Below are 72,089 nucleotides of genomic sequence, written 5' to 3'. Positions count from 1 at the left end.
TCCATTTACCCTTGACTTATGTAGAACACCATCCAGGTTAGCCAGCTGATATGTGCCATTTGGAAAACACTCCACTACCTTGAAAGGGCCTTCCCACTTAATTTGAAACTTCTTTTGGAAGGTGTTGTCCAGTTTACTGTTGTAGCGCAAAACCAAGTCATGTTTCTTGATACCCTTACTTTTGACCTTTTCATTTATCTTTGCCAAAGCCTTATCCTGCATCTGCCCATAATGCTCCAATGCGCTCATCCTATCCAACTGGACCTCTTGTAACTGCAAGAGCCTCTCTTTGAATGCATCACTAGGCGGCCCAAGCAAATTCTCTAACATCTTGACCGCAGGCAACTCTACCTCCATAGGCAATAGTGCTTCCTTTCCATACACCAAATGAAATGGAGTAAACCTTGTACCTGTCTTCACCGAAGTACGGTAAGCCCATAATGCACTAGGCAATTCCAAATCCCAATTCTTTCCTTGGTGCTCTGTCACTTTAGAAAGAATTTGTACCAACTCACCATTGAATCTTTCATTTAAGCCATTACACTGCGGGTAATAAGGAGTGGTATGCTGGTGCCTAATCTTCATCCTTGTGCATAAGAATTCTAGCAGTTTAGCTCTAAATCCTGGCCCCTTATCTGAAAGTAGCTCTAATGGCACCCCAAACTTGCAACATATTTCATCATACACAAATTTTGCCACATCCTTTGCAGTGATCTGTTTTACTGCTATAGCCTTTGCCCATCTAGAGAGATAGTCCATTGCCGTCAAGATATAGCTTTTGCCCCTGCTTGTGATAGGTAACGGGCCTATTGCATCAATCCCCCACTTTTCAAACACATCAAACGCCATAATGGTTTTTCGTAGCTCTGGCTTCAACACTCTCTTCCCAAATGCTTGACACCTATTGCAAGACCTACACCAATGGTGAACATCCTTGTGCAAACTAGGCCATACATACCCCTCTTGCAAAATCTTATGCAAGGTGATCTTTAGAGCAAAATGGCCACCACATGCGCCTTCATGATTCTCTTCCAACACTCTGTAAAGCTCCTCCCGCCAAGGTACACGTCTCAACACGAGATCAGCCCCTTTCATGTATAAGACATCACCAATCAATTTGTACCTGTATGCTCTACGCACAAAGCCATACTTCTTAGACTTCTGAATCTCCTTTGGAATGATTCTTGTTAGCAAAAACTCCTCTTCTTGATCCAAACTTTCCCGGCCATGATAAAGAGGTAAAGTGGTCCTCAACACAAATAGCTCCCCAATCATGCCTTGAGCTGCTTCATGTGCCTCTCCATTTAGAGCAAGTTCAATGTGTCTGATGATGCATGCTTCGAACTTTTTTAACATGCCTTTAATTTTGAAGCACATTTCCTTCAATGAGGTGTTCTTGATCTTCCACACACCCAGCACTTGATTCACCACTAGCAAGGCATCACCTTTTATGCTCAACCTTCGAACCCCATGCTTCAAACAAATGTGTAATCCGGCTTCCAGAGTAGCATATTCAGCCTCATTGTTACTATGAACATCCAATTTGAACCCTCTCTTGCATACTAGCTTCCCCTCTGGATCATAAAATGCTATACCCCCTGAAGCAGCATCATGGCTCTTTCTGTATGAACCATCAAAGAACAACACATGTGCATTGCTGATTTGTGGCACTTCTTCAACTACCTTTCTCACCACCTCTTCCTTAACAATAAGGGGATTCTCCTTGTAGGTCAACAAATCAGCTAGGGTAGCCCTTGTACTATCTTCCACTAGAAAAGAGAACTCAAATTCTTGCAGCTCAATTACCCATTTCTTGACCACATTTGACATGTTAGTGCCATTAATTAACTGTGGAAAAAAGGCATAACTCGTCAAGAAAACAAAAGGTCGTGGTAGCAAGTAATGACGAAATCGTCGACAAGCAAATATTACACTGGCCATCACTAGCTCTACTTCCGAGAATTTTCTCTCTACTACTAGCTTGACACGGCTTGCACAATACACTGGCCTCATATAATGGCTGCCCTTCCCCTTTTGCAATAGCATGGCTCCAATGGCATCCTCCCCTACTGATGGATTTACATAAAACACTTGCTCCCAATCAGGAGCCTGCATGGCTGACAACCCCCCTAACACCTCTTTCACCTCTTGAAACACTTCTTCACAGTTGTCATCCCATTGCAATGGATCATGCTTTGCCACTTGTTGTGATGGATAAAGAATCTTAGAAGAAAATGGAATAAACCTTTCCATGTACTTCACTTTGTGTATAAAGGTTGCCAATTGCTTCGTACTCGTAGGTGGTGGAAGAAGAATAATAGACTTAACCATATCTGGATCAGCCTCAATGCCATTTTCTGACACCATATGGCCCAATAACTTCACCCTTGGCTGTGCTAGATGACATTTCTTTGGATTTAGTTGTCCTCCACATTCAACATATCGAGCCAATACCATCTGCAGCTTCTCATGGTGTTCAGCCCTACTGCTATAAACACAGAAGTCATCCATAAAAGCTTTAACACAACTACCAATGAATGGTTCCAACACCCAATTTGCTCTCTCTTGATAGAAGGAAGGTCCATTTGACAACCCAAATGGCAATACTGTGTAGCAATAGCAGCCCCATGGCGTAATAAAAGTGGTCTTTGTGCGGTCTTTAAGAGAAATCTTCAATTGAAAATAGCCTGAAAAACCATCACACACACTGTACCTCTCATAACCTGCCACTGAATTCAAGATCTGATCGATGAATGGAAGAGGATATGGGTTCTTCTTGGTGGCTGCGTTTAAGGGTTTAAAATCTACACAAACTCTCCACTTCCCATCCTTCTTTGGACTGACTACAACTGGACTCACCCATTCTGTGGTCTCCACAGGGACTATGAACCCTGCCTTCAACAACTTGTCCACCTCTTCTTGCAAGGCTTCCTTTTCTCTTGACCCATCCTTCTTAGTCTTTGCCACACTGGCTTAGCACCTTCTTTCAGCTCTATATGTATCTCTTCGCCCTTGAACCCTCTGATCTCTTCATATGAAGTAATGAACAAATCAGGAAAACTAGCCAGCATGTGCAAATATATATCCTTCTCCATAGCTGAGAGGTCTCCAATGATCATTTGTGTCATCAATTCCTGCTTCTTTGACAACTCAACCTTGGTTTGCATCAGCCCTTCAATCACTTCATAAGGCCCTTCACTTTTATCTTCAACCTCATTCGCAAATGCAACTAAACCAAACTCCTGGATTTCTTTGTCCATCAAAAGAAATGCAACATCAGCATCCTCATCACTGCTGGTAGTGCTATCACTGTCCTCATCTGTCACCGTGGAAGAGTCTTCATCACTAGACTCATCCTCATCTTCATAAAGATCCTCTAATCGTTTCCTTGTGTCCATATTATAAAGCTTCTTGGTACCTGTCTTTCCATAGAGGCTAATCGTACCATGTCGCCAATCTTGAACAGCTCCCACTGCACGTAACCATGGTCTGCCCAGTATAATAGGATATGCTCCCAACCCTGCTGGCATCACATGAAAATCAACCACTGCCTTTGCATCATATGCCTCCACTTCTAAGCTCTTTACAACACCCAAGCATTTTAATTTTTGATGGTTTGCCAATCTGATCCGAAACCCTGACACCCCAGCCACTGTGAGACCCATCTTCTCAACGCATGAGTGTGTTATGACACATATTTGGGCTCCGCCATCCACATAACCTTGTCCCAAATTTTTCCTTTTATGGCACACATCTACTATTGGACAAATGTCTGGTAGCTCATCCATTGCCAACACCTTTATTGAACCTCTCTCTGGCTCTTTCTCCATTGGGTTAACCATCCTCTTCCATTGTCGCTTTAGCTTAGGCACCATCTCTATAAGCTGCCCAAAAGTAACATCTGCCTTCCTGCTCGTCAGATCCTCCTTCAAGTCATAGCTTAATTGCCCATCCCCTAGTGGAAAATCTGAAACATGAAACTTTCGACAAGCTCTCCTTTTTCTCTTGGCCTTGACATCCTCGCCTTCATGGCTCTTTCCTTTCTTCTTACTAGGACCTGGGGCACTTCTTCCTTCCTTATCCTCTGTGGTCCTCTTCCCAATAGGCATCACTAATGTATCCTCTAGCTTTGATGCCTTCTCCAAGGTGACTACACTTAGCACTTTTGTCTTTCCCCTTTCCTCCTGGGTCAGTCCACTGGTTCCTTCGTCTCCCTTAATTTTGATGCCATAATTGACCTAGTTAGCACCTGTCTTGGCAATGGATACATGTCTCCCCCCATCCTTGGTGGCTTATCACATTGCGGGCTGATGTGGCCCAACTCTCCGCAATTATAACATGTGGGCGTCTGCCTCCAGAACCTACCATTGCTTTGTCCAACACCATTCCTAGGTCTTTCTTCACCTCCTCGCTGATTTGCAAACCTCCCTCAACCTCGATTATTTCCCACTTGACCTAGCAGGTTGAGGCGAAGATTCTTTATTAAATCTACCACTTGCCTCATGTCTTGCCTTAGCTCATCATCTTGCACTGCTGGCATGACCTGAGGAGTAGCAGAAACCATTGGTTCATGATGAACTCCTGGCTTGTGACCTTGTAAAGAATCCATAGGTTGAAATTCAGACCTCATGGGCAAAGACTCCACCCCTAACTGGCTCATTTTTGTTAGCTTCCACTCTTTGTTCCTTGCCACTTCCAATGCATCTTCATATGTCCTAGGCTTCTTTAGCTCCACTCTCCAACGTATATTCTCCCAAAGACCAGCCAAGAACCTGTCCTTCTTCATCATGTCAGGCGGGGGTACCTATGGTGCTAAGGCCTTGCACATCCGCTCCCATGCCAATGAGAACTTATGTATGTACGCATCTACTCGCTCACCTTCCTTTTGCACCAAACCTTGTACTTCTTGCCACACTTTGTCAGGATCTTCTATCTTCACAAACTCCACTTCCAACCCATGCCTTAGATTGTCCCAACTCAATTTTACAGGTGGATCTGCTGCATGCAACTCCTCTTCAAATGTTTTGGACCAGACTCGTGCATCACTCTTCAAACAAATTTGGAGAAGACGTAACATCTGCGCAGGGTCATGAATCTGGTTGCTAATGCAGGCAACCTCCATCTTTCCCAAAAAATCTTCCACATCTTCATCACTTCTTCCATGAAACTACGGATAAGAGAAAGCCATGGCTACCCAAATTATGATGCTTTGAGAACCCCTTTGAACACACGTACAAGAACCCAAAACTTCTGACTGACTCAATTCCCACAAACTTCAATGGAGCTCAACTTTAGAAGGACAAACACATGCACATCAAATGAGTTTTCATAGTTAATCATCGGAATTACAACAGGCAAAGGACATTCCAAGATCTCTCGTAATCTTCTTGGCCCGAACATAAAGACTATGCGCTGCTGGAAAAAAATCTTCCTAGACACATGAACATTTATCTGGATTCTTTGAGTTAAATGAAATGGAGTGAATTGAAGGCCATTTTGATCATCCATTAAAGCCAACCATGAAGCTTCCAAGAAGGCACACCTGACTTAACCTCTGATTTTGCCAAAATTTGAGCAGCATAACAGCATCAATGGCTCAAAAGACCAAAAAACCAGCCATCACAACTCGGAAAAATTTTGGCAGAGTTTCCCCAGAAGTAGAGCAGTAGGAACCCAAAATATAGACTGTATATGTATGCATAAAATTTCAACAATAGAACTTGAGCATCAAGTAGGACTCACTAGTACATAGCCTATGGAGAGGTCACAAAAAGGGTGCTCCAGCTACCTGTATCACCGAAAGGATCTCCACATTTGAGAATCCCCCAGCTCAATAAAAACCTCACGCTATCGACCCTCTCACGAAGGCTAATGCAAATTGCGTATAGTCAAGTCTCAGAAATGACTATCTTCCAGACCAAGTCTCAGAAATGGCTGGGACTGCCAAATACAACCAAGTATGGTTCCAGAAATGCATACAATGGCAGTTTCCACAAGTAACGTACAATCCAGCAGACAATGCGCTCAAATAGGCGCCAAGTGATGCATACCCACAACAACTGCAAGTGACATCACTGCTAGTATATCATTGTACTCCAGCTACCTGTACCTGTGTGAATCACCTGTACCTGTACCTGTCCCTGTAACCTGTAACCTGTAACCTGTAGCCCCGAATCTCAAAGCTTGAAGCTCGAAGCAGAAGGTACTCGAAGAAGATCCTCAGTGGGGGCACCAAAAGAATGTGAGCGGGATGAAAACACACAGAGCGCCTCTATAACGACCCGACACACACTCTTGGGAAGATACACACACACACACTATGGGGCACCACTCGGCTTACACAACACACCTGGCCGAGACAGGGAACACACCTCTTGGGAAGATACACACACACACACACACACACACACACACACACACACACACACACACACACACACACACACACACACACACACACACACACACACACACACACACACACACACACTATGGGGCACCACTCGGCTTACACAACACACCTGGCCGAGACAGGGAACACACCTCAGGAGTGAGAGGAGAGAGACTATCCACTTGCCCACTCCACACAAACACACACACACACACACACACACACACACACACACACACACACACACACACACACACACACACACACACACACACACCCAAAAAACTCAGCTCAAAAGAGGAGAATTTCTAATGTTTAGATACAAATGAGCTTGGGCCAACACCAATGGGGAAAATAGCTCACACAATATGGGTAAAATAAGCCAGATACAATCACAAACTGGAGCAGAAACTTCGCTCATAGGAGAAAATTTGTTAACCCTCACGGCTCACGGACACCCCATCACCTACGACGGACGTGTATTATGTATTTGGTAGAGTCAGGTACCGGGCTTGTCGGACCAATCGGAAAAGGGTAAGAGTGATCGCCGATGAGAGGCGCACTCTAACTGGGACATTCAAGGGATTAGTTGGCTAAGCATGGGCACCCAAGTGTGAATGGGGTGAGCTCATATAAAAGCCAACTAAACCTAAAATTCACTTATTCTCTCATTTGTGCAATAGAAGAGTGCTCTTGCTCCATCTCCATCTCCATCTCCATCTTCTTCTTCTTCACCTCCTTGTGTGTGTGTGTATGTGTGTGTGTGTGTGTGTGTGTGAGAGAGAGAGAGAGAGAGAGAGAGAGAGAGAGAGAGAGAGAGAGAGAGAGAGTGCGATCGAGCATTGCGATGACGGCACGGCGGCGGCGAAGCGGCGGCTCCTTCTTCTTCGCGGCGAGGAATCCTCCACGAAGCCAGCGTAGAGCGGTGAGTGACACACCATCGCTTTCTTTGAGCTTACTAGTTAAGCTAGTTGTGTGCTTGGAGCCGTTTGTGGCTCGCACACAGTGTTAGGCAAGGCCCTTGCTTTGACAGTGCGGCAAGGAGTGCACGTTTTTGCCGCTGCCGGGGAAATGCCCAACACTAAGCTCGGTTAAGCACCTTACGCTTTCTTGTGATGCAATTTCAATTGAGGATTTGTGAAGAAGGAAGGTGTGTGGTTGTGTGGAGAAGATTTTTGTTACACTGTACTGTCTTTTTTTTTTTCTGTAAAGAAGGAGTTACAATTTTTTTGCAATGTATTGTTAGAATTAAGGTATTAGCTATGGAATGTTAGTTCTGTAAGGTTCAATGTTAGTTCTGTAAGGTTAGTTTTGTAGATCTGTTAGCTACTGTAGTACTGTGTAAACAGTGTTAGAGTGCGTGTGGCAGTATCTCTATTAGCTGTAAGTAGATAAGTTAGGTGTAGGTTAAGTGTGTGTGTGTGCGCGTGCGTGCGTGGTGCGGCCGCGGCGACTTAAAAAAAAAAAGAAAAAAAAAAAGAAAAGAAGGATCGAGCTGGGGATCATTCCCCAAGCCCAAGCTCAAACCCAGACCTCAGTCCTCAGTTTTAAAATATAGTTTATACACCTTTTTATATTTAAAAACTATTTTTAGGATTTCGAGGACTATAAAGACTATTTTTAGGATTTCTAGGGCTTCACGTAGCCGAATAGGGAGCTGTAAAGCACGGCACGTTCCTTTAGCCAAAACGCTCGTCTTGAGCTATTACACGCCATATTTTGTGGCTTGGTTACAAAAAATAACCAAGAATAACGAAAACCTTGGGTTATAAACACCTTAAAAAAAAAAAAACTAAGTGAGCGGCCTTCACGGGCACTCACCAACGCGCTTAGAGTGTGGAGGTCACATGTACCTACGCTCTGGACAAGTGTTAGAGCACGAGCATATTGGTAGTGCCTCCATTTACGCGGGCACCCATTATTCCTCCACCCTAGGTTCTGGACCTTCGCCCGGGACTCAAGGTAGCGCGAACCAAGATCCTCATATCGCGTCTAGCGATTCTTTCTCTGACTACGAAGTCATGGAGGGGTATCCTACACCAAACCCTGATAGTTCAAGTCAAGACATACATGCCATGGGCCCACGGCTCGGGTCCAGCGTGTTTAGCCGCTTAAAAGAGACCCTTAGTAGAGCTACTCGCTCCGAACATGCGGTTAATGAAATAAATGAAGGGAGTGGGGAAGTAAATTCGTCATTCATGCCTAAAATAGACCCTATGCTTCTTGAGAGTGTGCATGTGAATGTTCCATCCACTGCACCTCCTGATCCTTTAGGACTATCTCCCTCTGAGGTTCTACTACCCGATGGTAGGAGTCTTGCCGAAGTGCAAGAGATCAAACGCTATATGCAAGCAACAAGGGAGAGGGAAATTGAGAACCTACGAAGGCTAGAACAAAGTCGAGCCCTGAAAGCAAAGGCTCCTATGACAACAATCATGCCATCCAAGCAACCGAGTGCTCCCAAGGTAGCAGTCACGGAGGGACAAGCGATGGGGAGCAATAATGCTTCCACCTTGAGGGAAATCTACAGCACGCCAGGCCTAGATGGGATATTCCTTAACGAAAATTGGGAGTATGACCTACAAGCGGAAGCTTTAACTGATCGGTACACAGGACACACCTATCATGTGGGTTGGTTATATGTTCTACAATCCACATCGGGTGCTACTAGCATAGATGAGCAACAACAGAAAGTCTGTGATGTCCTCCATAGGATTGTAGAGTTAGAAAGACAGAACACAGGGATCAACATGCCTTCAACAGGCCTAATGATATTCTTGGATACGGGAAAGGCCAACCAACCAACCCTATCACAAATGGAGACTCCCTCAGTGAGCCCCATTGATCCTCCATATGTTGTTTCTCCAGGAGCCTCAATACAATCTGAGCCCACAAGTGGCAGCTTTACCTTCCCAGATCTAGCTCATCTTTCTCTTAATGACACTACGACTACCATGGATATCCCAGTGGTGAGCATGACAAGAAGTGCACCATGGAGTTCATTTGTTAATACTGCGCCGATGCCTAGTAGCATAGTGCCCCCAACTATACCTACATGTATGTATCAATCATGTGCACCTGTCGTACCTCAGCCTCATGTAGCTCCTACACCTCCGATTATTCCAAGAGCTTACAATCCACAATGGAATTATCCAAGCTCTTATACAAGTGGAGCCATGCCATTTAATAATAACATGCCATATCAGGCACCCCCTATGCCTAGGGCCATGCCTATAAACTTTGGACCACCGTTTGGTACACCACCATACGAAATATGGGACCCAAGAGCCGCGCGTATGCCAAGGCCAAGGCCAACTCCCATCTCACATGTGGTTCCAGGAGCACATACACCCATTATACCTGCTCAAATAGGAGATTTGGCAGCATTTGCTCAAACTATCGGTCGTTCTATTGCGGAAAACATGCGTAGTGCACCTGATAGAGAGCCTAGGAGCAAGGCAGTTCAAGTAGCTAAGCTCACACAGAAATTCAGTGGAGACGGAGATGCTAGAAAGCATATGTAAGTCTTTGAACATGTGTGCGATTCCTTGGAAGAGCACAATGAGCTACATAAGTGTAAGGCTTTGAGTTTGACCCTAAGCGGAAAGGCTGGAGATTGGTATAGAACCTTAAGAGTAGAAGAGAAAACGATCTACTCTACTCTTAGGAGACTGTTCTTAAAAGAATACATACGAGAGGGAGTACTTTGGGATGTAGCCTCTCAGCTCCAGAAAGCCCAACGAGAAGAAGGTGAATCCGTGAGAGACTTCATTAGTCGCCTAAAGAATTTGAATTCTCGATGCAATCCAAACGAGCAATTCAGCAACAACCAATTTCTCGATAGATTCATTAGGGGACTACGACATGAAAGTATCTACAATGGCCTAGTCATTAGAGGTATCACTACTCGGGAAGCAGTCACCATGAATGCAATCCAATTGGAGGATAATTTAATGATTGCAGGAGAAAGAGTGTCTGCCGAGCCGAAGTCTAGTAGCTCGCAAGCGTCAGGGCATGAGCCAATGAAGATAAAGCCAATCGTGAAAGAGCAAACGATATCTGAGATGACTTTGGCAGATCTCACCAAGGCCATCCAAGAAAGCCTTAGGGGTAATCGTGCTCCACAAAACACTCATATGTATCCAAGAAGGGAGCAACAATGGTGCTCAATTCGCTTGGGCCCACATACTACGAGTGAATGCCCTACTTTCAGAGTAAAGTTTAATGGGACTTGTAACACGTGTGGTAGGTATGGCCATCAAGCAAAGGATTGCCTAATGCTTAAACGCATCATGGAAAATAGACCGCCTATAGCTTGGGCAGACTCACCTCGAGTTCCTGCATTGATGCCTACCCCACCCATGGAGCAACAATTGCCATTACAGCACATGGTCCCTAGAACCCAAAATGTGGTCCCAACCACACCGTTGCCACTTCCAGTGCTAGGACCGCAACCCCCTCATCCAAGAGTTACACCTATGAACCAAATAGGTTGCGAGTCATCTAGTACTTATGTAGATTGCGAAGAGGACATAGACTCTAGTATCACCTATGGAGTTGACATGCTTGAGGAGTGTCCCATGTACTATATGGAAGACCATTGGGGACAAATCAAACCGGTATATCAAGCTACTGCGCTAGCTGCAAGAGGCCAAAATATTAATAGTTTTTCCCGGAGACCACCTCTTCAGTGCTACAAATGTGGTAGACCACATCGAGTAGCTGAGTGCCCCATTAGAATGCAAAAGAATGCTGCACTAATGCAAACAAGTCAAGGGAGTGCATTGGCAATGCCAATACTCACTTGTAATCGTTGTGGCATAGATCATTTGATCGCACAGTGTCCTAACAATCCAAACGCACCGAAAATCACACCATTGAACTTAACAGAGATTGTTGATGGGACACCACCAACTATAAACATAGCACCAGTGAATGCACTCACACGGTCGATGCTCCTAAAGAAAAATTACATCCTCGAAGAGAGAGATGCTGCATCCATTAGCCGAGCGAGAAAGAAGAAAACACGAAGAAAGAAATCCCTTAATGCTTCTAGCTCAAAACCTAGTTCAAAGACTAACATAGGGACAGGAGAGGATCCCGTGTATATGAATGAACCTGAGGATGACTCAGATTCGATAGAGACCACGGAGACCAAACTGTTACTACAAAGGAAAAAGCCAGTGAGGAGGATCACGAGAGGGAATTACGACGAACACCAAAAGAGTATTCAAAGTTAAACCACCCAGTTGTGAACCCCCAAGATAAGCCACGAGAGACGAAAAATGAGGATTGCAAGAAAAAGATTGGAACCTATCCAAACCCAACAGTGGAAATTGAACGAGTCCAACAACTGAGGGGTTTGGTGGAAGAAACTCAAAGAAAATTAGAACCTGAACCCAAACATATCCAGATGTCGGACACAGTGTTTCCCACACAAGTTCAACCTCACAAGAACTACAGGCCGTTAGCTATACCCAGTATCATTCGGGAAGAGAGTGAGGGTAGGACATCTGAAAGTGGACACACACCTTTCCTACTAGAGAGAATGTTCAATGAGGGAATGCCCGACCCCCTTGAGGAAGTGGAGATTCCATCTTCACCATTCTCTTGTCAGGGTCCTACGTCCCACAAGATGCCATTAAATGTTTCCAAGTTGATGGATTTCATGTCCTCAGAAACACATACGACTATAGAAATCTAAGTTATACGGAGATCCATAATTATTCCTAGCAGTGCGAGCGCTTCTCAATGGAGAATTACAGGCCGGATTACCACAATTTGCACATATGAACAAACCTGACTCGGTGATGAATGATAAGGAACATTTAGCACCACCATCTGACCTAGCCGGACATGAATCTGTAATTGAAATACCCGTTAACAAGTTGGGGCAATACTTTGAAGGTGATGAATCTAATGCTACTCTACCAATCACTACTAAAGGATTAACTGTAAAGGGGGTCCTTGACGGTGGTGCAGGAGTCAGCATGGTGACAAAGAGTTGTTGGGAGTCTATGGGGCGACCTCACCTTGAAGCCACAAGCGTAGTGGTAAAAATGGCTAATGGATCTATTGTTACGCCTATTGGAATGCTAAAGGATCTCAGGATCAAGGTCTTGGGACACAAGGTAAGGCAGACTTTCATTGTTATGGATTTTTCCAAGCATCCTATGTCATTTGAGATGATCTTAGGGCGTCCATTCATGAGGGAAGAAAAAATGGTGCATGACTTGTCCAAAAACCACGTCTACTTACAGTTCCAAGACTCTGTCATTCGAGTTGATCTTTTAAGTGGTCGAACGCATCCTCTAGGAAATAAATTCATCATTGATAATCGATCAGACACAACAATTCACTCAGCTCCATTACAATATTGTTACACGTGTAACGAAGACACGGATATTGGGGAGAACTCTCCTTATATGTATATCCTACCCGGAATGGCTGAGTCAGACAATGTCGATTGGGTGCACCTAGCGGCAACTATAGATACATGGGGAGCTAGAGGAACAACCTGTGTAACACCAGATGGGGAAGAGATACCACACATTGCACCAGTAAACATGTTAGGTGTAGCGCATGTAACATCCGATGATAAGAAAGAGGCACACCTACCTGAGAGTGAAATTGATGATTCCTCAAAGGCTTCAGGCCGATACACATCGGAAACGGAATCTCAGGAAGAAATGGATTCGGAACCTGAGGAAACATCGAGTGAACCAAGTATAGAAACTAAACACTCAAGGCCTAGTACGACCATCTATGGTATTTATATGAGAGTGAAGAAGATACAAGCGAAGACCTATCAGGCAAGTCGAGTTCAAACATTTACCAAAATCAAAACCTTAACAAGAAACAAAGGTCATATAAGAGACGACGATATCGAGCAAATGTGAGAGCTAGGATAAACAAGGAAAGATCTACTGTAGAATGGCTTAGCTATCTAGGGGCATGTGATGCTCATCGAAAGCTAGTAGACAATTGGGGTGAACATCTCCAGAGTGTCATGTGGTGCAGCCCGCGACCCATTGACCTCGCTCAATTGGAGGTTACAGAGTCGAAATTGAGTCGAACTATAAGAAGACGTCAAAACCGAGAGTTAGCTCAACAACAAAAGGAGGCAGAACTAAAAGAAAGGTCTCTGTCAGGAGAAGAGCCTGCTGACTTACATACGGCTCCTGAACATTTTAAATCTTATACCACGGGGGAACGAAAGTTTGTGTATGCCAAAGCCCAACGAATACCTACCAATGGAAGCAATGGAGTCTATGATGGTCCAGCGGTAGTTAAAGAGATAGAATTAGCAGAACCAGGTGAGGAGTCTAAACCAGTCTTTATTGCTCAAGACCTTACCGAAACTGAAGAGGCTGTACTTAAGGAGCTCCTCAAGGAATACAAGGATATCTTTGCTTGGACATATCATGACATGAAGGGCGTTCCACCTTCTGTGGTGCAACATACAATTCCCATGATCAACATTGCTAAACCCGTCGAGCAACGACCCTATCCAATGAATCCTAAGTACGCCAAAATTGTACAAGAGGAGATTGAAAAACTTATCCAATGTGGATTCATATACTCAATAGGGTATATGAATCCAATGTGGATTCATATACCCTATTGAGCACTCAGAATGGGTTTCTCCAATAGTCATTGTGCCAAAAAAGAATGGGAAACTAAGAGTGTGCGTGGACCTCAAGAAAGTTAATACAGCCACTAAGAGAGATCATTATCCCTTTCCATATTCAGAACATGTGCTTGAAAGAGTTGCGGGCAAGGAAGCTTATAGCTTTTTAGATGGGTACTCTGGTTACAATCAAATCACAATTGCATTAGAGGACCAAGCTAAAACTGCTTTTATCACAGAGTTTGGAGTGTTTGCATTTCATGTTATGGCTTTTGGTTTAACAAATGTCCCTGCTACATTCCAACGATTAATAAACACTGCGTTTAAAGAATTTCTAAGGGAGTTTTGTGAAGCTTTCCTAGACGACCTTTGTGTTTATTCTTCTTGGGAGAAACATTTGTTATATCTACGAAAAATATTTGAAAGGTGCAGATTTTATCGCATCTCATTGAACCCTTTCAAATGCCAATTTTGGGTTAAGCATGGAGTCATTCTAGGGCATATAGTGTCCAAGAACGGGATATCCACAGATGAGAGTAAGATTAAAGCCATTGCCGATTTGCCACCACCTACGAACTATAAAGGAGTTCAAAGATTTATGGGCCATGTTGGTTTTTAGTGAAGGTTTATTTTAAACTTTGCCGAGATAGCGCGTCCATTGTACAAGCTTCTTATCGAGTTTCACTGGACGGAACAATGTCATCAATCTTATGAGTTATTAAAGAAGGCCCTAACAAGTGCTCCAATCCTGCTAACACCTGATTGGAATGTACCTTTTCATGTGCATATTGATGCATCAAATTTTGCTATTGGGTGTGTTCTAACTCAACCAGGAGAACATAAATTGGACTACCCTATTAGCTTTGCAAGTCGCCAATTAAATGATGCCGAGATGAACTACACTACTACAGAGCGCGAAGGTCTAGCTATGATTTACGCAGTAAAGAAATTTCGCTATTACCTTCTTGCTACCAAGTTTGTGTTTTATGTTGATCATCAAGCATTGCTATATTTGGTAAACAAGCCGTGTTCCACAGGTCGAATTACACGATGGTTGTTAATTCTTCTTGAGTTTGACTTCACCGTTGTTGTGAGGCCTGGGAGAAAACATGTCATGGCGGATCATTTATCTCGTATCCCTAATGGCGAAGCTCCTACGGGGGTTGATGATGAATTGCTTGATACTCCTTTGTTCATTGTTGAGACAATGCCTGAATGGAGTGAAAAGATTGTTAACTTCTTAGTTAATGGTTTTCCACCCAAAGAGCTGCGAAAAGATATAGCTCGAAAATTAATCAAGGAATGCGAACCCTATTGCTTACTGGCTGGAACTCTTTATAAGAGAGGAAAATATGATGTTCTTAGACGCTGTGCCCACGAGGATGAGTATTTATATATTCTACAAGAGGCACACATGGGCGTAGCTGGTGGTCACTTTTTAGGAAAGTTGACTGCCCGAAAGATCTTACAGTCAGGCTATTGGTGGCCCACTCTGTTTAAGGATGCATCACTTTTTGCAAAGGGATGTGATGAATGCCAACACTTCAACAAGCCACAAAGAAGGGATAGGATGCCTCTACATCCCATCAAGGTAACCCAACCATTTGAAAAGTGGGGCTTAGACTTTGTAGGACCGATTAGTCTGGCTGCACGTAACACGAAATCACGATATATCATTGTGGCTACCTTTATGTAACCAAATGGGTTGAAGCAAAAGCAACACGAAAGGCGGATGCAAAAACAACAGCTAAGTTCCTCTTTGAGAACATTATCACACGTTTTGGATGCCCCTTTGAACTTGTGAGTGACAATGGAACTCATTTTATAAATGAAGTAATAAAAGAACTCACATCAAACTTCATGATATCTCACCACAAGTCTACACCCTATTATCCCCAAGCAAATGGCCAAGCTGAGAGTACCAACAAAACTCTCATCTCCATTTTGACAAAGACAGTTGAGGCTAATCTCACTGATTGGGACCTAAAGCTTACATCACCTTTATGGGCTTATCGTACTGCGTATAAAGTTGCTATTAATTGCACACCGTTTAAGATGGTGTATGGCCAAGAAGCAGTTATGCCATGGGAGTTTGTCATTCCTAGTCTTCGAGTAGCTTCTCAAGAAGGTTGGGATGGTAACCCCTTAGTGGAGCGATTATATATCCTGGAAAGGCTAGATGAAGAAAGGCAATTAGCTGTGCAAAATGCTCTAGTGGAGAAGGATAGGAGAAAGAAGTGGTTTGATAGCCATTTAAAGGATAAAGACATCAAGGTTGGTGATAAAGTTCTTATGTACGGGGTACGTAATGAAAAGAAGAAATTGAAATACGCTGGTAAGGGACCATATCGAGTGTGTGAAATTACCCCGCAAGGTACCATTCGTGTGGAGACTCTAGATGGAGTTGAAACCATTGGATTCCTTAATGGGATTAAATTCAAAAGATATTATGATCCCCTAAGCCAGGAAGAATTGCAAGCTATCCATCAAAAGAAGGCTGCCAAGGAACAAGCAGAGCTTAGAAAAATACAAGCAAGAGTTGAGGCTCGAGAACGACAACAACGTCTTAGACGCCAACGAGAGGCTAATCTGGGAATCACACAAGCATTTTTCGAGGACACAAATGACGAGCTCATTTCAAACGGTATGATCTACCCAAGGAAGGGGGGAGTGTTTGCTGACAATCATCACTCACTCACTTTCCTCTCAACCTTTCCCCCTGACCCCTTAATCTCCAATCTTAGGGAATGTATATATAAAGCCTTATACTCACAAAAACAAGATAAAAAAGTAAAAGATCAAGAGCCATAACACAAAATCATAAAAACAAATTATGCACAAGAACACGACCCTTGTAATATTTGCACTCTAACCATCATCTATTTGCGTGTATAGATATGGCTAGTACGCTAGAGTCATCCACTCCTGCCTTGGGTGAGAGGTACCCTCGTTACTTTTCACAAATATTTCACATGGTCTTTCCAGTGCTTGCATGTGAATGGGATTTGATAGGTAGGAATTTTGAGGAGTTAGAATGACTGATACGTCTCTTGACCACGTTTGATCCATACTTAGTAGAGAGCGTTTCTCCCATTGCACAAGCCTACCCTTTTGACCAAGATGACTATAGGTGTCTAGTGACCTTCTTAGTAAACATGGGCACCTATGATGAAGAAGAAAATTTACACGACTACATGGATGGCACATATGTTCTCATGGATGATGACTTTGTTTATCTCGACGACGAGGATAGGGATTTAGCCTTAGGGTTTCCCCCCAACCTCTACAATATCCTATTCCCTTGACTCTCTAGGGGAGAGCAAATAATTAGGTTAGGGTTCCTTATGTTTTTTGTTGTATTCAATAAGTGTTGGTACCTTTTCCCACTAATGTGCCTCCTGGAGGTATTCCTTTTGTTTCCTAGTGTGTACAGGAGCGTGTTGCTATTGATAGGATTTGGACCTTCATGAAATCTTTATCTCGACTCACTCTTCAAATCAAGCGCGACCAACGACACAAACAGGTGTTTCTTGTCCATTAGCATTGCCCCTTATCTTTTTTGCATCTATGATTGTCTGCTTTGATTGTGATTGGTAGGATAATATCCAACACATTTGCTTAGTAACAAACATTTAATTCAATGTAATTTTTTGTCATAATCACTTGTCTAGGTTTAAAAATCAACCAGTCCGACTAAGCTAATTTGACTAAGTTAGGTGTTAAGGATCTTCTCTTAATACCATGGGGAATGCCTTCCTAATAATCAATGGTTACTTAGGTTCTTAATCCGATTTAGGCAGCATTGTGTGAAATGTACTAGGGCTTTCTAGTGGGCTTGACCCTATTGACCTTTAGCTTAAGTATTATAAAGGGAGTTTACTAGTGTGATGAGCCTGGGGAGGTGTATCAGTGTTATATGACCCCCCAAACTTACAAAATTAAAATGATGAAAATGAACAAACAAAAAATCAAAGTGCCACATTGTAAAATCTTAAGCTGGAAGAGAAATCTCAGCTTGATTGGGTACTTCACTCACATGTATCGCCTATGGTACTAGAGCCCTAGAGGTTCCCAGTATGGGTGCTTTTTCTTGAAAAGCAAAAAACCCAAGGCATACAAAATAAGCACACACATCAAAATTGAATCACTGTGAAAAGAATTTGGGGGGTCAAAGAAAAAGTAATCAGTCAGGCGATGATTTCATGAGAAATTCCTTTTATGGTAGCTTAACTACAAGGTCTTCTAGATATAGCCTCTAGTCAGCCCTCGAACATGAATACTTGGCTCTCGCGATTAAACAACATAATTGACCACAGAAAATTAAGAAGCTTACCCATGGTATTAATATTCGATCTTTAGTGCCTTTCGACCGTCAAATTAGCGACCCCAGACTTGTTTAATTTTTTACCTTTACATCTGTTTATGCATTTGATTACATTACAATTTAATGTTCAGTGCTGACAAATTGTTTGAAATTCTTTTACCAATCAATTTGTCTATCTAAAACTGCATATGCTTTTTAATCACTTATGAGAATGCAATTACTGTGCCAATGTTGTTTGATTTTGCAGTGACTGAAGAAGGCTAAGGACATTCATCTCAAATGCTCTTCCACCTCGACGAACGTGCTTCAACTCAATAGCTTCCGAGGACGGAATCTACATCAAGAAGGGGGGCATGTTAACCCTCACGGCTCACGGACACCCCATCACCTACGATGGACGTGTATTATGCATTTGGTAGAGTCAGGTATCGGGCTTGTCGGACCAATAGGAAAAGGGTAAGAGTGATCGCCGATGAGAGGCGCACTCTAACTGGGACATTCAAGGGATTAGTTGGCTAAGCATGGGCGCCCAAGTGTGAATGGGGTGAGCTCATGTAAAAGCCAACTAAACCTAAAATTCACTTATTCTCTCATTTGTGCAATAGAAGAGTGCTCTTGCTCCATCTCCATCTCCATCTCCATCTTCTTCTTCTTCACCTCCTTGTGTGTGTGTGTATGTGTGTGTGTGTGTGTGTGTGTGTGTGTGTGTGTGTGTGTGTGTGTGTGTGTGTGTGTGAGAGAGAGAGAGAGAGAGAGAGAGAGAGAGAGAGAGTGCGATCAAGCATTGCGACGACGGCACAGCGGCGGCGAAGCGGTTGAGCGCGACGAAGCGGCGGCTCCTTCTTCTTCTCGGCGAGGAATCCTCCACGAAGCAAGCATAGAGCGGTGAGTGACACACCATCGATTTCTTTGAGCTTACTAGTTAAGCTAGTTGTGTGCTTGGAGCCGTTTGTGGCTCGCACACAGTGTTAGGCAAGGCCCTTGCTTCGACAGTGCGGCAAGGAGCGCACAAACTTACACAGCCAAAACAGCAAAAAAAGAGGGAGAAATTTGGAAAAATGGACAGCTCCATTGCGTCCGGAACGGCCCAAAACCCCAGTCTACAATGTCAAAGTGCTCAAATCCGACCTCGGATGAGCAGTTTATGGTCAAAACAGGCTCCAAAAACCCCAAAAACACACATGTGACTGTTCCTCCTCTCTTCTCCACGTTTTTTCTGGTCTTCTCTCCGTTTTTTTAGTTCCTACACTTAGCTTTATTAGTTGGGCACCCGTGGCCTTTTAGATGACCTCAAACGGACCCCGAACAGGCCAAAAAATGACCTCGCAGTGCATAGTTATCACCTTTTTTGCATCATCCGCACACTTGGCACTCAGTTTTTCCAAATAATGCATCCCGCAACCACGTGAAGTGGCCCCAAAAAGTGGTCCTCATGATGACCTTTCTGCATAAGTATCACAAGAAAACACCCATGTCGTGTCCATACTTCTCCGCGTGCAAGTATTGACCTCGTTCGACCTCCTGACGCCACTCGATGCCATTTGACGCACCTGCTTAGCTCATGTCGTCGGCCCACGGATAGCTTCCTCGAGAAGTTTTACGCGCTACCAACTCCTCCTTATTGTAGAAAAAACACAGTGGTACTGGTAATAGTGAAAATCGATGCACTATGTACACCCTGTCCTACCTGTACACATGTGGGCCCCACGTAACCACCTGGCTCTGAAAAATGGGCAATTCTTTATTTGATGCACCATGCATGTATATGTACATATGCGCAATCCCTTGCTCCAAAAAACTCCTGACAACGCTTTTCCCCATAGTACGTTTTGACGATAAAGTAAGAATATGTTACCCTTGAGATAAATAATAGGATGAGATAGAAAGATTATTATTATACTTAGATATGCATATGTACATTATAGAAAATATACTTATCATGTATCTAGAAGTTCACAAGATAGACCTTGTAGTATTATTTTCCAATATGTACGTGTCACAGTATGACATCCACCCCCTCTAAACCTGCACATCCTCTGGTATGTGCCACATTTGATCTTTGCAAGATCAGTCCTCTTGTAGATCTTCCATGATTTCATCTTTATTGATAGCTTCCAACGGTTCATCTTCACTTTGATCTTCACGTGTGTTTTGTTCTTCCTCCTCTTAAACATCTTCTTGATCACTATCTCCTCCTCTCTTAAACATTTTGATCCTTTTTCCTGCAATGGGAATCTTTACTTCTGTACCATCTAGTTGAGACAAGCTATAAGTAGCATTTTCATGCACATGCTTTACAACATACGGTCAAAAAAATCTTTTTGAGAACTTACGCATGAATGTGTGTTGGTTATCAAGGCTGCTATCATACACTAAAATCAAGTCACCTTTGTTAATTGCTTTGCTCCTGAGCCGATGTCGCTTATCAAAGTAGTCCTTGTTTTTCACCCTTGCATTTTTTAGTCGTTCTTTTGCAGCCTCAATGTCTCTAGGTCTTCTCTCTAGTTGCCTTATATGCAATGCAAGGAGACCTTCCCTACTAAGCCCCTCTTGCCAAGGTAGTACATTCCATGTGGGAATTGTATCTTCAATTGGCATCACTGGCTTTTGACCATACATTAGCTCCATAGGCATATAGCTAGTTACTGAGCTAGGGGTTGTACAACTAGCCCATAAAGCATATGGCACTAATTTTGGCCACTCACCAACTCTTCCTTCACAAGCTTTGGCCAAAGCTTTGATGATAGGAGGATGCCCTCTTTCACTCTTTCCATTGCCTTTAGGGTTGTAAGCTGTAGTAAGAGAAAGCTTGATTCCTAATTTGGAAAAGAACTCCCTTGCTTCCTCGACATCCAGCTCACCTGTGATCTTCCCCACACAACCATAACGGAAAATCACCTCATCAAGAAGGAATTCGCACATAGATTCTATGGTTTTAGCTCTTAATGATCTTCCTTCAACCTGGTTGATTAGGTTCTCTTGTGAAAAAACCAAGTATCTCATCTGCCAGAGTCCTAAAGGCATTGTGACTAGATCCACAATCCATTTATAAGCATGGCTAGTGGATATGTAGGGTGCAATCCATCACGATGTCGAACATTTGAATACATTTGACAAGTTACACATGACTCTACAAATTGAGATACATCTTTATACATACCCTTCCACCAGTATTTTTCTTTCAACTTGGAGAAGGTTGCCCACACACCTCTGTGTTCAGTCCAAAGACTCTCATGAAACTCTTGCATGAGCTTGAATTGAGTCTCGTTTTTACATGTAACCCGTTGTGGTGAGGCGGTTCGGGGCGGGCAACAAGAGAGGTGACCTTTAAACACCCCTCAAGGCTCCCGTGCTTCTCAATTGGGGCTAAGGCAACCACAAGCAAGAAACAACAACAACAAATCCACACCCAAACAAGTGAAGGGGCACCAGCTAGTTATGGTATGCGACCTAGGACGCAAGAAGAGATATTTTGTCATACCCAAGAAGATGCGCCACAAAACACACACAAGAGATATCACACCAAGACACACACCAAATGGAGCAGAGAGAGCTAGAGCCAAGGGAAGAGAGAGAGGGATGAAACATGTGTAATACCTTGTTTGTGGCTTGCAAATGTAGATGGTTCATTATGATGCTGACGGACGCAAAGCGGACCCCGAACCCCAAACCCCGACGGCCTCTAAAACGCCGGGGGCTGAATGGCGCGCCTCGAGCCTGCCACGGTAAAGTGAACAGGGGGCACCACCTAGCTTTGAGCGGCTAGGACGCAAAACCACGATGATATGAACACCGCAAACCTACACACACAAACACACACACACACACACACACACACACACACATACACACACACACACACACACACACACACACACACACACACACACACACACACACACACACACAGAGAAAACATTTGCAAATGATGAAAACCCTCGGGGGTGTGAGGATGAATTATTTCTGCAATATTTACAACGTGGCTTGCCATGGTGGTAGAGAGGTAGGGGAAGGAGGTGGTGCAACCTACTTGGTGCGTTCTCTAAGACAGCTCAATAATTGTGAATACTTACCACCAAAAGCGTGCATACGTGTGTGCATCGACCATTGGAGTCGAGAGATGGCTGTGGTTCCCTTCGTATGGTGCAATTCCCAAGGAAAACCCAACACACAAGCCCCTCCCCGTGATGGTGATAGTGTCAATCCTTCCCACTACACTCTACCAAATGCTTGGTTCCTCATGAATTGCCCCCCTCGATAATGATCTCTCAGTGCCAATTTATAGGTGTTGGATGCTTGGATTATGGTAATCCCAGTGTGGTTAGGGTAAGCTTAATCGGGGAGACAAAGCAAGTGGTGGGCCCGGTGTGGTTGACCCTTGCTTTGTTTTGGGAGGTTATTAAAAGATGGGAATCTCTAGGTGGGCCTTTGTGACCATCACCTAGAGAGAGGATATTTACAAAAAAAGGAAATTTACAATGGTTCGGGTGAAAATTGAAGATAATGATGAAAATAACCTATAAATTACTGGGATGGCGTTGTGGTTGCGTGTTGCCGGCGAATGGCGTGTTGCTGGTGCGTCGGTGTCGAGCGTACTTCTTTTCGGAGCCGGCCGGGGCATGCCTTCGACGCATTTTCTCTTTTTGTTGTTGGTGGCGTGTGCTTTGGATCCTTCTTCTTTTGTTTGTTGATGTCGTAGCCATTTTTCCTTGTATTTGTGGTGCGGTGCGTATATGCGAGTGTGTGTATGTATTCGTGCATGAGGGCGGGTGTGTGTGTTTTGTATAGGTATGTGTGTGCCAAAACGTGCGTGGGAAGGGGGGCTATATATATATAATGTATATATAGTTGTTTTTTGTTTTTTTTTCTTCTTGTTGGTGACGGATGGCCGACGGCATGTTTCTGCGCAAGGTGGATGGGAGGGGGAATAGGGGTAGAGAGTGTGTGTGCGGTGTGTGCGTGTGGGTAGGGTGTGTGTGTGTATTGTGTGTGTGTGTGTGTATTGTGTGTGTGTGTGTGTGTATTGTAGACTGCACGAGGCCCGGAAGGGTGTGTGTGTGCGTGCTTTGGACTGCGCCTGCGCACAGCGCCGATGGGAGAGAGGGGAGAGGGGGGTGATTGTGTGTGTGTGTGTGAGGGTGGTCCTATGTGACGCTGCCCATGAGAGGGAGAGAGAGGGAGGATTTTCCTTGCTTGTGTGGCCTGAGCGCCCAGGTGAGAGAGAGAGAGAGTATCCGCGCTGAGCTTGAGAGAGAGTGTGTGAGGGAGAGGGAGGGGTGAGGCTTTGGGATAAGAGAGAGAGAGTGTGTGTGAGGGAGAGGGAGGGGTGAGGTGTGGAGTGGGGTATGGGAGATTTGTGGGTGAGAGGGAGAGCGGGGGGGGGGGGGGGGGGGGGGGTTCAGCTTGAGGGAGGGGGGGGGGGGGGGATAAGTCAATGGGTGGAGTGTGGGAATATATCCGCGGGCCAAGAGGGGGGGGGGGGGAATGAGGCCGAGGGGAGGGGAATGAGGCCGATGCAGGGTGAGGCGAGTGGGTGGGGAAGAGTGAGAAGGGGTCGGGGAGGGAATATTAGCGGGCCAGAGGGGGGGGGGGGGTAATGTGAGGGGGAATGTAAGGTTGAGTGTAAGAGTGAGAGCGGAGGGGGGGAGGGGGTTTTCCATGCGACTCACACAGAGGGAGCACGAGAAAGGGGTCGGGAGTTTTTTTTCAAAGCTTCTGCCTGGCCGGGGAGGGTAAATTGGGAGAGAGAGACATTAGGGAAGGGGTATATAGGGAAAATGAGAGAGAGAGAGAGAGAGAGAGAGAGAGAGAGAGAGAGAGAGAGAGCGAGGGAGTTTTTATCCAATGCCTGTAGGGCGGGGGGTACTGAGAGTGGGGGGGGGGGGTGAAATGAGTTTTTTTTCTTTGATTTTCGAAAGTCGACTATCATTAGCCCTCTCCCATTGGCTAGAGGCATTCATGCTTCTAGCCCTCCTTCTTCTTCTTCAGTTGTAGAGTTAGAGGGTTCTCCCTCTTCTGGAATGTCTAGCACGAATTCTGGGTCGAACCTAAGAAAGTACCTTTTCAGTCTCCATCCATTGACTCTAGTCTTGTGAATTCTCCCATCTGCATCCATCAGCTTATAGCTGCCATTGTCATAGCGCTTCTTGATGATGAATGGCCCTTCCCATCTGGGTTGAAATTTTTTATCCTTCCCAGTGTCAAATGTGTTGTCGTATCGCAATACTAACATGCCTTTTTCCAGTCCTTTCTCTTTAAGCCCTTGATTGAAAGTGAGTCGGCGTCGTTCTACCCGTTAGTGATTGATTGCTTCTTCCCTATCCAGTTGGAGTCTCTCTAGATCCAAGATGTGGTTTCGGAGGTTTACAATTGGACGGTGTGTCTGGCTAGCCAGGACTCGTAAGCTGGCTATTTGTACCTCAATGGGTAGAATTGCCTCCTTCCCATAAACCAGATGGAAAGGAGTGAAACCTTGGTGATGTTCGGAACGTTGTTCTGTAGGCCCAAAGAGCTTCCATGAGATGTTTATCCCAGTCTCGTGTGTGGTTGTTCACCTGTTTTGTAATGATTTTGCAAATCATTCCATTTACCTTCTCTTGCATTGTGGGTAGTACGGTGTGGAATGCCAACGGGTGATGCCTAACTTCTTCATCAGTTCTCCCACTAAATCACCTTTGAATCCTGGTCCTCTATCTGATATTATTTCAAGAGGAGTGCCAAAACGGCAAACGATATGCTCAAAAATGAACTTTGCCACCTCTTGGGCTGTAATGCGGGTGGTGGCCGTTGCTTCTGCCCATCTCGTCATGTAGTCTACACCCACTATGATGTACAATTTACCTGATTGGGCCCTTGGTAAGGGACCGATTGCATCTATTCCCCATTTCTCTAAAGGACCATATGAAATGATAGGGGTTTGTGGCTCGTAGGTTAACATGCGATCACTGGCCACTTGACAAGCCTTACATGTTTTACACCAATGGTGTACATCTCTGTTCAAACTAGGCCAAAAGTATCCTGCCTGTAGAATCTTCCTACTGGTGATATCTAGAGAAAAATGACCGCTGCAGACGCCGTCATGGCAACTTGAAATTACCTCTGTGATTTCACTGGAGGTTGGCACCCTGCCTGAGAATTTGATCTTTGCCCTTACAATACAAGTGGTCGTCTATAAGGCGGTATCTAGTAGCCTTCCTTACCAACCATTGTTTTTGGCCTTTGGTGTGGCATGCTGGACATTCTCTTGTATCTAGAAAGCTGATGATATCAGGCATAGCATCACTACCTTGGAAGAGGGGTAGTTTTAATTTGATTGCTCCTACAGGAACGTCTTGTATTCTTTCTTTAGCTAGTGCATCTGCCTCTTGATTTTCTACTCTGGGGACATGGAAGAGATTCACTGCTTCAAACTTCTTTAGAAGGTCTTTAACTTGGCGAAGTTGACCAAGTAAAACTTGATTTTTGCACTCCCAGGTGCCATTTATCTGCCTTATCAAAAGCAAAGAGTCGCTGAACACATTCCGGCACTGAATTCTTTGTGAAATACATTGTTCCAACCCAAGGATTACGGATGCATATTCTGCTTCATTGTTGGAGTGGGAGTGTAGTAACTGCCCCATGGAGAATATTCTTTCTTGCTGCTCATTGAAAATGACCATGCCTGCTGCAGACTGATCCATTGTTCTCTTGTATGCTCTGTCAAAGAAAAGAGAGTGAACTCTCTCTAGCTTAGGACTTTATTTCGCTGGTGTTCCTTCCTTTGCTTCCGTGTTGACCTTCAGCTTCTTCTCATAATGGCGATGAGTGAGAATTCCCACTAAACTAGCCCTGGTGGAGTTTTCTACTTGCATGGTGTAGTCAAACTCTTGTAGTCTAATTAACCACTTTGAGATCGTAGATGAGACATCCATGTGTCGCATTACATATGGGAAAACCTCTTCCATTGTCAGGAGTACAAATGGTCTAGGCAGGAGATAGGAGCGGAACTTTGGGGTAGCAAACATTAGTGCCAGAACCATGTGTTCTACTCCGGTGAATCCTTTTTCTGATGGGGTCATGACTCGACTAGAGAAGTAAATAGGGTGCATGAAAGAAGTTTTGGGATCCTTTTGCATTAGCACTGCTCCCAATGTATCATTTCCCACACTAGGGTTCACATAAAATGGCTCGTCCCACTTAGGAGGTGAAATAGTGGGAAGCTTAGCTAGGATTTGCTTCACCTCAGTAAACTGCTGCTCATCCTCTTCACTCCATGAGAAAACATCCCTCTGGGTGAGTTGTTGTAGGGGAAGGACCACTTGAGATAGCAGGTGAATGAACTTGCTTAAGTATCTTACCTTCTGAAGGAAAGAAACCAGCTGCTTGGCGGTGGTAGGTGATGATAAAGATACCAGAGCCTGAATCTTGCTAGGGTCAGCCTCGATTCCTTTTGCTGAGATTACATGACCAAGGAGAGTGACTTTGCTCTCACCAATGTGACACTTGTCCACGTTGAGTTGGCCGCCCAAGGTTTGCAGCCTGGTTAAGCCATCATAGACTTTCCTTAAATGAAGGGCTCGTGAGCTGTAGATGCAAAAATCATCTATGAAAACCCGTATTGATGTTCCGAAGTAGGGTTGGAAAACAAAAGTCACATAGCGTTGAAACGTGGATGGGGCGTTAGTGAGGCCAAACGACATCACTCTGTAGGCAAAACATTCCCAAGGTGTGATGAAGGTTGTCTTCTTCTGATCCTCCTCCACAATGCTAATCTGGAAGTATCCTGAGTAGCCATCGCATACTATGTAGCATTTGTGACCTGCCACTTCATTGAGTATTTCATTTTGGAATGGGAGGGGAAAGTGGTCTCTCTTCGTGGCTGCATTGAGAGGTTTATAATCCACATAGACTCTCCACTTACCATTTTGTTTTGGTGTGACTACTACTGGGGAGACCCATTTTGAGTCTTCGACAGGGTAGATGAAACCTGCTTGTAGCAAACTTCTCACTTCTTTAAGCAATGCCTCTTGTTGGATTACTCCAAGTCTTCTGAGATTTTGTACTATGGGTTTACTGCCTTCCTTGAGCTTTATGTTGTGTTGCACTACTGTAATTCCTGTGATCTTATCATAGCCATCAATGAACAAAGTAGTGAAGTTTCCTAACATGGAGACGTACTCCTTCCTTTCTTCATTGGTTAACTCATTTGAGAGCATTTTTTGTACCTTACCTGCAGCCTCCAATGACTGCATACCTGATGATCCCTCTTGGTTTGCCGAGGTTGCTTCAGATTGTGCTAGTCTGTCGGGGTTTTTAAGAATGACTCCCATTACCTCGATGCTACGGTCATGTGTAGCTACATAACCTGCTAGAACTGAATGGTTGCACGCCATATGCAATAGCATTAGCTAGATAATTTCCTTTGAATACGACTGATGGTATTCACTTAACGAGTACCGACAGACGGCATGCATATCTTATTAGATGTTGTCGAGGCAATACTTATACGGAATGTATAGCTACATAACTTGCAAGGCGGGCATGTTTGAAGGCCACCCTCAGGAGCTTGTCCCACCGCAGAATACGGGGATCGACAACTCGCAATGATTGACGGGTATGCCAGGCCTATCAAGGGCGGTTACGTCTTCCCCGGAGGTAGACGAGTAGTCGCTGGTGGACTCGTCTTCTAAAGCCTCCAAGATCATGTTGCGTTGCTTTCCTGTCCTCATGTCGTAGAATATGGACTTCCCTTTAGAAACCTTCATCTGGATCATCCCGGTGCTCCAGTCTTGTTTAGCTTCCATAGCCATAAGCCGAGGCCTTCCAAGAATGATGGGGTAGCCCTCCCCTTTGTGTGGCATGACGAAGATGTCTACCTCCACTTTTGTATTGAATGCTTTTACTTTGACCGCATTTACAATGCCTACGCATTTTACTCTTACATTGTTTGCCATCTTGGCTCGGTAGGGTACCGGCCTACTTACCTCTAGACCTAGATGGTGCATCATCTTTTCACTCATGACGCATATTTGCGCGCCACCATCTATGTAGACGTTTGAAATCCGCTGCCCTTTGATGTAAGCGTCCATGGATGGCAGGATGTCGTCAAGATCCCTCCCAGAGATAGCCCCAGCTATCCGTGGTCTTGATTTCCTGGTACTTACCATTTTCGTCCATTGCGTCCTCATTCTGGGTGCAAGGTGGAGTAATTGGGGCCAAGTTATCTTCGGGCCCTGCATTAACACATCTTGAACTAAGTCATAGGGTTGTGCATACTTACCTAGTGAGAAGTCCACGATGTCTATCTTCCGTCGCGGTTTAGCTGCTTGCTTGCTAGACTCGGCCTTCCCTTTCATCTTCGCTTCTTTTTGAGATGCCTCCTCGTGCCTCGCACGCTTCACTCCCATAGCATCCACTTCTTCTACCTTCGCTTTTACTTTGTGCTTTTCTCGAGGTGACTCTTCTACCTTCGCCTTCCCTTTAGCCTCTAACCTAATAACACTCACCGCTTGGTTCACAGCAAGTGGTGGGGGTAGTGGCGGAATGAGAGGTTGGGGTGGTGGTTGCTCTTGTACATGTGGTCGCAGGATTTGGACTGGTGGGATTGGTCCAGGCTGCCTAGGTGGTGGTGGTCTTGCTCTTGGCGGAGAGATCTGATTCTGTCTCCCCCCTCTATTGAAATTCTTCCTCCTCGGGTGTGGGCAGTAGTACATTCCATGGCCGTCTTCCCCGCAGTTGTAACAGTGGTACTCTGGGTTCTGCCTTCGTTGTCCCCTTCCTTGTTCTGGGTTTCTGCCAGATGCATGCCCTTGCTGCATCAGATGCACAGATAAACTCTCTAGTTGGGTGGTGATGCGACTTAATAGGTCTTGCTGTTCTTCTGATGCCTCCTGTGGTTGGACTCTATGATTGGCTGTTGCAGCCACTGGGGTTGGTTAGATCGAGCTCGTTTCCTCTGACTCGTTTACTCTTGCTTGCATGCGCAGCTTCTTGTCTTTAAGGCGGGCTACTTCGACTGCCAACCATATGTTGCAGGAAACCTTCCCTTCACCTTCTCTTTAAGCGGCGACCATAGACCAGCAATGAAACGGTCCTTCTTTAGGAAATTAGGCGCTCCTTCGCCTTCCTCCAGTGTGGCAACCCATCTCTCCCATAAGTCCACAAACTTTGACTCGTAGGTGGCATACTCCAGCAGGCCTCCCTGTTTTAATTCTGTCAGTAGCTACCATAGCTTCTCCGAGGTTGTGCCTCCACCAAACCTCTTTACAAAAGCAGCCCTTAACACATCCCATGCATTATTGGTATCCTAGGGCAATGCATTATACCAGGACTTGGCCTCTACTTTCATCAGTAGAGGAAAAATTCTAAGTCGTGAAGCGTCGTCATCTCTGTTGGAGACGACACAAGCAATGTTGAAATCATCCGAAAAGTTGGTGGTGAGATCCTCTCCCTTCTTTCCACTGAACGTGGGGAAAGAAACACTTGCCATGGTGGTGACTCGGAAAATTACAAACCTTTTTCTTTTTTTTTTTCTCTATTTTTTTTTTTTACCATCAACAGCGGCGGCTCATAGCAGCTTTTTACAGGGGTGGATGGACAGGTTAAAACAGGATAAAAATAGAGACATTAAATGAATGATGGTAATCTAATATGGGGAGAATGATAGGGTTCGGGGAATTGAGGATTTCTCCTAGTACCGCCGCACCGAATAGGTAAACAATCTTTTGTTGGTAGAAGACTTTCCTATCTACATAGATATTCACATGCATATGCTACAGGAATGTGAACGGGAATGCCGTTGGCCCGTTTTCCATTATGCACAGAGGGTGGAATACTTACTTATACTCTTACCGTGCCAGTGTTGATGAGTCGGCACATCCACAAGAGGTCGTCGCCTTTCATGGGCTCTTCTTTCCTTCGTTGCTCAGCACGTACGGGGTGATGGCGACGGGTCTGACCACTCCCAGCCTCTTGGCTAACAACAATTGTAATCAGCATTGGAGAGGGGGAATGGGGAACACACCCGACACACATGCAACGGCCCCTATATAGCTCAGGGTATTCACAACACCCCTGTCGTCTCGAAAACACCTTCAAAGAAGACGATTCAGACTAGCAGGGCCTCGCCTACACTTCGCCCAACGCACACACAACCTATACAAGTCTCAGAGAGCGACCACACCGATATTGGCCTCTTTCAGCTCTTCCACAACTTGACGCCTCTCTCTCTTTCTCTCTCACACACACAAGGGGCCCGGGGGACGCACACGCTCACACACACCGGCACCACACACCTGGGAGACGAGCAAAGAAGAAAGGGGGGAAGGGGAAAGAGACGACAACAAAAATCGGCAATGATAGCTTCTTTACACACCATGTACAAAACTCATGTGGCCTGCTCTAGGTCGCGCCATGGCCATCACCAATCCATACAGAGGGCACACACCTCCCTCGCCACTCGACTCCGTCGGCACACGCCTCGACGGGAACATCCACCTCTGGTTTTACTTCGACGACAACTCCTCCTCCTGGCAGCCGTCGTTGACTGCCTCTTTTGCAAGCCCTTTTTCTCTTCGTAGCCGCGTCCCAACAATCCACAATCTTGTGCGGCTTCGACTCCTCGAATGTTCAAAGCTCCTCCTCGTGGTAGCTCTCGCTAGCCGCATTCTCTTCAAGGTGCCCACTCTTTTCGTACCGCTTCACGGACTACACCTTGTGTGCTAGCTTCGATTGCCGAGCGCACGCGCACAAAGCTTCCTTTCTTTTTTTCCTTCCTCCAAACTCCTTTCTCCCTCCCCCAAGCCAAAGAAAAAGACCCTTCTCTAAAAACGTCACCCTCCTTTTTTCACTTCACCTCCTTCTCTTTACAAGGCAAAGAAAAAGGTTTCTTTTTTAAGCCATAGCGCCCAGGGCCACTGCCTATGGCCCCTTCACTCACTTTCTCTTTTAATTTCCTCTTTGCCTCATTAGCCTAGAAGTTCACTTCTTGCTTTCTTTTTTTTCCCCAAAAGTGAAGTTCCACTATTTCCCTTTATCTTCATAAAATGAGAGTTGGAATCCCCGATTCTTATGGTTCCGGTGTTCGCATGTGCACAAGCCTGCTGAATATTTGTGGCAGCTTCACTTTGCTACCATCGAACCCCAAGAGTTCTGCCGCATCTTAGCCATGATTCAACTACTCCAGGTCCGCAAAACGGAAGCGAGAAAAAAATCGGCCGAATCATTTGTACACACCTCCTCGTAAACTGCATTCCACTTTGCCGAGCTGTATCTTGCTGAATGTAAATCCGATCATCGAGCTGTCACTTTTGGTTGGCCCTACATAGTGCAGACTCACTTCTAGAACCCTGGTGAGGATAAGAGACCTGCACAGGACAGGTCCATCGAGACGGTCATACCATGCCAAAACTGCCCCCGGACAAATGTTCATCGGCCCGTAACTTGCACATCCGGACCTCAATTGACAATCCGAAAAGACCGGCATGCTCCACAGCTCAAACAGTTCACGTGTATCCACTGATCCTGATTCTATTCGCCTGTCTGTACCTGCCCTGTCCGTCGGGGATCTACAAAGCCTTCTAACTTCAGACTGGCATATCTTTCACACCCGGACTCCGTTTGAGGAGCCATCTGGACCAACTTGCAAAGCATCTCGAAGACCATATTCTAGAACATCAAATCAACATCTCGGGCACCTTCACCTGCCTTTCCACATGGACCATTATGGGGCCTTTTCGGCCTTAAAAAACCACATTAAGCATACATTTCCGATGCCACTCTCCTGCTGAGGTCTCCCACACTAGCTTTAGCCCTCTACCATGCACCTATCAGCATACATAGCGCTGCACTGCACACTTCTCAGCACGGACCAACTTTGGTTGGACTAGCGTGTTGCATGAATTCTACTCCATTCAGCTGCAGCTCGTCTCCTGCCCACTAGGTCTCTCCCATGGTAGAGAGATGCTTCAGGATAAGTTGTACAGGGAGAGGAGGAAGGTCCTCCACTCGCTTCCCAAAACAGCGAGAGCAGTAGCCAAACCAATCTTCTCTAGGACATGGGAATCTTCTTACCACTTCTTCTTCTGGATTTTCAAAGTGGATTGGTAGCACTCGCATGCGTCGTGCAAATCGGTAGGCGACCTTCCGCCGCTTAGCTTCGGATGACTTCTTCCTTGACAAAGTGGGTACGACCCGGCTATTTGAGCTTGAAGCACTTGCTTGGAAAGATGCCTCTCCCTTCGGGGTCATGTGTTTCCAGGCTAGCCTATCTTCTCCTTGCCTTTGGCTCGAGAAGCCCCTTTAGGCCACTTTGGAGTTATATCCTTGATTGTAGTTTCTTTAGGGAAAAGAGGCCTCACCGTTTGCTTCCCTTCCTTGACGTGAATGATTTCTTTGCGATGAATGTCGATGTAGATGACTTCAGCCCTTTCGCTGCCTTCGTTGCTGGCACTCATCGACCGTGTGCCTTGGTTGACAACAGTGATGGCACTTCACCAATCTCCCACCTGATGCTTTCGATTTATAGTTAGAACGAGCGACACGAGATGGAAAATTTACCTCTTGAATGCTGATGACACTGCAACCTGGCAGTAGCACCTCAATAAAGGCGGCAAGTGTCCCCTTCATCTCCTCTCTTCCGTCCTCCAATTAGAAAACTCCTTCAGCCACTCGTCCATGATTGATAGTGGGTGTCACTTTCAGCATTGTAAACCGAAGGGTCTTAGTAAAGCCCTCCTTAGTGGGGACACCAAATGAGGGACGCAAAGCGGACCTCGAACCCCAACGGCCTCTAAAACGCCGGGACCAAATGGCGCGCCTTGAGCGTGCCGCGGTAAAGTGAACAGGGGGCACCACCTAGCTTTGAGCGGCTAGGATGCAAAACCACGATGATATGAACACCCCAAACCTACACACACACACACACACACACACACACACACACACACACACACACACACACACACACACACACACACACACACATACACACAGAGAGAGAGAGAGAGAGAGAGAGAGAGAGAGAGAGAGAGAGAGAGAGAGAGAGAGAGAGAGAGAGAGAGAGAACATTTGCAAATGATGAAAACCCTCGGGGGTGTGAGGATGAATTATTTCTGCAATATTTACAACGTGGCTTGCCATGGTGGTAGAGAGGTAGGGGGAGGAGGTGGTGCAACCTACTTGGTGCGTTCTCTAAGACGGCTCAATAATTGTGAATACTTACCACCAAAAGCGTGCATACGTGTGTGCATCGACCATTGGAGTCGAGAGATGGCTGTGGTTCCCTTTGCATGGTGCAATTCCCAAGGAAAAATGCAACACACAAGACCCTCCCCGTGATGGTGATAGTGTCAATCCTTCCCACTACACTCTACCAAATGCTTGGTTCCTCATGAATTGCCCCCCTCGATAATGATCTCTCAGTGCCAATTTATAGGTGTTGGATGCTTGGATTATGGTAATCCCAGTGTGGTTAGGGTAAGCTTAATCGGGGAGACAAAGCAAGTGGTGGGCCCGGTGTGGTTGACCCTTGCTTTGTTTTGGGAGGTTATTAAAAGATGGGAATCTCTAGGTGGGCCTTTGTGACCATCACCTAGAGAGAGGATATTTACAAAAAAAGGAAATTTACAATGGTTCGGGTGAAAATTGAAGATAATGATGAAAATAACCTATAAATTACTGGGATGGCGTTGTGGTTGCATGTTGCCGGCGAATGGCGTGTTGCTGGTGCGTCGGTGTCAAGCATACTTCTTTTCAGAGTCGGCCGGGGCATGCCTTCGGTGCATTTTCTCTTTTTGTTGTTGGTGGCGCGTGCTTTGGATCCTTCTTCTTTTGTTTGTTGATGTCGTAGCCGTTTTTCCTTCTATTTGTGGTGTGGTGCGTATATGCGTGTGTGTGTATGTTTTTGTGCATGAGGACGTGTGTGTGTGTGTTTTGTATAGGTATGTGTGTGTGAAAACGTGCGTGGGAAGGGGGGCTATATATATATAATGTATATATAGTTTTTTTTGGTTTTTTTTTCTTCTTGTTGGTGGCGGATGGCCGGCGGCCTGTTTCTGTGCAAGGCAGATGGAAGGGGGAATAGGGGTATAGAGTGTGTGTGTGGTGTGTGTGTATTGTGTGTGTGTGCGTGTGTGTGTATTGTAGACTGCGCAAGTCCCGGAAGGGTGTGTGTGTGCGTGCTTTGGACTACGCCTACGCACAGTGCCGATGGGAGAGAGGGGGTGATTGTGTGTGTGCGTGTGAGGGTGGTCCTATGTGACGTTGCCCGTGAGAGGGAGAGAGAGGGAGGATTTTCCTTGCTTGTGTGGCCTGAGCACCCATGTGAGAGAGAGAGAGAGTATCTGCGCTGAGCTTGAGAGAGAGTGTGTGAGGAAGAGGGAGGGGTGAGGCTTTTGGATAAAAGAGAGAGAGAGTGTGTGAGAGAGAGGGAGGGGTGAGGTGTGGAGTGGGGTATGGGAGATGTGTGGGTGAGAGGGAGAGGGGGGGGGGGGTTCATTGTCTTGCATGGGAGCTTGAGGACGAGGGGAGGGATAAGTCAATGGATGGAGTGAGGGAATATATCCGCGGGCCAAGAGGGGGGGGGGGGAATGAGGTCGAGGGGAGGGGAATGAGGCCGATGGAGGTTGAGACAAGTGGGTGGGGAAGAGTGAGGAGGGGTTGGGGAGGGAATATTAGCGGGCCGGAGGGGGGGGGGGGGGGGGGGGGTTTCCATGCGGCTCACACAGAGAGCACGAGAAAGAGTCGGGAGTGTTTTTATCCAATGCCCGTAGGGCGGGGGGGGGGGGGGGGGGGGTGAAAGGAGTTTTTTTTCTTTTTTTTTCTTTGATTTCCGAAAGTTGGCTATCAATGCTATCATAGAGCTTGTACAAAGCTAACTCAATGCTTACTGAATGCTAAACATTGCGAGCACACAGTGTCTTAGGGTGTGGGAGACCTCTCACCACAATACCCTCTAACAATGGACACAAAATTGCCAATGAAATCACACTAGCTTTCTCAAACAAGATTAAATGATGGAAACTTAAAATACACAAGTCACTTTGAATTCACCAAACCGTATTGCACAAGTGGAAGGACGAAGATTTGAACGTCGATTACTCCTTTGATACACCAAACCTTAATTTACTGATGGTGGAGGAACATATACAATAGTGGTTTTGAGATTTTGAACTCATGCTCTCTCACTTGTGACGTGTAGCTTGAAATATTTTCTCACACCAAAAGTGAAGCTCTCAAAGTGGTTGCTACACCTAAGTCTCTCCTCCCACATAGAGTGTTGGGGTGCTATGTGAGATATCGGGCATTGTTTACAAGGAGGAGAGGGGCCTATTTATAGGTTGGAGACCTCTCATCAAGATTATTGAAAATCCTAATTTACAAGCTAACAAATCAGGATTATGATTTTTGTTTAATATCAAAACATTGCGAGCCTTCTTTATCTGCTTGAATCATGGATGTGGGCTCAAAGAGAGCATTATTGATGGTAGATAAGGTTAAAGTAGAGTTTTAAGGAGGGGGAGAGAGAGAGAGAGAGAGAGAGAGAGAGTTACTATGTACATGTCTTGAGGTAAGGTGTCTTTTATGGTTAGGTCAATGGCTATTTTGTGTTAGTATATTAATAATTAGTGTTAGTAATCACTAGAAAGTTAATGATATATTTACAATGAGTAGAATGAGGTGGATGATTGAAGTAAGATGGTTGAATGAAGTGAGGAAATCCTTGTGCTGGTGAAGCTTGAAGAAGGACTTACTTGTTTAGGTTCTCAAAATGACTATCGATCCTCTTCGTCTTCTTCTCGTCTTTATGCGCCCACCACCATCAAGGTTGATTATCACAATGAAAATGACAATTCGGTTGATGATATCTCTCAATTTGCAGAGGTTAAGTATGGTTTACATGCTGAAATTTATATATATAGAGAAGGGGTAAGATGGAATTGTACTTTGGAAGTAATAGAGAGAGGCATAGAGATGGTGTATGTACATGTAGAGCTCAAATGAGAGCTATGGAAGTAAGAGGGGAGGTTAATGGTGAAGAAGGTGGGAGAAACCATGGAAGGTGTAGGTTTGAGTGAGGGATTGAGAGGAATGAGTGTGTGCGTGTGTGTGTGTGTAGGTGAGAAAAGTGGGCAGACTGGGGTCCAATCAAAACATCATACCTCACCGGTGGTAGCTACAACAATTATCAAAATTTTTGAGGTGATTATTCAGCTCTTGTTCCACATTTGGTCTTCTAATTACTACTTCAAATTCGAAGTGGAGATGAATATAAAAAATCCCACCAAAAAGCCTATTTTTCTTCACAAAAAAAGTCTTCAGTGGTCCCCTTCTTGTTGAACCTGCATAAGACTCCAAAGGTGAGCCCCTCCTTGCATTAGAGCATGACTTAATTGATTCTGTTTGAAAATATTCATGGTTGTGGATTATGCATAAATATAAATATGGGTATGATGGAAAAAAATAGGCGAGTATATATAAACAATTCATGGAATCTAGAATAGTGTGGGTTATATAAAAAAAATATATATATGAAAATATAGGGAATCAAATGAGGAGGGCGCTCATTTATTTTTATTGATGTTTATTTATTTACAAGAGATAAGAGAGAATACCCGTAGAAAATAAGAATTTAGTGAAAGGCAATGAGTGATGGTGGAAGGTATTTTTTTGAGGTTTTTCCTTGGAGTGGATTCACATAAAAAATAAGAGAAGCTTGCATGAAATGATTTTTTATAGAATACATAGGTAAGAAAGATCATGTTAATGCTGAGTAAATATACATACTGTACTTAGGTAAATAAAACACACCTAGACAAAAATATGTAAATAAACATTATAATAAAAATCCTTATATTTAGGACCTATATACAATGAAATACTTATACACAAAAGGGCAATAATATGCTTTAGCTTATATTTTTATTTATTTTTTTGGCTCAACTAGCACAGTGACTAGCTAAGGGAGGGTTTTTAAAGAAGATATGGAAAAAGTCCCCTAACTCTCACACACCTATGTACAATGAAAAGGTGAGGATAGCCACAATGTTTGCGTGATTTTGATAGGGTGAGGTAGCTCACTGTGGCAATTATGGAGAGCCAAAAAACGGCTATCAGTGGTGTAGAACCCTTTTGTTTAGGATGCTTCCACAAGTAACCATTCCTCAAAAAGTACCCATATGCTTTCTTGCGTATCCTCTTGAGTTCTTGTTCACACCAATCATCCTGTTTTGCTAGAGTACTCAAATAGATTCCAATTGGAAGCCAATCACCTTCATAAAGATTGTTCAAGAACAATTCAAGTGGATTAGTCATGCATACATTGTACCTTTGACATGAGAGATAGAATATAACTTTATGTCTACATCATCTCCCCTGTCAATCATTTTGTGACTCATCTTCATACCACCTTGCCCTTGATAGCATATCAGCCATTGTTTTGTCTTTACCTGCAATGTGCTTAAACTCGGGGTTTAAGGACTTAATGTAGGCAATCCACCACAACATAGCAATGTCTCGCATTGAGAAACTTGTATTCATCCCAAGAAGTGGTAGACAATCTGTTTCTACAACCACACATGCACCAATTAGGTACTCTTTCCTATTTTTCAAGGCTATAACCATACCCCATAACTCTCTCTTTATTTGTGGATAGTTTCTTTGGCAAGAACTTAGTACCTTTGCTCAAAATCTCACCTACCTGTGTCCTTCTTCGTCATCTTTCCCTATTGCCCATCCAATTCCTGTAGGACTGGTGTCTACTCTCACAATTACTGACCTTTGACACTCATAGTCTACCTTTCTCAAAATTGGTGCTGACTAGAGCAACTCCTTTAGCTTTTTCGTGGCTTTTATATGTGCTTCTGTCCATTTGAACTTTTGATTCTTTCTAAGAATTGATAAAGAGGATCAACTACATGTGCATAATGTGGAATCCAAATAACATAAAAGACATATGCTCCCAAAAAACTTCTAACCTCGGTGATTCTAGTGCATGTTTCTTTCATTGTTTGGATGGCATTTATCTTTGTTGGACAAGGTTTCCTACCATATGGCCCGCACGTGCCCCACAATGAGCACTTCACTGACACCAAACATAAACTTTTTCCATGACAAAGTAAGATTCACTTCCTCCAGCTTAGATAGAATTTTATCACAATCATTTATGTGATTTACCACAAACCTGTAACATCCTCTGAGATCCAAAGCTTCATCTTTGTCACTTTCCTCACATCCTTTGAGAGGCAAATCATCAATGAAAGGCATTGTGATTTGAGGAAAAAGTCACATAAGACCTTATTCATTCCATTCATCATATGTGAAACCGAGTTGGTTGCTTCCTGTGGCAAGGTAGATACCCTTACCAAATCCAAAGGTGTCCTCATGGTTGTCAAGTCTCTGCTTTCAATTGCAAGTTGAAATTGATCATACCCTGAGTAGAGATCCCCCATTGAGTAGATTTCCCTCCTTGCAAACACCTTTGTAAACTCATCCACAATCGGTCCTGTACCTACATTTCTAATTGTCACCTTGTTCAGTGGTTGCATATCTTGGATGAAGCGTAGAGAACCATTCTTCTTCGGCATTGTGAACCACCTGTTTGAGTATATGGAGCACAAGAAGGCTCCAAAATCCCCATTTTGATCTTTTTATTCAATAGCTCTACTAACTTGGACAAATGAGCCTTTGGAACCGGAATAGGCCATAGATTCCAAGGCACATGAGGTATTGTAAAGATTACTATAGAAGCTACAATAGAAGAATCAACACATCCTATCTCATGTGGCTCAAATGCAAAATCCTTACCATGCTTTGAAAGAATTTCTTTAAAGCACTTTGTCTCCTCCTGTGTTAGAAACTCCTTGCCACCAACCTGCAACTCTTGAAAAGACTCCTCTGTGAAGGTGTGCCCAATATTTTTAGGATTCCTCAAACTTGGTTGCAAAGCAGCTTGCTTAATCTTTTCCCTGTTGGTGGGTGGTAAGGATGAAGCTACTGGTTTTACCTTCTTTGCTACACTCTTGTATTTAATTTCAACATGGACTTCTGGGCCAATTGTTTGCTTGAAACATTGGTTTTCTTTAAAGGCTTCTATGAATTGATACATTTCCATAGAGCATACTTCCACAAATTCATTTTCAAAATGCAAACTAGACTCCATTATAGAATCAAGCTCACCCATAGTATCTACAAAAGAAACTTGCTCACACAAACTGAAAACATTTTAAATAGTCTCTAGCAACCCACTCTCTTTCATGCCTATTTGTACATTATTTATATATTGCCTCTCACATCTCTTCAAATTTTCAAGTTTTGTAAAACATACTGATCCATTCCTTGTTACCAAGGAGCCCGTTGAGAAAGTTTCACCTATTTTTGGATCAGGCAAGACCCTTTTTTCTTTCTGTACCACTGCAAGTCGCTTTACAATGGTACTTGGCTAAAACCCAACATTTCCCTATGATCATCTTTCTTCCCTTGCTTAAAAAATGTGCTCCTCTCAATTGCAAGCTCGTTGTAGCCCAATTTGCTGCAAATTGATTTCTTGCTTGCTAATAATTGATTCTCTATAGCTTTCAAGATCTTCCAACCTTAGTTGCTATATGGAAGACTACACATGCCAAGAGATCCAAGATCCATCGGATCTCTTCTCGATGTCTTCGATCTTGGCTCCTCCACACCGGATCTAGCACCGCCAAGCTCAAGCTTCCATAGCCGAGCTCCATTGCTTTCGTGCCTAGCCAAGAAGATTCCACACATGGGCCGATCACCAAGCCATAGTTGTGATACTAGCTAAAAGAGTGAGCGTGTGCACAAATGCGTTCGAGATGCGTGCTATGTGGGTGGAGCAAGCCTCCAAGTGGTCAGGATCCCCTTATTTAGTATGTATATGTACATCAATAAGTTAAGATGATGGTCAATGGATGGCCGGGGACATCGGACGCCTGGCCTTGGGCAAAGGCACAGTGCCCTACCCCAACATATATAAGACCACAACAAAACTGTGCAAATGATTTGGCTAATGTCGAGAGTGTGTGTTGCAATCAATTTCTCCTAGTTCACGTTTAGATTATATAATGTAATAGGGTAATTGGAGAAAACCACCACAATTCATCTCATTTAGATAGTACGTGCACCAAAATTCAGCAGAACATCTAGTCAAAAATGGCATAAAATAGAAAATCATGTTATTTGCTTATTTAGAGAGTGCACAACAATTCATCTAGTAAAAAATGGCATAAAATAGATGGTCCATTGGACCACTTCAAGCTATTCTCAAATTTTGCTTATGTGTCCCTAGGTTCCCTAAAGATAAGCTAGCCCACTATAAGATTATAACAAGCAATAAAGTGCTCCAAATATCTCTTCCATGAGGCACTAAACTGAAGTGCGTGAGAGGGAGCGTGTGTGAGTGTGTGTAGTAATGGAGAAGAGAGGAGAAGAGGAGACCTTGTGTTTGCAGGGGCTAAAACTCACTCACAATATGTGAGCCCCCTTATTCTATTATGTACATAATGAAGAAGTGTAGTGGACGGGCTTTACCCCAACAAACTCCCTTGTAAAGGCCAATGTGGTAGTGAGGGAGAAAACAAAAGAAAACTCTACAAAACCTGTACAAGGCCATCACAAGTATGACCTCAGCCAATGCCCACTAGATCACTAAATCTTTGTGCATCCAGCTCCAATTGTAGAGAAAGTGTAGAGCGATCAACCACATACTCCTCACCAAAGCTGCACATCCCGTTGGTATCTCACCGTACGCTGCAAATTGCCCCTATGCTCAAGGCTAATATCAGCCACTACATGGCTGACTTCTCCCACTGCAAATTACCTGTCATTCTCCAACTCCAAAGAAATCTTATGGATCATCTCAACTTGAGGAATAACAAGACTTTGTGGTTCAACAAATTTAGGTACATAATTTCTTTGAAAATAAATAATCATAGGATCAGGGACCTGCATTGTGGAACTCAGTAAATCAAGGACCTTTAATATTAAAGCTTGTAATTCAAGGACCTGAAATTCAAGATCCTTGTCTTCACAACTTGAATAACTCATATCCACTTTTGGAAATTGGGTTTCAATCTTCAAAAATCTAAAAAACACTTCTCCATCACACAAACACCCTCCTAACAGTCACTTGCAGGATAATCATCATCAAGATACATCAAAAACTGATTCATCACATCATCCTCATCATCAACACACATATGTATATATCTATCTTCATCTCCTCCACTTCATTACATTGAAAACTGATCTTACCTTGAATTTCAACTTTTTCAAGATTGGTGTCCAAGGTTGGTATATGGGTTTGTATGGGATATTGGTGGCTTCTCTTGCTCACCTCTACTTGGATTCCCTTCTTCTCCATCACCAATTCTTCCTTTTGATAACTTGCCTTCTCTTCCTGCAAAGAGGTGAGTCTCTTTGATGTGAGGTTTGGGGATAGCTGATAGTCCTCTTGGCTCCTTTGGCTCATGAGCTGCTCCTGGCTTCCTCCTTCTTCCTTCATCATCTTTTGGACTTTATCTCCCTTGCATTGAACAACATCTCCTTCTTGAATCAACTTCTTCTCTTTGTTAATCTTAGTATCTACAACTTTGATCCCATATTCAAGAACATCAAAATCACGTTGAAAAACTTCACGTGCTGAAAAATCAGATTCAAGCTTTGAAATTTCAGGTTTTGAAATGATAGGTGCCTGAAAAACTATTGGTAACTCAAAACTAACAACTTGAGGTTGTTTTAGGTTGGAAATAATAACAGATTGTTGAAAAAACCATTGAGAGTTGTCATCATTAAGGTAATCATCAAACTGTTCTTTATAATTCTCTGATACCACTTCTTGCAACCTTGATATCCGCCTTAAGGTTGAGCATGCCTTCCTCTTCTTACCAACTCAACTATTATGCTAGTTGTGTGCATCATCAAGAAAATCAAAAAATCACTCAAGATCCTCTTGAGTATCACACATGTTCTGATGACATGATGCATCCTAAAAACTTTGCATAATTTGATACAAGTTCCTGCACAACTTTGGCATGCAATACTTGACACAAACATCCTCTTTTTGACAAGGCTTACACATGTAAGACATCGCTTTGCACAATGCCCATATTTTTGACAAATAGCACACTTTTTCTTCTTCTTCTTTGCTGCTATAAAGAAAAGATCAAAGCAATAGAGAACAATAATAATCGCAGATTGAAATAACCTTGAGAAAATTTGCATAAATTTGTGTACTGCATAACTTGCATACTTTCACGAAACAAAAATTGCCTGCAAAAGCAAAGTGTAATTGCCTGAACTAAACTGCAATTGACAGCACAAAATCTGCCTGAAGAGAAACTGCCAAAAACTAAACAGAAACTGTCAAGAACATGCAAACACCTGCAACTTTTCAGCAATTGTAATTTTGATTTTCCCTGCCAGATTCAGGAAGAATTCCTCCAATAACTTTGATGTATATTCCTTAGACTCTTCCTGCGGGGTTACCCAATTCAAGAATTCCCTCAGGTGGTCAAAGCTGACTAACATGTCAAGAGCCCTATGTATTCCCATATGCCACATGGTAAAGATGGATAGGATACAACTGCAGGAACCACTTCACTAATCCTCCCAAGATTGCAAAAGCTCATTCCCATATCCACAAAGAGACACCAGCAGGATTGCCAAAGTGTTAGAGGTTTACAACCCTAACAGATATTTAGTGCAAACCACATATAGAATACAAGGAATTGACTACAGGTGCCTGCACATTACACCATGAAAACTGCAAACTGTGTGAACACAAGAGACCATGGACAAGCGAGAGAAAGTATTTTTCTACCCTGTATTGATCATCAATGTCTGTTACTTTCTCGGAAAATAGCAAAAAACACTAACAAGAAGGAGAACCAACTGCCAATTGCCCATTGGTTACCTGTAAAAAATACTACACGCCATATGACCATTCGAATGTTCAAAACTACCTAGGCATAAAGTCCTTGTGTAAAGAAACCCGTAAGGCTTAAAGCTAAGACCTTAGTTACAATAAAAAAGTAAGCTCCTTGATACATCAAGCTGTAACAACCTTCACTTGACCATTTACTGCTTCTAAACGTGTAACATGTGAAAATCACTACATGTGAGGATAGTTTTTTATGAAGCAAAAGTGGGGTAATTCCTAAAAAATTGGGCAAGGTTCCCAAATGGAAACAAGATTCAGAATCCCAATTAAAATAGATGATAAAGCTTCCTACATTGAAGGTTTCTATCTCCAAGTTTTGAGGAAGTTTCCTATCAATATGCCACAAAAAGGAAGCTCTGTTTGATGTCAAACCACTTTGTTGGCACCGGATGAAAGATAAAGTTTTGCATGCATTTTTGAACCTTGGTAAACCTATGATCTATGCTAGAATTACTTATGGAATCCGATTAACTGAAATGTATGCTTATTGTGGGTTTTGGGGCAAGGGAACGAAGTCTGGTGCCTACAGACCAAGATGAAATGATGCCATCATAGTGTGGATTTATAGGCAAAAAGGGCTCCTAAATGGTCCAAGTTGGATGACAAGTAAAGATGTTTGGGATGATTAGTTCTTGCCTTGGAATGTGATGCTTGAAGTGCTGTGTGAGCCGATGTCATGCAGCTCCGCTTCCATGATGGGAAAAAGAGTAAAAAAGAACAAAAAAATTCTATTTAAAGCTCACACATTTATTGAGTAGTGACCATGGCTCGAGAACAAGCAAGGAGATCCAAAAAATGTATGCTTTCTATGGTTATGAAGGCTTAAGCGTAGAGATTTCATGCTTGAAGAAAAGGTTTTACATGTGAAAGGGCTCTTAGGACATACAAGGCAACTTGGGTAGAGGAAGACATGTGGTCAGTGGTAAAAAGGAAAGTGTGTGAGGGACTTCACACCTCTGCATGAGGGAGGCCGAAGAAGTCTTAGTCTGAAAAAGTTTTGTAAAACAAGTTTTTCGTAAAAACGGGCCACACTAAGAGAAGGAAAAGGGCATGCTGAGCATTTTTGTGTCTCGCGCACAGAGGCTAATTCTGCACCAATTAGGAGATATTCAAGTTTTTGTTCTCTGCTGTATCAAGGGAGGAAGCCATAAACTTTGAGCAGTCTAACACTTTTTCCAAGCTTCCATAGACTCTCTAATCAAAGAAGCCATAACCTAAGCTGTAATCTCTTTCTCAAGCCATAATTAATCATTTTCCTGGGATCTTTCTCTCTCTCTCTCTCTCTCTCTCTCTCTCTCTCTCTCTCTCTCTCTCTCTGTGTGTCGATCTTAAAGCAGCAGAGGAAGAATGAATGAGACAACTATTATCAAGGCAAGCTCGGCAAGCCAATGAAGGCAAATTAACATGATCTCTCACAGCCAGAGGCACCGCGCCTTCTCGGCTCACCTTTCGAACACAAATACCCTGCCATTCTTGGTGAACCCGACGCAAAACGAGCCGGGGTGGGAGGTAAAGATGGAGATGCTAGCACAGTTGATGCAGTTTATTGAAGATTACAATTTCAATGGACTTGATAAAAGTCTAGCAGTTGCAGATTTGCAAAAAATGTTGGGATTAGTTGAGGGATGTTTGCAAGAAGTAAAAGCTATGAAGATGAAAAAGCAGATTGATGATGTAGTGGAGATGGCACTTGATGCCGTACATGAACAGTGTGTTCAAGGACATGATCCAGATGGACTCCTTGCATGCTATAAAGCGGAGATGAAGAGCCAAGGAATTCCAACAGATCGGATGATTTCGACTTTTGAAGAAGTGGTAACCTCCGAATTTAAAGATAAGGTTGTAGAATTGACAGAAACATATCCCACACACTGGGACTATTTTGCAAATGGATTTGTTCATGAAAGCTCAAGGGTTATTGAGTTGGCAATGAAGGAGATTACCGAACAAAGCCAGATTGTTTTCTATAAAGAAGAAGGGGATCAGATGCAGTTCCTTAATTATGATCAATTTTGGGAACATATTTCTGCAAGGAGTAAAGCCAAGGCTAATACAGCTTTGGAAGTAGCAGATTCAGCTTCAGAGGACCATATTTTGAGAAATCTAGCAAAGGTAAACAATGAATTTAATGCTTAAATAGAAATATATGATTTTTTTTCAAAGATTGCTTGCATGGAAGTTACCTCCGATAATGGTTCTAGTGAAGAGCTAGACTGTACAACAAGTGGTTCACAAGTTGTTGACCTTGACATGGGTTATTCTAAAGGAGTTCATCAAGCAGATGAGCCTCTACAGGATATTAATGAAACTATCAACACTATAGCCGAGCAGGACAACATGTTGTTGCAGATGATTGCAGCAATAAAGCTATTATATACACATTAGCTGATGAAGTGACCGAGATTGTGGACCCAACACAGGATGAGCCTAAGAATGCCAATGAACTTATAATTGCTACTAATAATATGTTTGCAAATTTTGTTATCACAGAAGAAGATGCCATAATTGATGGTTTTTTGGCCAGATTTGAAGGATATGGTTATAACATTATAGAAGAGCTTTTTGATGTGTATACCTCTTCAAAGGGGTTGCCAGATGATCCTTTACAATGCTATGATGGATTGCTAAGTAGCATGGATGCAGATGAGGAAGCAGAGGATGACATTGATGAATTTGAAGATTGTCTAAATCATGTGGATTGGTTGTGAGCAGGTTATCCATGGAGATTCTACTTCTATGATTATACAGGGAGTGCAAGAGGAGGTAACTCCTACATTTATGATGAATGTTGATATTTTGAAGATTGATTTTCTCGAGGATGCTATGGAAGAAGATTTACAAGCTAAATCTATTTTCCATGATCAAGCTAAAAATTCCAGCAGGTAAAAATTCCTATGATGATACAGGTCCAAAGAGTCCCAAGGTTTTTCATAATGGCTATGAAGCTAGAGGGGGTGATGATGCTAAATCATCCTTGATCCTTCAAAAAGTTTACAGGGTTTTTCATTTCCTTGGACAGTTTGCCAATTATGGTAGGATTTGAATGCTATTTTTTCTAATGATGCTTATGTCAGTGATGTCCTGGCTGCGAGTAAAAGGGAGTTAAAATTCTTTCATGCTTTCTGGTAACAAGCTTAAGTTTCCAAAAGTTTATGGGATGTGGGTGCTGCACTATGCTTGAGGTGATGCTCTAGTATATTGTGGAGTCCATCAACGTTATGTCCTCTTAATGGTATTTGATCCTGGAGATTCAAAAGATCTTCAAAAGCAGGTTCACTATGGATGGGTATTTTTGGGTATATATTGTGGTTTCTTTTTGTGCTGGATCTAGGAAAAGCATATTTGGAGAAAAAATGTTCGAAGTTGATCGATACAGGATATGTATGCTCATGTGGATATTATGCTGCTCCACTATTGGGGCAATTTCTTATTATCCCATTTGATCCTGGGGGCTACTGAAGTGCAACTTGCAGATTCAAGGATATCAATTATTTTCTTGTAGTAGGTTACTTGGCACTAGGTTTTATTTTTGGATTATGCTATAAAGAGAAGAGTTTTGGGTTTTGTGTTCAGTAATCTTACATGGCTAGCTTCCAGTTGACATCTTTGGACAATTGATAACATATCTTCACATCTTTTGAGTTGGTTCTACTACCAGAACTTGAACTAAAGGACTTGATGGCCATTCCGTGTGTAGATAGACTAAGGCATATTTGATATTGACAGGGTTCCTAAAGCGAGCTTGATGGTCAAGCCGTGTGCATCATTAACTGGAGCACTTGAGTCTGGCGGGGTTCACTAAACAAAATTTTCATAATGGAGTGCTTTGAAGATACGATAGATACGGTTCAAAGAATTGTGATGGATAGCTACTTAATGCTTAAGCCAAACCATTGATGATAGGGTTTCAGCCTTATTTTGTTTTCAAAGTACTTACCAGTTATGTGAAGACCGGTTGGCACATACCGGAGGCTGTGCATGCTCAAAGGGGGTGGATGTCGTGCAGCTCCGCTTCCACGGTGGGAAAAACAATACCAAGATGCAGATCAGGTCTATTTGAAGGATAAGCTTAGTACTGCATTAATAGCATGATATGCTAGCAGATTATGCTTAGCAATGCTTTGATCCAAAATATTCTGCTTGAAAATACTAATCAATATAAGTGCCTAATGTGGTGCTCTTATCCAAATAATTATCATCACATATAATGCCTTCATTGCGGTATATAGCGGCTTTGAAGGGACGGGATTTTTCCAAAATTTATCATCTTTGTTTGCATCTTGAAGGAAGGCGGCTTTACAAAGCCTATGACATAGACAAGCGAGGTTATTTCCAGTTTGACGGGGGCTATCAAAGGAATATATTATGCTAGGAAAAGCTTCGGTCAAAAAGAGTGCCTAATATGGTGGTCTCATGAGACTATCTTCTTGGTGGGATTTCGATCGGAAATGTCATCACTTGGAGCGCCTAGAGAATGTGGGAACGAAGACTAGAAGGAGTTTTTCTTTGAACTATCAAACTCAGTTAAACTTTCTGTAAGGCAATGGATATTTCAGCACCGTCATTGAGTTGGTGGGCTGTCGGCAACTGCAAGGGTGGGGAAAGGGGCACGCCAATTTGCATGGAAAAGAGAGGCGGCAACTAGAGTAGAAAAAGGCAGGTAGGGATGCTATTGGAGCTCACTACGTGGCATGGAATGCATGAAGAAAGGGTCGCCAAGTGATGGGGTCCATGACAAAGATTGCAAAGGCGACCTCAAAAGAGCTCGCCAATGGCATGAAATGAGGGGGGGCGCTATGAACTGATGATCAGGGGCATATGTTTGGTTATGCTACAAATGAGAGAGAAGAGTTTATAGTTTATGCCCCTCAGTCACGTGTTGGAAACCAAGCTTGGGGCTAAACTCACTGAGGTCAGAAATAATGGAACCTGTTCCTGGCTTCGCCCTATAAGACTCAGGTCACTGTTGAGTACAAGAATGGAGGTGGCGCTACAGAGGGCTGCCATGAACTGCAGGTGAAAAAGGGGATCTGCGCTAGCAGCCAAGCAAGAGGAGACGTCGAGTGCGCTACAGATGGCATGGCCGTGTGGTAGAGGACCGCAAGCACGGAGCCAAGTGTTAGGAAATGAGATGTAGCTAAATAGATAATTGAGTAGATTACTTAATGGAGAGAGATAGATTTCACACACAAAAGATTATAGAGAGAGAGAGAGAGAGAGAGAGAGAGAGAGAGAGAGAGAGAGAGAGAGAGAGAGAGAGAGAGAGAGAGAGTACACACGATATACGTGGTTCACCCAATGTGGGCTACGTCCACGGGCAAGCAGCCACTCAATGGCTTTAGTACTTCAAAACAAGAAGTAGTTTACAAAGGGATTATACCCTTAATGGAGCTCCCGCCTTGCTTCACTCTCACCACCTCACACTCACCTTGTTGCATCAACTTCACACTATGAAATGTGTGTAGAAATGGCCTCCTTTTATAGGCCAAAAGGGCTACCCTCTCTCATGAGAGGGAGCCATGTGTAGCCGCCCTTGTGTAGATAAGTCCAAATCGGACCCTTCAATCCGCCCATGTGTGGCCGCCCTTGAGAAGACAAGTACGCTTTTGAATTCGGCTACCGTTCTTGCTCTTGTAGATCTTCGGGGAATAGGTTGAGGCTCCTCATTTGGTTGATGTTGTTGCACATTGTCACCGTTTGCAGTCCTTGAGTCTTCACCGTCCTCAAGCTCCATGTACTCATCACCTGTTTCTTTTGTTTGTTTTCTTTCCAAGTAATATTTGTACATATTTTGTTCGTTAAAAATTACATCCCTACTCCTTAAGATTTTACCATCTTCAGGATTCCATAGGCGATACCCAAAGTCACCTTCTCCATAGCCAATGAAGAAACAATTTTTGGATTTTGCATCTAGCTTTGATCTTAGGCTTCTATCTATGTGCATGAAAGCCTCACACCCAAACACTTTGAGAAATGCATAATTCACTGGTTTACCTGTCCATGCCTCTTCTGGAACTCCCCCATCCAATGTCGTTGAGGGTGACCGATTGATTAAGTACACAGACGTACTTAGAGCTTTTGCCCAAAGCTCAAGCGATAGGCCTGCATGTAGCCGCATGCTTCGTGCTCGCTCCATGATTGTCCTGTTCATCCTTTCTGAAATCCCATTTTGTTGAGGTGTCCTTGGGGTTGTCCTTTGTCTCCGAATTCCATTGCTAGCACAAAAGCTTTCAAAAGCTTGGCTGCAATATTCACCTCCATTGTCGGATGTGAGGCATTTAACCTTGGTACCTATTTCATTCTCCACAAAGGCTTTCCACCTTTGAAATATGGAAAATACATCGGACTTATTCTTCATGACATAAACCTATGTTTTTCTTCGCATCGTCTATGAATGTTACATAATACAATGAGCCACCAAGTGATGGTGTACTTGCAGGACCCCAAATGTCAGAATGAACCAACTCAAGTTTTTTTATTTTTTCTTTCATTTCTTGATTTTTGAAATTTTACCCTCTTTTGTTTACCATAAACACAATCTTCACAGAACTCTAAGTCCACTTCTTTCAAACCTGGTAGAAGCTTCTTTGTTTGAAGGATTTGCATTCCTTTGGCACTCATATGCCCAAGTCGGTAGTGCCACACCGCACTGCCAACTTCTGTAGTTGCTGCACAAGTTGAAGGTTGCGTGCTAACAGTACACAAGTAAAGTGTACTGACTTTTTCTCCCTTGGCAACCACCAAAGATCCCTTTGAGATCTTCTGGACCGTTTGTTTCCGAATGCAATGTTGTGACCTTCATCGTCCAATTGTCCTATAGAGATCAAATTTTTTCGAAGAGAAGGAACATGCCTAACATCTTTAAGCTTCCATTCATTTCCATTAGTAGTTTTGATAGAAATTGTACCTTTGCCGATAATCTCACATGCTTCATCATTTCCCAAGTATACATACCCAAAATTACCTTTGGTGTAGTATTGGAAATGTTGCTTGTGTGGTGTCGCAGGGAATGAAGCCCTGGAATCTACTATCCAGGAATTAAACACATTGTCTAATGAGAGAATTAGAGCATCTTGCTCTACTTTACCTGGCACATTGACCTCCGATGTTGCCTTTTTGTCTTGAGACGTTGTCTCCTTCTTCTTCTTGGACCAGCAATCCTTCTTGACATGGCCCTTCTTGCCGAAGTTCCAACATGCAAGAGCTGACTTTGTACGTGACTTGCTTCGTCTTGAGCGATCACGACCCTTTTGGTTTTTGAACCTCTCCTTAGGCCTTCCTCTTGTTGCCACTGATAGTGTAGCACTTGATGATTCTCCTGTGCTTCTCCTTCGCATTTCCTCGCTTAGGAGAACACTCACAACATCATCAAAATTAAGAGTATTCGTGCCAGAGATAGAATTACTTACATCCATCACAAGGATGTCCCAACTATCTGGTAGAGATGATAGTATAAGGAGAGCTCGCACTTCGTCATTGAAATTGATTTTCACCGATCGAAGCTGACTTTGTGTTAAAGTAATTTAGGTGTTCTGCAACTGAACCATTCTCTTCCATCTTTAGATTGAACAAGCGCTTCATAAGAAATACCTTATTGGATGTCAATGGTTTCTCGTAGAAGTCGTCAAGTGACTTCATCAAGTCCTCCGTGGTCTTTATCTCTGAAACATTGAAGGCCACCGTTGATGCCAAGCTTAACCGGATTGTTCCCAGTGCCTTTCGATCAAGGAGAATCCATGCTTCATCTTCCATCATTGCAAGCTTCTTTGCAAGACCTCCTAGTGGCAGATAGAGGTCCTTCTAGTAGAGATAGTCTTCAATCTGCATCTTCCAATGTTGGTAGTTTTTGCCATTGAACTTCTCAATCTTGAGCTTCCCTTCCTCCGCCATAACTCCCACTCAATTCAAGGATCCTTTCCTTGAGATAACTTAGCTACGAGAAAACCTTGCTCTGATACCAGATGTTAGGAAATGAGACGTAGCTAAATAGATAATTGAGTAGATTACTTAATGGAGAGAGATAGATTTCACACACAAAAGATTATAGAGTAGAGAGAGAGAGAGAGAGAGAGTACACACGATATACGTGGTTCACCCAATGTGGGCTACGTCCACGGGAAAGCAGCCACTGAATGGCTTTAGTGCTTCAAAACAAGAAGTAGTTTACAAGGGATTATACCCTTAATGGATCTCCCACCTTGCTTCACTCTCACCACCTCACACCCCACCTTGTTGCATCAACTTCACACTATGAAATGTGTGTAGAAATGGCCTCCTTTTATAGGCCAAAAGGGCTACCCTCTCTCATGAGAGGCAGCCATGAGTAGACATCCTTGTGTAGATAAGTCCAAATCGGACCCTTCAATCTGCCCATGTGTGGCTGCCCTTGAGAAGACAAGTCCGCTTTTGAATTCGGCTACCTGTTAAGAAATAAGACGTAGCTAAATAGACTTTTGAGTAGATTACTTAATGGAGAGAGATAGATTTCACACACAAGAGATTATAGAGTAGATAGAGAGAGAGAGTACACACGATATACGTGGTTCACCCAATGTGGGCTACGTCCACGGGAAAGCAGTCATTTAATGGCTTTAGCACTTCAAAAGAAGAAGTAGTTTACAAAGGGATTAAACCCTTGATAGAGCTCCCGCCTTGCTTCACTCTCACCACCTCACACTCACCTTGTTGCATCAACTTCACACTATGAAATGTGTGTAGAAATGGCCTTCTTTTATAGGCCAAAAGGGCTGCCCTCACTTATGAGAGACAGCCATGTGTAGCTGCCCTTGTGTGAATAAGTCCAAATCGGACCCTCCAATCCGCCCATGTGTGGCCGCCCTTGAGAAGACAAGTCCGCTTTTGAATTTGGCCACCGGCCATTGAATTCGGTTACCGGCACCGGCCATTGACTTCCGACCACCGGCCATTGGCCATTGACTACCGACCACCGGCCAACCGACCGGTTGTTTTCCGACCACTTTTCGGCCGCCGTCCGGCCATAATATTCTGGCAAAAAGGAATATTCTGACGGAAAAAATGTCTCGGGGGCCTCCGTCCCCGAGGCCTCTAAAGTTGCCCTTGATTGTTTCTTGTGAAAATTTTGGTTTCCGGTGAGTGATCTTCCCTCACGCACGATGGATTCTCCTCATAATGGGGGCCTTACAAATGTGCGCTTTTACCACAGAAAATTACAAGGGTAAATCAGGCTCCATACTTAACAATCTCCCACTTGGAGACTGATCTCCAAACCAAACCTGTGACAGCTTTCCATTCTGGCTTCTTATCCTTGATTGCCGATTGAAGATGAGCAAAAGCTCAACTTCTCCTTGTTGACCACCTTCGTAAACATGTCTGCAGGATTTTCACTTGTATGCACCTTTCCTAGCTTTAGCTGTCCCTCTTCCAAAAGAGTGCGTATGAAGTGATATCTCACCTCAATGTGCTTTGTCCTTGAATGAAAGGCTGAGTTCTTCGCAAGATGGATAGCGCTTTGGCTATCACTGTACAAGACACAATTGTCTTGTTTGAATCCAAGCTCTTCTAAGAATCTGTGAAGCCACATAATTTCTTTGCTTGCCTCCGTCATTGCTACATACTCTGCTTCCGTGGTAGAAAGTGAAACCACTTTCTGCAGCTTTAAAGCCCAGCTTATTGGTGTGCCTCCAACTGTGAACACATAGCCAGTAGTGCTCCTTCGAGTATATTTGTCACCTGCCATATCTGCATCAGCATACCCTTCTAGAAAATATTAGTTCCTCCAACATACAAAGAATTTGTTGTTGTCCCTTTTAGATACCTAAGTATCCACTTCATAGCTTGCCAATGCTCTTTACCTGGGTTGTCCATGAACCTAGTCACAACTCCCACTGCATGTGCAATGTCTGGCCTTGTCCAGACCATAGCATACATTAGAGAACCTACCGTTGCAGCATATGGAACTTTAGACATATAGGCTATCTCCTCTTGTGTCTTTGGACACATATCCTTCGTTAGTTTAAAATGACCAGCCAAAGGTGTAGAAACTGGTTTTGCATTTTGCATTGCAAACCTTTCTAGTACCTTCTTGATGTAATCTTCTTGAGATAGCTTTATTATCTTCTTCGTCCTGTCCCTTAATATTTTCATACCAAGTATCCTCTTTGCAGCACCTAAATCTTTCATTGAAAAAGATTTAGACAGCTCCTCTTTTAGGTCTTTGATGTCCTGCATGTTAGCACTTGCAATCAGCATGTCATCAACATACAACATTAGGATGATGAATTTCCCATCTCCCAAATTCTTCGTGTAGACGTAGTGATCCGAGTTGCATCTTCTGAATCCATGATCCAACATCCATCGATCAAACTTGAAGTACCATTGTCTAGATGCTTGCTTTAAACCATACAAGCTCTTCTTTAACCTGCAAACCATTTTCTCCTTACCTTTTACTTCATACCCCTTTGGTTGAAGCATGTAGATTTCCTTCTCTAAGTCACCGTGAGGGAATGCTGTATTTACATCCATTTGCTCGAGATTTAGATCATGCGCAGCCACAAGGCTTAAGACAAGCCTTTTCTTCCCGCCTTCTTTGTCCTTCAGCTTGTACACCCATTTGTTTTGAAGTGCCCGCTTACCTTTAGGCAACTCAACCAACTCCCATGTTTGGTTGCGATGTAGTGAGTCTATCTCCACTTGCATGCTCTTCGTCCATTCTTCTTTGGATTCATGTTGCATAGCTTCTTTGTATGATTCCGGCTCTCCAGAATCTAAGATCAAGAGATGGTTGAAGGAAGGAACAAACCTTTCTGGAGGTCTACTTGCTCTTGTAGATCTTCGGGGAATAGGTTAAGGCTCCTCATTTGGTTGACGTTGTTGCACATTGTCACCGTTTGCAGTCCTTGAGTCTTCACCATCCTCAAGCTCCATGTACTCATTACCTGTTTCTTTTTTTTGTTTTCTTTCCAAGTAATCTTTGTACATATTTTGTTCGTTAAAAATTACATCCCTACTCCTTAAGATTTTACCATCTTCAGGATTCCATAGAAGATACCCAAAGTCTCCTTCTCCATAGCCAATGAAGAAACACTTTTTGGACTTTGCATCTAGCTTTGATCTTAGGCTTCTATCTATGTGCATGAAAGCCTCACACCCAAACACTTTGAGAAATGCATAATTCACCGGTTTACCTGTCCATGCCTCTTCTGGAACTCCCCCATCCAATGCCGTTGAGGGTGACGGATTGATTAAGTACACAGACATACTTACAGCTTCCGCCCAAAGTTCAAGCGATAGGGCTGCATGTAGCCGCATGCTTCGTGCTTGTTCCATGATTGCCCTGTTCATCCTTTCCGAAATCCCATTTTGTTGAGGTGTCCTTGGGGTTGTCCTTTGTCTCCGAATGCCATTGCTAGCACAAAAGCTTTCAAAAGCTTGGCTACAATATTCGCCTCCATTGTCGGATCTGAGGCATTTAACCTTGGTACCCGTTTCATTCTCCACAAAGGCTTTCCACCTTTGAAATATGGAAAATACATCGGATTTATTCTTCATGACATAAACCCATGTTTTTCTAGTCGCATCGTCTATGAATGTTACATAGTACAATGAGCCACCAAGTGATGGTGTACTTGCACGACCTCAAACATCAGAATGAACCAACTCAAGTTTTTTACTTTTTCTTTCATTTCCTGATTTTTGAAATTTTACCCTCTTTTGTTTACCATAAACACAATCTTCACAGAACTCTAAGTCCACTTCTTTCAAACCTGGTAGAAGCTTCTTTGTTTGAAGGATTTGCATTCCTTTGGCACTCATATGTCCAAGTTGGTAGTGCCACACCGCACTGTCAACTTCTGTAGTTGCTGCACAAGCTGAAGGTTGCGTGTTAACAGTACACAAGTAAAGTGTACCGACTTTTTCTCCCTTGGAAACCACCAAAGATCCCTTTGATATCTTCCACCGTTTGTTTCCGAATGCAATGTTGTGACCTTCATCGTCCAATTGTCCTGTAGAGATCAAATTTTTGTGAAGAGAAGGAACATGCCTGACATCTTTAAGCTTCCATTCATTTCCGTTAGCAGTTTTGACAGAAACTGTACCATTGCCGACAATCTCACAAGCTTTATCATCTCCCAAGTATACATACCCAAAATTACCTTTGGTGCAGTCTTGGAAATATTGCTTGTGTGGTGTCGCATGGAATGAAGCCCCGGAATCTACTATCCAGGAATTAGACACATTGTCTAATGAGAGAATTAGATCATCTTGCTCTACTTTACCTGTCACATTGACCTCCGATGTTGGCTTGTTGTCTTGAGACTTTGTCTCCTTCTTTTTCTTGGACCAGCAATCCTTCTTGACGTGGCCCTTCTTGCCGCAGTTCCAACATTCAAGAACTGACTTTGTGCGTGACTTGCTCCGCCTTGAGCGATCACGACCCTTTTGGTTTTTGAACCTCTGCTTAGGCCTTCCTCTTGTTGCCACTGATAGTGTAGCACTTGATGATTCTCCTGTGCTTCTCCTTCGCATTTCCTCGCTTAGGAGAACACTCACAACATCATCAAAATTAAGAGTATTCGTGCCAGAGATAGAATTACTTACATCCATCACAAGGCTGTCCCAACTATCTGGTAGAGATGATAGTATAAGGAGAGCTCGCACTTCGTCATTGAAATTGATTTTCACTGATCGAAGTTGACTTATGTTTGTGTTAAAGTCATTTAGGTGTTGTGCAACGGAACCATTCTCTGCCATCTTTAGATTGAACAAGCGCTTCATAAGAAATACCTTATTGGATGCCGATGGTTTCTCGTAGAAGTTGTCAAGTGACTTTATCAAGTCCTCCGTGGTCTTCATCTCCGAAACATTGAAGGCCACCGTTGACGCCAAGCTTAACCGGATTGTTCTCAGTGCCTTTCGATCAAGGACAATCCATGCTTCATCTGCCATTGTTGCGGGCTTCTTCGCAAGACCGCCTAGTGGCAAATAGAGGTCCTTCTGGTAGAGATAGTCTTCAATCTGCATCTTCCAATGTTGGTAGTTTTTGCCGTTGAACTTCTCAATCTTGAGCTTCCCTTTCTCCGCCATAACTCCCACTCAATTCAAGGAATCCTTTCCTTGAGATAATTTAGCTACGAGCAAACCTTGCTCTGATACTAGTTGTTAAGAAATAAGACGTAGCTAAATAGATTTTTGAGTAGATTACTTAATGGAGAGAGATAGATTTCACACACAAGAGATTATAGAGTAGATAGAGAGAGAGAGTACACACGATATACGTGGTTCACCCAATGTGGGCTACGTCCACGGGAAAGCAGCCACTCAATGGCTTTAGGACTTTAAAAGAAGAAGTAGTTTACAAAAGGGTTAAACCCTTGATAGAGCTCCCACCTTGCTTCACTCTCACCACCTCACACTCACCTTGTTGCATCAACTTCACACTATGAAATGTGTGTAAAAATGGCCTTCTTTTATAGGCCAAAAGGGCTGTCCTCTCCTATGAGAGGCAGCCATGTGTAGCCGCCCTTGTGTGAATAAGTCCAAATCGGACCCTCCAATCCGCCCATGTGTGGCCGCCCTTGAGAAGACAAGTCCGCTTTTGAATTCGGCCACAGGCCACCGGTCATTGACTTCCGACCACCGGCCACCGGGCATTGACGTCCGACCACCGACCATCGGCTAGTGACTACCGGCCTCTGGCCAACCGACCGGTTGTTTTCCGACCACTTTCCGGCCGCCGTCCGGCCATAATATTCCGGTGAAAAGGAATATTCCGATGAATATTCCGGCGAAAAGGGGATATTCCCGTAAAGTTGCTGCTGATTTTTGGCCGTGAAAATTTTGGTTTCCGGCGACTGATTTTTCTTCACGCACGATGGCTTCTCCTCATAATGGGGGCTTACAAATGTGCGCTCTTACCATAGAAAATTACAAGGGTAAATCAGGCTCCATACTTAACAACCAAGGGCCGGGCCTGCAGATAAGCAAGGAGCCATTGCCAAGGTGAGGGTGGAGAGAAGGTGTCTTAGAAAAGCCATCATGGAGGCAAGGGTGGCGAGGACTGTTGTAGGGCCAAGAGGAGCCGCAGGTGGTCACCATCAGGAGCATAAGGAAAGGAGCGCTACACATTGGAGGGCCAAGAGCAGACCCTTGGGTATTGGAAACAGAGTCACAAGGCCGGCTACAAGGAGAGAAGCCGCCAAGGTGCTGAGAGCGCAAGGGCTGAAGCCCGCATATAAGATTGAAGGGTGGGTCTATAAGCGTCCTGCAGGTAGGGGACCGACTGCTGCAGGTTGAAGAGCAAGAGAGCTTAGGCTGCGGATGAGAAAGAGGTATGCTCTGGTCCGTGTGCAGAAGGTGGAAAACATGTGACAGAGCCAAGTGAAGGCCTGAGTGCTGACTACAGTTAAGGGCCACAAGCTAAAATAAGGGCACTACTAGGTGCAAAGAACTGAATGATCGTATGCAAGGACACACTCTAACTCTCTCTCATTCTATTTTTATCTTATGTTTCACTATCTTATACTTAAGTTCTATAACTCGTTAACATAATCTCAAGATCCATGCTCATCAAGCCGTTTTATCTTTCTTAAGCTATAGCTCTAGCTATACTTTGTAAATCTACAAACATATTATGTTAACATCATTGATAACTTTATGCCCTATTTTGATGTATCTCGATGACAGTAAAGTTAGCAGGTGGATATCATTGCTGGAGTTAGAGTTAATGGCCTAACCCATTGTTGTTTATCATTTAAGTGATTTTAAGCGGTTGAGCCGACCAAACCTTGTTCAAGTTATTTTCAATTTTTGATGATATAGTGCTCATGTGGGTATCTTATTGGCTTGTATATTGCTGTTTTTGCTTCTTCCTCTCTACCACCTCTCATAGCCAGAGGCCCCTAGCCTTCCCGGCTCACCTTTCGAACACAAATCCCCCGAAATTCTTGGAGAATGGTGGGGGATTTGTGTTCGAAAGGTGAGCCGAAAAGGCGCGGGGCCTCTGGCTGTGAGTGATCATGTTAATTTGCCTTCATTGGCTTGCCGAGCTTGCCTTGATAATAGTTGTCTCCTTCATTCTTCCACTGCTGCTCTAAGATCGACAGAGAGAGAGAAAGATCCCAGGAAAAATGATTAATTTTGGCTTGAGAAAGAGATTACGGCTTAGGTTATGGCTTCTTTGATTAGAGTGGCTATGGAAGCTTGGATTAGAGTGGGCTATGGAAGCTTGGAAAAAGAGTTAGAGTGCTCAAAACTTATGGCTTCCTCCCTTGATACAACAGAGAATGAAAACTTGAATATCTCTTCATTGGTGCAGAATTAGCCTCTGTGCACGAGACGCAAAAATGCTCAGCACGCCCTTTTCCTTCTCTCATCGCGGCCCATGCTTACGAAAAACTTGTTTTACAAAACTTTTCCAGACTAAGACTTTTTCGGCCTCCCTCATGCAGAGGTGTGAAGTCTCTCACACACTTTCCTTTTTACCACTGACCACATGTCTTCCTCTACCCAAGTTGCCTTGTATGTCCTAAGAGCCCTTTCACATGTAAAACCTTTTCTTCAAGCATGAAATATCTATGCTTAGGCCTTCATAACCACATAAAGCATACATTTTCTGGATCTCCTTGCTTGTTCTCCAGCCCTGGTGACCGCTCAATAAATGTGTGAGCTTTAAATAGACTTTTTCTACCTCTCTTTACTCTTTTTCCCATCATGGAAGAGGAGCTGCATGACATCCACCCCCTCTGAACCTGCAGAGCCTCCGGTCTGTGCCAACTGATCTTCAATCTATATCTGCTACAATCACCTTAAGCTGCTTAGCATCAAGATCACATGACTGGTAAGTACATGTAAAAGAAAATAAGGCTTAAACTATATCATCAATGGTCTAGCTCAATTATTTGGTAGATGTTCATTGCAAATCCTTGAACCGTATATGTCGTGTCTCCAAAGTATTCAATTATAAAAAATCTGTTTAGTAAACCCCGCCAGACTCAAGTGCTCCAGTTAATGATACACATGGCTTGACCATCAAGCTCACTTTAGGGAACCCTGTCAAGCTCAAGTATGGCTTATTTTTTCTACACAGGGAATGGCTATCAAGTCCTTTACTTTAAGTTCTGGTAGTAGAACTAAGTCAAAAGATGTGCAGATACTTTATCAATTGTCCAAAGATATCAACTGGAAGCTAGCCACGTAAGCTGATTGATTGCATAACCAAAAAATCTTCTCTTCATAGCATAAATCCAAAAACGAAACCTAGTGCCAAGTAACCTACTACAAGAAAATAACTGATATCCTTGAATTTGCAAGTTGCACTTCAATAGCTCTCAAAATCAAATGGGATAATAAGAATATGCCCCAATAGTGGAGCAACATAACATCCACATGGGCATACATTTCTTGTATCAATCAACATTAAACATTTCTGGTGTAGATGTAATATTCCTGGATCAAATAGCATGCAATCAAAATGCATGTCCACAAGTAAACATCCGTATTGAACCTGCTTTTGAAGATCCTTAGAATCTCTTGGATCAAATATCCTCAAGATCACATAGCATTGATGGCTCACAGTATACTAGAGCATCATCTGAAGCATAGTGCAACACCCACATATCATAAACTCCTCGAAACATAAGATTGTTACCAGTAAGCCTTAATGAGCATTGTCTCCCTTTTACTGGCAGCCAAACCATCATTGACATAAGCATCATTAAAAGAAATAGTATCCTAATTCTACCATAATTAGCATACTGTCCAAGGAAATGAAAAACCTTTTGAACTTTTTGAAGGATCAAGGATGATTTAGCATCATCACCCCCTTTAGATTCATAGCCATCAGGAAGAACCTTGGAACAATTTGGACTTGTATTATCAGAAGCATCTTTACTTGGTTTTTGAGTTTGATAATGTAAAACAGCTTTATCATGTAGATCTTTATCCATAACATCCTTGGGCAAATCACCCTTGGAAGTCTGTACATTCATCGAAACTGTAGGAGTTAGTTCCTCTTGCAACCCATGTATAAGCATAGATGTAAAATCCATGTCGATATCCTGTTCACAATCAGCATGATCTAGAGAATCTTCATACTCATTAATATCATCCTCTGCTTCCTCATTTGCATCCATGTTACTTAGCAATCCAGCATAGCACTGCAAAGGTTCATCTGACACCCCCTCTGAAGGGGTACATGCATCACAAAGCTCTTCTATATTGTCATGATCATCTCCTTCATATCTAGCCAGGAAATCATTGATTATGGCATCTTCTTCCCGGATAATAGCATCTGCAAACATATTGTTAGTAGAAATCATAAGTTCGTTAACATTCTCAGGCTCATCTTGTGCTTGGTCCACAATCTTGGTCACTTCATTAGCTACTGTGTATATAATAGCTTTGTTTATGCACTCATCTGTAGCAAACATGTTATCCTGCTCGACTATAGTGCTGATAGTTTTAGTAATGTCCGGTAGAGGCTCATCTGCTTGATGAACTCCTTCATAATAACCCATGTCAAGGTCATCATCTTGTGAACCACTTGTTGTACAGTCTATATCTTCATTGGAACCATTATTGGAGGTAGCATCCATCCGAGAAATCTTTGAAAAATAATCATACAAATCTGTTTCAACATTAAATTCATCGTTTACCTTTTCTTCATTGCTCAAAATAAGCTCCTCTAAAACTGAATCTGCTACTTCTAGCTCGGCATTTTCTTTGGCTTTACTTCTTGCAAAAATATGCTCTAGAATTCATCATAATTGAGGAACTGCATCTGATCTCCTTCACCTTTACTGAAGACAACCTGGCTTCGTTCTGTAATCTCTTTTATTTCCAGATCTAGAATTCTTGAGATTTCGTAAATACATTCCTCTGCAAAATAGTCCCACCGTGTGGGATATGCTTCTGCCAGTTCTTGAACCTGCTTTTTAAAATCCGAGTTTACAACCTCTTCAAAAGTTGCAATCATCCAATTTTTTGGAACATTTTGGCTCTTTATCTCAGCTTCATAACATGCAATAAAACCTTCTGGATCATATCCCTGAAAATTATGATACTTCTCCCATACAGCATCAAGTGCTAGCTCTACAACATCATCAATTTGCTATTTTATCTGCATGGCTTTTGCTCCCTGCTGACATCCCTGAACTAATTCCATCATTTTTAGTAAATTTGTAACTGCTAGATTTTTTTCAAAATCCGTTAGAATTGAAATTGTCAATAAGGTGCTTTAATTGTTCTGGCATCTCCATCTTTACCTCCCACCCCGGCTCGTTTCACGTCGGGTTCACCAAAAATGTCAGAGGATTTGTGTACGAAAGATAAGCCAGGAAGGCTCGGGGCCTCCGGCTATGAGAGGTGGTAGAGAGGAAGAAGCAAAAACAGCGATATACAAGCTAATAAGATATGCAAATGAGCACTATATCATCAAAAATTAAAAATAACTTGAACAAGGTTTGATCGGCTCGACCGCTTAGAATCACTTAAATGATAAACGACAATGGGTTAGGCCATTAACTCTAACTCCAACAATAATATCCACCTGCTTGCTTTGCTGGAGTCGAGATACATCAAAATAGGGCATAAAGTTATCAGTGATGTTAACATAATATATATGTAGATTTAGAAAGTATAGCTAGAGCGAGAGCGTTATGTTGACGAGTTATAGAAATTAAGTATACGATAGTGAAACATAAGATAAAACTAGAATGAGAGAGGGCTAGAGTGTGCCCTTGCATACAATCATTCAGCCCTTTGCAACTAGTAGTGCCCTTCGTTTAGCTTGTGGACTTAACTGTAGTCAGCACTCCGGCCATCACTTGGCTCTATCGCATGTATGCCACCTTCTGTACACGGACCAGAGGATACCTCTTGCTCATCCGCAGCCCAAGCTCTCTTGCTCTTCAACCTGCAGCAGCACCCCTCGGCCCCCTTACTTGCAGGACGCTTATAGACCCACCCTTCAATCTTGTATGCGGGCTTCAGCCCTTGCTCTCTCAGCACCTTGGCGGCTTCTCTCCTTGTAGCCGGCCTTGCGGCTCTGTTTCCAATACCCAAGGGTCTCCTCTTGGCCCTCCAATGTGAAGCGCTCCTTTCCTTATGCTCCTGGTGGTGACCACCTGCAGCTCCTCTTGGCCCTACAGCAGTCCTCGCCACCCTTGCCTCGGTGATGGCTTTTCTCAGGCACCTTCTCTCCCCCCTCACCTTGGCGATGGCTCCTTGCTTATCTGCAGCCCCTTGGCTCCCTGCTTGCGGTCCTCTGCCACACGGCTATGCCAACTACAGCCACTCGACTCCTCTTGCTTGGCTGCTAGCGCAGATCCTCTTTTTCACCTGCAGTTCATGGCAGCCCTCTGTAGCGCCACCTCCATTCTTGTACTCAACAGTGACCTGAGTCTTACAGGGCGAAGCCAAGAACACGTTCCATTCTTTCTGACCTCAGTGAGTCTAGCCCCAAGCTTGGTTGCCAACACGTGACTGAGGGGCATAAACTATAAACTCTTCTCTCTCATATGTAGCATAACCAAACATGTGCCCTTGATCATCAATTCATAGCGCCCCCCCTCATTTCATGCCATTGGAGAGCTCTTTTGAGGCCGCCTTTGCCGTCTTTCTCCTGGCCCCCATCACCTGGCGACCCTCTCTTCATGCGTAGTGAGCTCCAATAGCATCCCTACCTGCCTTTTTCTTCTCTAGTTGCCGCCTCTCTTTTCCATGCAAACTGGCGTGCCCCTCTCCCCACCTTTGCAGTTGCCAACGGCCCACCAGCTCCATGACGGTGCTGAAATATCCATTGCCTTACAAAATTTTAACTGAGTTTGATAGTTCAAAGAAAAAGTCCTTCTAATCTACGTTCCCACGTTCTCTAGGCGCTCCAAGTGATGACATTTTCGATCAAAACCCCACCAAGAACTCCTGCTGTAACCAGTGAGGCGGTCCGGGGCGGGCAACAAGAGAGACAACCTCTAAACACCCCTCAAGGCTCCCGTGCTGCTCAATTGGGGCGGGGGGCAACCACAACCACAACACAACAACCAACCCACAGCCAAACCCAAACAAGATAGGGGCACCACTTAGTTAAAGAGTGAACTAGGACGCAAAAGAAGAGAATCCCTTAGCAATACAAGCGAGAAGGAAGGGTACACTATCACTAATTTAAATGCTATAAATACACACACCAAACACACACACATACACATACGCACACACAAAAGAAAGAGAGAGATCTTTGTGCAAGAATTTAGCTTCAATTTTAATGATTGACGTGGGTGTATGAACAGCTTGGAGGAGAGTCAAGAGACACGATTAAGTTTGATGATGTTGCAATCTACACATTATCTTAAGGTTATGGGAGACCTCTCACCATACAACCCTCTTATAATGTTTTCCCAAGCAACGAAAACAAACACAAAATCTCTTGAGTCACATACAAGCAGATACTACAAAAGAATCTCAAAATGAAAACGCGTCACCTTAAACTAAATGAGATGAAGTTGCCAAGCGTGAATTGGAGAGACTCAAGAGAGTTTTGACCCGCGATTTTCACCCAACTTATTGATTAAATTGATGCGCAAGAGTAGGTACAACTTTGATTTGAAGTTATGATTCACTCACTCCCTTGCAATGTTACAACTAGCTCAAAGAAGCTTTCCTATACACCACATGTAATGGTGCATAGAGAGCTTACTCTCACTCCCTAAAACTAAGATGGTGAATGGCACGCTCAAAGTAGTGAACAATAGTTTAGGGATCCCAGTGCCATTTACAAAGGGAGAAGGGCTCTATTTATAGGTGAGGAGAGCCCTAATTAGGATTATACCTAATCAACATTTTCATAGAAAATCATGTTTAATCTATGAAAATTTTTATATGTTCTTATGAGAGTGGGGCTCGCTTGTCTCTTGAGTCACATGGATGTGGGCTCAAGAGGAGAGAATTATTGAGGTGAAATAGAGAAGATTCTAGAGAGGTGAGTGATTTTTTGTGTAAGGTTGCCTACTCCACGGTGGAGTAGAGTGGGTGCAATTTACAAAAAAAGGGTTAGCAGTTAATGTTAGTAGTTTGAAGTTAATAGGATGGGATAAAATTACATGGCATATGCACTCAAGGTGCATTATATGATTTATACAATGATAAAAAGTAAGAGAAGAATGAGAATATACACAATTTGGTGGAAACCACAAAATGTAAATGAAATTTTCCACCTTCTCCTCCAGTGAATGAAGCGGTTGTAGAACTTTGTCGGTGCAGTTCTTGTGACCAAGGGGAAGTTGAATTCTCCATGATCAAACTCCTCCTTTTGCAGGGCTTGAGATTGGTTATTTGCTGATTTTTTTTCTCTTTTGTGAAAGGATGAAGAGGTTATGGTAATATGAATTTGATTCTAGAGAGAGAAATTGAGCTATATGTGTGTAGAGATGATAATCTTTTGAGCTATGGAGTAAGGAGAGATGGAAATGGTGAAGAAGATGAAGTAAGCCATGAAAGTTGCAGATTTGAGTGAGGGATGGGGAGGAATGAGTGTATGTGTGTGGAAGTGGGAAAGGAGGTGAGAGAAAAGTGGGCAGACTGGGGTCCACTCAAAAAATCATAGCTCACCGGTGGTTGCTCCAAAAATCACCAAAATGTTTGAGGTGATTATTCGGCATTTTTTCCACATTTTCTCTTTTGACCACCACTCCAAATTCGGAGTGGAGATGGGTGCCAAAAATCTCACCAAAAAGCCTATTTTTTATGCCTGCAAAAGTCTTTTAGTGGCCCCCTCCTTTGTTGAATTTGTACAATGCATCCAAGAGTGAGCCCCTCCTTTGTCATATCATAATACAAAGCATCCAAGTTGCCCTTTACACATGCATGGAGGAGGATTATTGGTGAATAAAGAAATATATACATGGTGGGACTAGTGTATGGACTATTCATGTATTTTAGCTCAATGAGCACATGGTGTTAGAATAATGAGAAAAAAATAAAAAAATAAAATACGGAGAAATTGTGGGTATGGAAAGATATTGGAATCATATGATATGGTCCCTCTTTGTATTATTTTGGGTGAAAGAAGAAAATGTATGCAAGTAAATAATATAATAAACGTGACTAAGAGAGTAGAAATCAATTTTTGTTTTCACGAGAGTGAGGGTGAAAATGTGGGGGTGATTTGTATAAAAGAAAAATATGAGGTTAGAGTATGTACACATTGGCAAAAAATATGTTTATGGTGTAAGAGGATGAAAGAAGGCATACACATGTTTAATAAAACACACACCTAAGTATAAATATTTAAATAAAATAAAAAAATAATTATAAAAACCCTTAAATTTAGGCCATATATACAATGCAATATTTACACACAAATGGGCCATAATATATTTTATTTTTTTGATTTTATTTATCTATTTTTGGTTCAACTAGCCCAGTGACTAGCTAGCTGAGGGTTTTAAGAAGATATGTGAAAAGCCCCCTAACTCACACACGCCTATGTACAATGAAAAGGTAAGAATAGCCACAGTGTTTAGGTGATTTTGGTAGGGTGGGATAACTCACTATGGCAATTACGGAGAGCTGAAAAACGGCTATCATTAGCCCTCCCCCATGATGATGGTATATTCATGTACCATCATAGAGCATCTTTTCCAAAGAGAGTGCTTCAGAGTCCTTGACGAGATCTTCATTGTTTGGCCCCTCAGAATTTTGGCTGGAGTTACACTCATGCTTCATGTAACAGTAATTACATGAGACAGCAGCCTTTGGACAGATCTTTGGTAGATCCTTTGGTAGAAGGCGACTCAAATAGGGCTTCAAGCGATAACCATTTACCTTCCTAGAGTTCTATTTCCCATTCAAGTCCATAAGTTGATAGTAACTTGAATTGAAATCCTTCTTAACACTAGGTTGGTAACCTAACAGGACATAAAAGTGTCCATTCAGGGTTTTGAAAAAAACCTCCAAAACCATAGTAGATCCACTCTTTTTGTAAAATCCTTTCATGAGGTTATAGTTCAAGGCCTACTACACATGGAAAAAATAAGAAACTTGTAAAATTTCTCATCTTTTTGTCACACCAAGCCTCCAAAATTGATGGACCAGTGCATTTTCATAAAAACAATCATTTCTTACGTTTTGTTGCATAAAAATAAGATTAGGGATTTTTGTAGGACTTGAGATAAATTTCCTAGTTAACTTCAATGGGTTGGTGATTAGAACATATGATTGCTTCTCACTCACTATTTTTTGTTTTACCAAAATAAATAGGTACAAAAAAGTTGGATTTTTATCATTCTGCAAACCTATCATCAAAGTTTCTATAGCCACGCTCAATACAAATAATATATGCATGTTTTCTTAGTTCCCTATTGTCCTTTATGTTCATAAGGAGCCATGGAGCATGTCAAAAGAATAATACATCTCTTACCAAGGGGAATCTTGGGGACAAAGATGAAGTGCTAAATACAGGAAACATTAAAAAACTGGGTTCAACATTATGAGTTGTAGAATCCCATAGAAACTATTCAATATCTAGCCAAATTTGATCCTTATGACTAGATATGGTTACTACCTACAAAATGCATGTAGTTGTCACAAGAAACTAACAATATTGAAAAAGTTATACTTGATATACTAGAATGTTTCGTTTTCTTCTATAATTGAAAAAATCAACCATCATTGTGTACTATGCAAAATAGGGTATTAGGTGCCCCAAAACTCAAGGAATATTAGCTTTATGTTACAATATGCGACATAGAAAATAAAAAATGCATTTGGATATTATGAAATCCACGAAAAAAATCATAGAAGAGCTAAAATTGGCTAAAAGCCAAGATTTGACAATTTTTGTAATTTGGTCATAACTTACAACTTTAATATTTATTCTCCCTAGAAGCATCAGGACATGTTGAGGACTACTAAAGATAGTTCTCTAGCATTATAGACCTCACAAAAATGAATTCTAGAGTGGTATAGTTGCAAAAAGTTGAAAAAAGCCAAAAACAGGACCCGTTTTTTCACACAGTTTAGGTTGTGAAATGTTGTGCAAGGACAAGGTTAAAGATGGAATTGATATTCCAAAAAAATGTCGAGTTTTTTTCAGCTCACGAGACAAATTTCTAGATAGATAGCACCTCAAAATCCATTTTGAAACTCTTGACATAATTCAAGGAAAATGGTCACTTAACAGGACATAAAAGTGCCCCAGGACATAAAAGTGTCCCATTACCAACCTAGTGTTAACTATGTATGGCCCCAGCCATCTAGTTTCAAATTTGGCATCAAAAAGATTATCGGGTCGATTGTCATACCTTAGCACAAGATCTCCTTCATTGATGCCTTTGTCCTTTAGTTTCTTGTCGAGCTTCTCCTTCGCCTGCGTAGCTTTCCTCTTGTAGCACTCGTATGCTGCTTCTCTTTCCACTCAAGCTCAGCTAAGGTAAGAAGTCGATCCATCCATGCTTCTTGATCATTTTGTGCACGGATCCTACAAGGAATCCAAAATCTGTGTTATGTGGGCGACCCTCCACAAAGCAAGAGAAGTGCTGCTTTTTTTTGGGGTAAAGCTATGGGAACAAGTTCCTTTGGGTTTGGGATTCTCTTGAACTCAATGGTGTGCAGCCCGCCAACAAGATCCTTTGGTTTGAGATTGGCCTGAACTTGGTGGTTTGAAGCCCGCCAACACAAAGGTGATGTGATGCAGACTGTCAACGCTAGTCTTGACACCTTTGAAGCAGGGCCAACGTCGGGACTAAGTGGCACAGGCATGGGAGGGTGGGATCTACGATGGGGGCATTGTGGACCGTGGATCCCAGTGGCGGCGTCGAAAGTAAATTAGGGTATCCTAGATTACTTTTTATAATAAAAAGTAATCTAGGGTACCCTAATTTACTTTCGGTGCTCGCCCCTAATTTACATGTTTTAAGTAAATTAGGGCCTCCACGTTTCACAATGCACGCATGTCGTAGTGGTTAGGGTAGGCACCTCCCGTGCATGAGATCGCAGGTTCAAACCCGACGCCCCAAAATGGGGGTACCCTAAATTACTTCTGAAATGCGGGTACCCTAGATTACTTTTTGGCCTTCCCAAAGGGCAAGGCTATAGCGTTGCCTTCTCTTTTTGCTGACTAAAATATGAAAAAGGTTGAGTTATATTTTTAAGCATTTTTTGACATGTCAAAAATGTTGATTGGTTGAAATAAGATAGTGGACACTCATTGAAATGAATTGTGTAAATCTAATGATGGGCATGTCTTGAGTTTTGAAATATGAAATGAACTCGTATATCAAGGAAAAGATTTTGGGTTGCCGAATGCCTTTGGAAGCATAAAACGTTGACAGCTTTACATGTTAAATGATAAAACCTTAGAGGCTCCACAAATCCCAAGAGTCATCTTTTCGTTTGAAAATTTATATTACCCACCTTTTCATTTTGAGAATTTGGTTCACCCCTTGAAACTTGAGGTAATAGACTAAAGTTGTCATTTTTGTTAGTTAAAACTTTATGGAAGGAATTTATCATTTAGGGCTTTAACCTTTAAAGATTTTTTATTTTTATTTTTAGATATTTTAAAGCTAAGTTTAAAACTTAAAGAAGTAGAACATTTAAAATAAGGTCTCCAATGATCCAACTTTAAAGATTTTTTTTTTAATTTTTAGAGATTTTAAAGCCTAGTTTAGAACTTAAAGATGTAAAACATTTAAAATAAGGTCTCCAATGATCCAATGGGAATCTAGAGTTTTTTTATATTAGAAGGTAAAACTTTGAATTAAAGAAAGTGAAAATGTTACATGGATCCACAAGTAGGGGGAGGGTCACCCCGAGACGTTAGAGTTTTAGGACTTAGAGCTTTAAAGCTTTTAAAGTGGGATTTACAACTTAGGGATCTACAGTTTTAAATTTGTAAAAAGGGTTCTAGAGCTTAAAAATGTAGAATTTTTAAAGTGGGGTGTAGAGCATAGGGATCTAAAGCTTAGGATGTAGAGCTTAAGGGTGCTTTTTTAATTCAATTCTATCTGCTTATGTTTTTTTTACAAAAGCTTAGAGATGTAGTGATTTTAAAGTGGGATCTAGCCTCAGATCACGGCCTAAAATTAACGCCTACTTTTTTTTGTCAAGGGCTACTTTGCCTATCAAAACAATCTCAAAATTGCCTGTCATTTTTTGTATTTATATCTTTAAGTTAACGTTATATATGGCAAATTATATAAGTTGATTGCATTACACAAATCATACGAAAGGGGGCTTGAAAAATTGGATATCAAAAAGAAATTTTTATCATGCCTGGCAGGCCTTGTGATTTTATCACTTGTTACCCTAGATTACAAAACCTAGATTACTTTTGTAATCTAGGGTACCCGCATTTGGGATCTACGGCCCACAATGCCCCCGCCGTAGATCCCACCCTCCCATGCCCGTGCCACTTAGTCTTGAGGCAGGGCCAAGCCTGTGATTCATAAAGAAAGAGGTGGCCTTTGAGGTAGGGCCAAGAAGCAGGGCTAAGCTTGTAACAGGTTGTCGGTTTGAGAGAGAGAGAGAGAGAGAGAGAGAGAGAGAGAGAGAGAGAGAGAGAGCGTTGCAAGTCCTCACAGCTTGCAAGATTTGAAGGTTCTCACAGCTCGCGAGATTTGAACCAGTAGGTCGAAAAGGTTCAAGTCGAGAGAGCAAAACGAGCTACAAGAGGTCTGCTTCGATTCTACGATAGTGGGTAAACTTGAGGTCTTAACGCCCTCCACAGGCCCGCCCTTGAGCCCATGAGGGACAAACAGTACGGGTCTAGGATTTTCTTGAGAGAGAGATGGTGAGAGAGAGTTTCTATAGCCGGAAAGAGATAGGGGCAAGTCACTTGTTGCAGAAAGGGATTCTTGTCTTCTACAGCTAGTTGTAGGTAAGCTTGGGCTTCCTATTTTGCAAGGACAAAAGAAGGACAAGGCTCGATCACAAGGGTCCTGACTCCTGCTTGCCTTAGATCGCTTGACTACCCAATAAGAAATCATTACATCAAGGGATTGTTGTAAAGGGTATATATACATGCCGATGTGTTTACTGTGCATGAAAGAAGGCAACCGTTTCCATTGGAAAGAAACCTCAATAATTCCGTATGCTAATGGTGATGGGGTCATATCAAAGCAGGCCTCAACCTTGAGCTTATTACCGTCTTTGATCATCTACGGGTCAAGGTTAAGGTGACGGGGGCCAGTCACACGGATCTGCTTGGACTTGATCTCCGTTACCATTGAAGTTTCTGCTTTGGAGACTCTAGGCACATGTATGGGAGCCTTGAGCTGGTTAACTGTCTGATTTTGCACTTGAGATCTCCAATCCTCAATCTTAGCCTCACCAAATATTATATCTGAATTTGAATCTAGACTTTTGAATACATTGACGGGAGCAAAGCGAACCCCGAACCCCGACGGGCCTCTAAAACACCGGGGACCGAATGGCGCGCCTCGAGCCTGTCATGGTAAAGCAAACAGGGGGCACCACCTAGCTTCAGTGGCTAGGACGCAAACAACACACCACCATAACAAAGTTTTCATCCAAGAGAGATGGATGCTTGGGAGTAATGATGAAAAGGAAAGGGAATGAGATCAAGTGAGTGAGAGAGAGAGAGAGAGAGAGAGAGAGAGAGAGAGAGAGAGAGAGTGAGAGTATAGTGGCTTAGTACTTAGGCATCACAAAAGGATGGCGAATCCGCACACCCTTCACACATACACAAGCTCACTCCAAAACACAAGACTAGGTGGCGATTCCGCATACCTCACATGGGCAAAACATTGCAAGAAAACATACTCACAAAACCTCAAGCTTTATTTAGAGAATTAGGCGATGAAATGGGGAGCATAGGGTAGGGAAATGAAAAGGGAGAGAGTGGTAGAGCACATGGCGGATAGGTGGGAGTTGATGGCGAAGACTCGCACGAGGGTTATGGCCATCATCCTTCATTTAGTTTGCCCTTCATCTTCCATAGCCAAGGGTGTAGAGGTCATGCTCAAGACGAGCATGGTGATTGCGGTGATGGTGATGGTGTGGGTGTGTGTGTGTGCACTAGGCACACACAGTGCATAGTGTGTTCTTTGGTGATGTTGTGTGTTTTTGTGTGATGGTGACCCCTCTTTATATAGGGGAGGAGGGGGGAGAAATTCTAGAATTTAGAAATGAAGAAATCATTATCTACATAGGCCATGTGACTGTGGGCCCCACTTGTTTGGCAGTGTGTATATGTGCCAGAACAGCAGTCTCATGAGAGAGAGACTAAGAGAGAGAGATGGGTTGATGAAAAAAGTGAGAGGTGACATGGAGAATAAAGTAATTACAAGAGGGGAGAGAGAGGAGTGTGTTCAAAGGTGAATCTGTGTGCAGATGTGTGTGAACACAAGAAAAATCAGGTAACCACCGGGTGGGGATGGGTCTGTGGGCACCTTTTTTAGTGAAAGTGAGTGTGTGTGAGTGTGGGGGAGGTTATTTAGGTACAAGACAAGAGACATGGCACCCTTTAGAGAGAGGGGGGGGGTATTTGGGTCATGGGATATGATAGGAGAGAGAAAGGGGGGGTGGGGTATACTATTTTGGAAGATAGGGTAAGTTGCATGTGAGTTAGGGTGCATTATTGGTGAGTTAGAATGCATTATTGGTGAGAGGTGGGGTAGATTGAGGGGAGAGAGAAAGGAGAAAGGACAAAGGGAAGAGAGAGGGGGTTGACCTTTTGAGTGGAGGAGAGGAAAAGGGACACCCGGCGGGGCAATAGTGAAGAAAAAGGAGGCAAGGTGGGGATGGGCTACCCCGCAGGCATGAGGTGGCCTATTTTACATTTCTTATATATTTACATAATCATAATTTATTTTTTCTTACT

At 43.1% G+C, this 72,089-nt stretch overlaps 1 protein-coding gene and 1 pseudogene across 1 annotated transcript; one reads left to right on the top strand and one right to left on the bottom strand.

Moving 5' to 3' along the window:
• Positions 1 to 48,134: 48,134 nt before the first annotated feature.
• On the top strand, positions 48,135 to 57,660 carry LOC147427401 (uncharacterized; annotated as a pseudogene).
• Positions 57,661 to 61,692: 4,032 nt separating this feature from the next.
• LOC147427400 (uncharacterized) lies at positions 61,693 to 62,863 on the bottom strand. The gene is made up of 2 exons (XM_086497347.1): positions 62,591 to 62,863; positions 61,693 to 62,516 (listed from the first exon to the last, which is right to left on the bottom strand). Exons 1-2 carry the CDS (start codon positions 62,743 to 62,745, stop codon positions 62,048 to 62,050), a joined length of 624 nt encoding a protein of 207 aa, XP_086353473.1. The 5' UTR covers positions 62,746 to 62,863; the 3' UTR covers positions 61,693 to 62,047.
• Between the last annotated feature and the right edge of the window lie 9,226 nt (positions 62,864 to 72,089).

The sequence above is a fragment of the Adiantum capillus-veneris genome, chromosome 23, assembly GCF_014529385.1.
Source record: "Adiantum capillus-veneris isolate H3 chromosome 23, ASM1452938v2, whole genome shotgun sequence".
NCBI lineage: Eukaryota > Viridiplantae > Streptophyta > Polypodiopsida > Polypodiales > Pteridaceae > Adiantum > Adiantum capillus-veneris.
The sequence above is the reverse complement of the archived record's forward strand: the minus strand, read 5'-3'. Positions and strand labels throughout refer to the sequence as shown.

Excerpts from the sequence above, each read along its gene's own strand:
- LOC147427400 (XM_086497347.1), bottom strand. The coding sequence starts at position 62,745 with ATGCCCCTCAGTCACGTGTTGGCAACCAAGCTTGGGGCTAGACTCACT. Across the intron at positions 62,517-62,590 it reads AGGGCTGCCATGAACTGCAG|AGGACCGCAAGCAGGGAGCC; the intron begins GTGAAAAAGAGG and ends GCCGTGTGGCAG.